This window comes from Sceloporus occidentalis, unplaced genomic scaffold (genome assembly GCF_023333645.1).
Source record: "Sceloporus occidentalis isolate IW3139 unplaced genomic scaffold, rSceOcc1.0.p SCAF_45, whole genome shotgun sequence".
NCBI lineage: Eukaryota > Metazoa > Chordata > Lepidosauria > Squamata > Phrynosomatidae > Sceloporus > Sceloporus occidentalis.
Genome location: NW_028317025.1, coordinates 5,120,571 through 5,191,729, shown reverse-complemented (window position 1 = coordinate 5,191,729; position 71,159 = coordinate 5,120,571). Strand labels below are relative to the sequence as shown.

Here is a 71,159-nt window from a genome sequence, read left to right as displayed (position 1 = left end):
TACATCCTAAAGCTAAGGTGCTAAGTATGTTAGGGTACTCTCTCCCACGGACACCGGATCCTCCCGTGTCCTACATGCCCACGCAACACTCATTAGGCACTCAACCCCCTGAGCCGTCTTTATCTTTAGTAAGCAAGACTGCAGGTGATATGGGCATACGCTGCAAAGGCTAGCTAGAATTTTAAGCAGCCATGTCCATAGACTGAGAAATATTGTGAGGTCGCAGTTTTTGATGCCAGAAAATATAAGTGTGTTGTATATTAATATATATATATATAATAATAATGTTTATTTTGCTCTTTGGTATCCGTTTGAAAAGTCTAATTTGAGAACTGGGCAGCTCCCACCTGGCCCATAAGTGGCTTTTTATATTTTACTTTACATTGCACCTACGTTTTTAAAAAGGCTATAATAAAAAGTAAAGACAGACAGACCTTCCATGGCCACCCATCTGTACAAGGTGTTGTACACAATGTCAGGAGATGAATTTGAACAAAAAAAAACCAACTTACAGCTCTGTATTCTCCAGTACAAATACAGTGAAAAGACCAGAGGGGCACTTATTTTAGGCATGTAGGGTTACAGACCTCGCTAGCAATGGGGTTTTCCTGGGTTCTTTGTATGTCACGTTGTTAGATATTTATAGCTAATTCTGTTACTCGCATTAAGAGATTTAGAACGATACCGTGTTCATTTTAGAAAAACAGTCTATGGTTTTTATATAGGTCGTTATGGCTTTCAGTCCTGTAGAACATTATGATACGTTCATGCCCATCCATCTAAAAACACCAGTAAAAGGAGGACACAGGGATCTGGGCCTCTTGGGAGGCACGCATAGAGACGCCGTACATGTCTTGCAGAAGAAACCATGAGGACTGAATGTAATACACAGAGTAACCTGGCTCTTACAGTAATATGTCTGTTACTCATACTTAATCAAAACTTAAATGTACACTCCAACCACCATACACGCTTTAATACATATGACAACCAAACAGACATGCTTGCCACCAGCAAGCACCAGAGCGGACATGCTCAGAAAACATGATTTCAATTGAAGCATTCTTTCTTGCCAATGATTGGCTGCTTTGCAGTGCAAAAAACCAACACAATGAAGCGAGAGGTACGCTGCATTTTCCCTTAAGTAAATCCTATTTATTAAGAGCCAACAAATCACGTAGCGCTGTACAATTTAAATAGGGCAGTTAACACACATAATATACGCTAATAGTTGAGAACCCTGTCATCTAGCTTTAGGGTATTATCACACAAAGTTCCTTGGAGCAACGGTAGGTTTTTGAGGGCCTCGTTCGGTAATTTACAAGCAAAAGGAGTAGTATGGGTAAATGAAACAAGGGGCAGTGAAAAGGAAGCAGTAGTAGCTCTAAGTGGTTTCAGAATGCCAAAGAGGATGTAGAATTAAAATGAACAGTGGGGTGGGCGGGTTAGTGCCTGGTTTCAGAAGGTGGCTAGCACACAGCTTAGGATGTAACAGAAAGGGTACAAGCGACGATAGAAAGGTGAAATAAGAGACAGTTATTTTAGGTAAAAAGAGGTGGAGTTATGGCTTGTAGAAGGCCACAGAGGGAGGGGGATCAGGTCGAAGGAGTGTACATTTCAAAAAGGTAAATACCAACATTTAGCCAAAATAGAAATAATCTCCCCAAAATACATATTTGGTACACATACATCATTATACAAAATATGAATTAATAAACCTGCTTGTAGATCTGGCAAACTAGTCCAAATGGGGTCGAATGCTGCAGGGGCCTGGCTTCAGAAGGTGGCTAGCACATAGCTTTATTTTTTTCTCCTACAGGTTTAAAGGACACATAGAACTACTTACAAAGTACTTTAATAAGTAGTCCCTTGGTGGGGCCGTGTGGACCACTGGAGTGTCCCTAATATTACTGCACAGTTTTGTCCTTCAAAGCACTGACTTATATAACTGCTTTACATGTTTAGAACCATTATTTTAACACAATATTAACAAAAGTGGTCTGTTTTTATTTGACTGCCTCGTTAAACATTTTTTAATCTAAATATTAAGGAGAAAGGGCATCACAAAACTGAAGCCACATCTGCTCACAAAAGATACATGGTGCCAAAAAAACCCCATTCCTTTATTTCACACAGTATGCTCAAAGAAAATAAATTATTTTCATTCACTTTCATGAGTTTTTTTTTTGTTTAATTCCAAAACTTTAGCTGTATCATATTGCTGTGCAACAAACAAACCTGAACTACTTATGTTTTGAGCTTGCATGCCTCATATTGTCCGACATGAGGTATGCAAAATTCTGTGATAATAGATTTGCTATTAGAGTTGCTCCCAACCCAAAGCAAAGGCATACTAAGAAAAAAAACAGCTATTGTCAATAAGCTGTAGACAAAGATGTCAAAGGTAAAGTGTCAAAACCAGGAACACTATCATTTAAAAACAAACAGAAATCCCAACTATATTTGATTAAAGAGAAAAGGGCATTGTTGGAATCCTGTAGACTTTGGGCATATCATTGATAAAGGAAACACCTATCAAACATCCATTTATAAAAACGCAGCACTTTTGTCATGTTCAAAGGAGGCCAAATTTGCGGCGTGTCATGTACACTTGTAAAACACTACACCAATGATGTACATAAAGCAGTATGAAACCATAAGCAAAATGTTTCATGTATATCACAAACTCCTCGAAACACCATTCACTGCTCATGAGCTTTGACATCTGTAATCAAGCATATTCTTAAAACATTTTTTCTGTGTCTCAAACATATCCGGTCCTCTGTGAAGTTGAAGGGTCTAGGAGTAACAGCATCTAGTGTGTGTGTGTAAAAAAGTGTGGCACAATACACTGGAATGGATTGCAAGTTTATTGATAACATGGTTTATTGATCCCCAGTGGAAAAATTCTCAGTACCTGTGCAACAGCTCTTCCAGGGTCTTAGTAAGGGCTTAAGGGTCTCTTAATAATTGGTATAACATTTTGTAAGTACAAAGCAATCAACCATAGCGTTCTACTACACTCAACTCTAACCATGACAACATAATATAAAATGCACTATAGTTGATGTAAAGATTATTATGCAAAGACGTAATAGGAGTTGTCCAATTACAGCCAACACCACATTTAGCTTACTATGCTCAAGCTGTGCATTTTGATGGTAAGCTTTGTTTTAAAATAAAATAGGGTAGTTCATGGCAGAGGTATTCAGTTCATAGCGGTATCCCTTATATACAAGCACATATAAAGCTGATATCCACAGACATGTTGGAGATTCAGAAACTGGGAAAGGAGAATCTGAAGAGGAGGCAGAGGGGTGCTTGATCGCCGTGGCCCAGTTTCAAAACATCCCGAAAATGAAGAATGAACAAATTCAAGATCCAAATAACCTGCAGACGAGCAAGATATGAGACAGTGAATTTACTTCAGAATATAAAAAGGAGTAAAAAAAATTCTGGACTATGAAACAACACTGCCCAACTGTTCATAGGATAGGCAAAATCCTCTACAGAGGGCTGTGAAAACGTATTTGTCCCTTCCTGATGTCTTCTATTTTTGCTTGTCACATTTAAATATTTCAGATCATGCAACTAATTTTAGTATAAGACAGCGACAACGTGAGTAAACACAAAGTGTTGCTTTTAAATAATTCTCATTTATTGAAGGTAACGAGTTAATCAAAACCTATAATCACCCATGTGAAAAAAATCACTTCCCTAAACCTAATAACTGGTGGCAATAACGGCAGTCAAACCTTTGCTAAAGCTGGCAGGGAGTTCTTTACATAGCTGTGGAGGGATTTTGGCCCACTCTTCGTGGCAGAACTGTTTTAATTCAGCACATTGGAGGGTTTTAGAGCATGAACTGTCCTTTAAAGGTCATGCCGTAGCATCTCAATCGGATTCAAGTCGGGACTTTGACTAGGCCACCCCAAAACGTTCAAAAACCATTGCTCTGCCACCACCATGTTTGACTGTTGGTATAATGTTCTTATTGTGAAACGCTGTGTTAGCTTCATGCAAGATGAAATGGTACCCATGCCTTTCAAAAAGTTCCAGTTTTGACTAATTAGTTCACAGAATATTATCCCAAGTCATCGGGGTCAGACAATTCTTTGTTTTTGGTCAGCAGTGGTTTTCACCTATTTAATTGATGTTTAGATTCAACGGGACTGGCAGTAATCATGCCTGGGTGAGTATAGTGAAACTGAACCTGATTATCAATTCAATTTGGTTAACTGGTTGATATAGTAACTAAGGGGCAATTACTTTTTCACATATGGCCAGCTAGGGTTGGATAGGTTTTTCCTTGTCTCTATACATAAATACTTTAAAAAAACCAAACAAACTGCATTTTGTGTTTACTCAGATTGTCTTTGTCTAATATTAAAAATAGTTTGATGATCTTAAACTTTTAAGTGTGAAAAATATGCAAAAATAGAAGAAATTAGAATCCAGGACACACTCTCCCACCTATTCCAGAAGAAGTATGGAAGATCTTTTTTCAAGCGCATTACCGTATAAGAAGTACATATAAAAAAAAAATATATATTTTTTTTTCAGACTATACAGAATACTGTATATTGACTGATTAAATTATCTCTCATACATACAATTGATGGAAATATACTTTTAAGTACATCAAAGTAAGCAAATGACCATGGAAGTGTTTTTGACAATTAGTAAAAAAGTGTTGAAAATGACAAGTATTGGTCCTCACATAGTTTGCTGCTTCAGATGTTACTATGGTATACTGAAGTATAATTACAAGCATTTCATAAGTGTCAAAGGCTTTTATTGACAATTACATTAGGTTTACGCAGAATCAATAGTTTCACTGTTGACCCTTCTTGTTCAAGACCTCTGCAATCTGCCCTGACATGCTGTCAAACTTCTGGGCCACATCCTGACTGATGGCAGCCCATTCTTGCATAACAGAGTTTGTCAGAATTTGTGGGCTTTTGTTTGTCCACCCGCCTCTTGAGGATTGACCACAAGTTCTCAATGGAATTAAGGTCTGGGGAGTTTCCTGGCCATGGACCCAAAATTTCGATGTTTTGTTCCCTGAGCCACCTAGTTATCAGATTTGCCTTATTGCAAGGTGCTCAATCATGGTGGAAAAGGCATTGTTCGTCACCAAACTATTGGTACCATTCTTTATTCATGGCTTGTGAGTGAGTGAGTCCACTCCCTTGGCTGAGAAGCAACCCCACACATGAATGGTCTCAGGATGCTTTACTGTTGGCATGACACAGGACTGTTGGTAGCACTCACCATGTCTTCTCCAGATAATCTTTTTTTCCAGATGCCACAAACAATCAGAAAGGGGATTCATCAGAGAAAATGACTTTACCTCGGTCATCAGCAGTCCAATCCGTGGAATATAAATCTGTCCATGATGTTTTTACTGGAGAGAAGTGGCTTCTTTGCTGCCCTTCTTGACACCAGGCCATCCTTCAAAAGTCTTCGACTCACTACGCGTGCAGATGCACTCACACCTGCCGGCTGCCATTCCTAAGCAAAGCTCTGCACTGGTGGCGCCTTAATCCCGCAACTGAATCAACTTTAAGAGACGGTCCTGGCGCTTGCTGGACTTTCTTCGGCGTCCTGACACATTCTTCACAACAATTGAACCTCTCTTGTTGAAGTTCTTGATGATCTGATAAATGGTTGATTTAGGTGCAATCTTACTAGTAGCAATACCCTTGCCTGTGAAGCCATGGTTAACAGACGAAGAACAAGGATTTCGAGCACCACCCTCCTTTTAACCCCTTCAAGATCGGGACGTACCTTGTACTTCCTGGTCATCATTGATGATGCACAATCCAGCGTCACTCTGAACGCTTGGATCGCAAGGGGATGGCTGCTACTGACCTCTGGTGGCAGCCAATCCCCCTTAGTTCCATGCACGTGATCGCTTCTGAAGTGAATCAATCAGCATAACAGAGTGATCTCCAGTCTTGTCCAGGTCAACACTCTCACCTGTGTTAACGATAGAATCACTGACATGATGTCAGCTGGTGCTTTTGGGGCAGGGCTGAAATGCAGTGGAAATGTTTTTTGGGGATTACCGTATTTCCCCATGTATAACACGCACCTTTTTTTTTAGAAAAAATTGGGTGCGTCTTATACAGTGGTGGTAGATTTTTTTTTTTTGTTTTAAACTAACTGCTGCTTAACTTCATCCACCATGGCTGCACAGGAACCCGGTGGAGTCACGCGACTGCACATTGCATCACATGACTCCGCTCAGTTCCTATTCCTGCGCAGCCGCGTCAAGCAAGGCAGAGGGGAAATAGCGGCCCCCACGGAAGTCGGCGAGCGGCAGCAGAAGATCTGCAGTTCAGGTAAGGTTGGGGAGTAAATTGTATGTATGTATGTTAGCATGGATCCGTGTGTAGGGGGCACAGGGAGGCTGAAAGTGATGTGCATGTACAGGCTGCCTGAGCATGATAGGAGTGCGATTGCTAACAGTTGCTAGCAGCCAAGATCAATTACACTCATATCATGCCCAGGCAGCCAGTACAATAACTTTATGTTTTTTTAATCTTATACAAGGGAGCATCCTATACTTGGGGAAATACGGTAAGTTCATTTTCATGGCAAAGAGGGACTTTGCAATTCATCTGATCTCTCTTCATGCCATTCTGGAGTATATGCAAATTGCCATCTTCTAAACCGAGGCAGCAGACTTTGTGAAAATTAATATTTGTGTCATTCTCAAAACTTTTGGCCTTGACTGTAAAGGGACACAGATCATGATAATGCTTCATTTTAAATTAACATTTGTTATAGAGGTGGTTTTCTAAAACAAAACAAAAAAAACCATCTGTGCCGCTTACATATTTGGTTCCCTGACATGCACACCAAGGGTTGATCCATCCTAAGAAATGCATGTACAACTCTAATTGATTAGCAGAAAAAAAACTAATATCTTAACTCTAACAACATCTAAATAGCTCTTGGCATTCCATAATTTGCTTTTACTCACACGATCATACAAAACATCATGAAAATATTCCAGAGAGCGATGAAGATTCGGAAGTACCGAAGACTGAGGAGAAACTCACGGATATTGTCACCTGAGGAACAACAAGCAAAACTGAATTAAAACGTGACTCTGGTTCTTGTAGATTGAATTCTATGCAAGGTGAAGCCACTAATAATGACGGAAACAAAAAGGCTGGATACAAACCGTGAATAAACTGTCAGATTACAAAATTACTGAGAAGCGTTCTCAGCAAAAAAAAAATGTCAATAAGGCAAAATTGATTAAAGATCTACTTCTGGGTAGGGTCTGGCCATTTAACGGTACTATGAATTATGCTCCTAAGGCGTTATTTAGTCAATATCTCTATTGTAGCATTGTGGAATATTTAAATGAAAACAACAAATATGATACAATAAATAGATGGAAAATTAAAATAGTTGTCCTCTACAGAAGTATGGCACACAAGACAAGAAGGGATGATTCACCAATAGGATTATGCTAAGCGTACTTACATCCTATCCATGGAACATCTTCTTAATGCAACACCAAAGCCTTACTTGCACAGAACTGTCACTAATGCACCACTCTCATCCTACTCTGTTTAATAGCAAAATAGCGACATCCCCTATGATCCCTGCACCAGGCATTGCTCATAGTGTAATCCCCTACAGCGTTTTTTATTTATTTTTTTAATGCCGACATATGATTAAACTTAAACTATCTCCAAAATATCTTTTTAACATAGCGCATTTAATCAATCAGGTGCAAGGAATTAAAAAAAAATCCTTATCTTAGCGGATTTACTGGGCTGGGAAGCAGTGAGGGAGCTTAGTGGGAGAAGGTATGACATGGTCCATCAAACCAAGATGAATAACTTTCAGGTCTGGCAATTTTTGATGCACATAGTTAATAGTTCCCTATCTGCATAAAGGGCTTTCAAATGTGAAGCCTACCCTAGACACGTGCTTAGCATTTGGTCATCTAGTTATAGGCAAACCAAGTACGCAGGTAAATTATGCAATAAAACAAAACCACACAACCACAGGTTGAAAGTATAATTACATAATTAACTTTTTAGGTTTCCAATACACACCCAATCTCATTAATAAGACAAGACATGCCTAATTCACAAACCCAGCACGTGTGGCATAACATTGTATGCGCACAGTGATATACCAGTATATAAAAGTTGTACCCTGTTTTTCTCTGTAAAATACCACAATACTCATTAGACTTGTAATAATGTAAGCTTAAAGAAACAGCAGATACAGGGTAATATAATAATTAGAATATGGAAGCCTATTTGATATAGTTACCCGATATGCCATTGGCAGAAATTGGTCCCAGGTCCCCGCAATCATGTCTTACATCCATTACTTTTTTTAATTAAAAAAAAAATGAAAAAAGCCCTACTTATATAAGTACAAATATATACTTGCATTACTTGCTTGTCAAGGACTCTGATAGATACTGGATTTTATCCTGTTGCATCACATTAACAAAATGCTTGTAGTCCTAAGGAACACTGAGTGTTTATGCAAGAATGGGATGCTTTAATTCTCCATCAACACCATAAATAAAAATTGGGGCACCCTCAATTAAAATATAACCTATTTTTGTTTAGGAAGAACATTATAATGCATGTAAAATCAGATACTAGTTTAGCAACACATAGCTGGGATACATTATTTCCACCCTACGCTCCGTATTTTTAGTGGGGGTTACCTGTAGTGGCTTCTGCAGGATCATCGCCAAACCCCTGGGACTCCTTTTTCTTGCTGTGAAAAGAGAGTCAGATATTACCGAATACACATGATCAGGCAGGGAGTATTATTTGTTTACGTAGCACTAACACTGTACACAAGACTTTATACTGCAGGGGGAAATTACCTAACAGAGCATTCATGGGACTGCTACTTCAAAGGCAGTAAATTGCAGTACCCCTTAAATAGACCAGCATATTATGGCAACCTGCAGAGGAACCAGGTGGCCAAGATCTGGTAGACTTTCCCCTAAAGCAACAGTTGGAATGAAATGAGACATCTTCCAAAGTTACTTCTGGGTTGTTTATTTTATTAGCTAACCTTTAGCTTGTGTTGTAGTAACTGCTAAACTCAAACATGGCAAGCTACCTCCTACCGGCTGAACGACTCCAACAAGGAAAAATACACGACTGTCTAAATAGTGTTTTCTTGATTGATAGCTTGGGGACTTCAGATTTAATCCAGGGGTTAATATTGAAAACTTACAGTTTGAAGTTCAGAACAGCTCCCGCATTCACTAGTAACGTCCTGACACACAAAAAAAAAAAAATAGCAACTTGTTAAAAGAGAATTTTTCCTAATACAATTGACATTCCTATGTAGAAAATAAAAAAAAGTGTAAAGGTGTTGCTGGCGCAAAACCAGGGAGTAAATGTGCAGAACTAAAGCTATGCCAATTGTTTTCTGGCAAAGTCACTCCACCATGGGAAGGGTTAATATACTTGGTGCGTGCCGCTAAGGTCGCGCGAGCAAAGTAGGACCGCACTCACATCATGTTTTCAACGCAAATTGAGTATAAATGTGTGCTGTGGTGCTCGAGGTGAACGATAAGCTACCCACCAAAGAGTTTGATAAAAAGTTTGTATTTAAAGTGGCTACACTGTTCATAACGTTGTGATGTTTAAATCTAAATAAAAGACTATTTCATCCAATATAGGTGCCATTGTGTTTATTTTCAAATTATTCACTGTTATAGGCAACAGTCTCCCATTGTATTACATGGAAGGTTCTACCTTCCCAGCTATGTGTTCCAGATATTAAAACTACCTTTAAAAACAAAACAAACAAAAAAAAAACTGCTGAACCACAAAACACAGCTGGATTTTCTGTCTGATTCGGGTAAGGGATGGTTCAAGTCACAGATCCAATATGAACAACCTCTATACGCAAACAGTATTTGTAATGTCTTCTGTAAAAATGCTGCTCTTCCTGGTTTTAACCCCTTCGTGACAAAGGCTGATTTTACTTTTTGTACCCTTCGTGACAATGGCCGTTTTAACATTTCTGCGCTGCTCGTTTAGCTGTAATTTTCTTCTTTCCCGTTTACTGAACCCACACACATTAGATATTGTTTTTTTCAGGACAAGAAGGGCTTTCTTTAGATGACATTGTTTTGATTGTATCATATTATTTACTATTAAAAAAAGTATAAAAAAAAAATGACTGTTTCTAACTTTTAGTTGAAAAATCTTTTACTCATCTATAAAAGGTAATAAAAAAACCTGCTAAATAGATTCTACTATTTGTCCTGAGTTTAGAAATACCCAATGTTTTTATGTTTTTTTGCTTTTTTCTGCACGTTATGGAGCAATAAGTACAGGTACCATTTTGCTAGTTCAAAGCCATTTTTTCCAAATCTGGTAATTCTTCCCCCCATGTGCCATTTCGGGTATCTTTGAACCCGGCCAATGCAATTTACCCCATCAAGTCATATATTTTTGAAAACTAGACAGCCCAGGGTATTCCAAATGCTGGTATTTCAACCCTTTCCAAGCACTTATTCTACCATCAGCCTTTGTCAAACTTTATGGTAGTAATTTTTTTGCATTTGTTTTTTCACACACATTTTACTTTAGGTATAAATAAACAGGTTCTGATATATGTCACTATCAAAAAACACCCCAATATGTGTTTAGCAACATCTCCTGAGTACAGCGATACCTCACATGAATGATTTTGCCTGGCTGTTTGGGGGCAAAAGGGCCACATTTGGGGCATGCACATTTTTCAATGTTGCACTTTGGCATTTGGGGATCCACTGCCCATGCCCTATTTGGTACATCTTTGAGCCGGGCCATTTCAGTGTGCCCAATAAAGCTATATATTTTTGAAAACTAGACACCCCAGGGTATTTCAAATGCTAGTATTTTAACTCTTTCCATGCACCATATCTACCACCAGTCTTTGTCAAACTTTGTGATTGTCATTTTTTTCCATTTGTTTTGTCACACACATTTTACTTCAGGTATGAATTAAAAATTTCTCGTATATGTCACTATCACAAAACACCCCAATATGTGTTCAGCAACATCTCATGAGCACAGTGATACCCCACATGAATGATTTTGCCTGGCTGTTCGGGGGCAAAAGAGCCACATTTGGGGCATGCACATTTTTCAATGTTGAACTTTGGCATTTGGGGATCCACTGCCCGTGCCCTATTTGGTACATCTTTGAGCCGGGCCATTTCAGTGTGCCCAACAAAACCATATATTTTTGAAAACTAGACACCCCAGGGTATTTTAAATGCTGGTATTTTAACTCTTTGCATGCACACATTTTACCCCACACACCTACTTTATGTATGAATTTACAGCTCCTGGTATATGCCGCTGTCACACGACACCCCAATATGTGTTCAGCAACATCTCCTGAGTACAGTGATACCCCACATGCATGGGTTTGTCATTTTTGGGGGGAACTAAAAGGCCACATTTGGTACGTGTGCATTTTTCTAATTGGAAATTAGATGTGTGGCCATCCTTCCCCCCGTGTTAATTGGGACCTTGTTGAACCCGGCCAATTCAATTTACCCCATCAAATCATAAATTTTTTAAAAGTAGACACCCCATGGGCATTTAATATGCCAGTATTTTAACTCTTTCCATGCGAGAATTGTTTTAAGCTAATATGCTAATTTTAGGACTTGCTCACAAAAATATATTTTTTATATATATATTTTTTTTTTTTGCCTTTTTTATTTTTGTAACATTTTTTTTCAACTTGAAGGTTCCCCTGATAGTGACATCAGTGGGAAATTATTTTTACATTTTACTGGTTTTTTACTATTTTTTTTCTAATTATTATTAATTTTATTTTATTTTTAATTTATTTTTTCTAATCACACTGTGATTAGAAAGCTGAGCTCCATTGACTTGCATGGTTGAATGCAGTACCTATATTCAACCTCCAAGTGGAGCCAGAGTTCTCTAGAGGGTCTGGAGACCGTCTAGCGAACTTTTTAGACTTTATTGTTTCTTTATTGAATTTTCCCGGACCGCCGCCATCTTGCAGATGGCGAAGATCACCGGCAGCTGCAGCTGTGACCGCTCTCCGGCGCGGTCACAGCCCATCCAAAGGTAAGTGTTTGGTGTCGCTGGATGCCTCCTGATCGAGGCATTCCAGCGACACCATTTAAGTTTAGGAGGCGATTGTTGATCGCCTCCTAAACGCTTTTAAAACGGGCGTCCGCCGCCATACAAAGTATGGCGGATGTTGACGCCCCGGGGAGGGGCCAGAGATGGCCCCTTTGTGCCGATAATGGCGTTGCTGAATGCCTCGAGGTCGAGGCATTACAGCAACGCCGTTGCGGTGCAGAAAGCGAAAATAGATCGCTTTCTGCACCCGTTTAATGACGTGCCGGTCCTGGCACGTCATTTGTCGTTATCGACATGAATTTCCGTGACGTGCCCGGACCGGCAATTGTCATCAAGGGGTTAAAGAACTTCTTCAAAAGTTAATAGTGTTTGTATTTTTAAACCTGGCGTGATGACTATAATGTAAATACAACATAGATAGGTACTGTTTAGCATACACTGTACCGACAGACACTCACACGACACAGTAATCCTACTAATGCGCGCGAAGTCCTGCGTTTAACACATCACCAGTCGGCACAGAGCGTAGGGAGGCAAATTGCGGCATTTGTGTAGCCGATTCGACATTTTAGGTTTGCTTTCTAACAAGAGACTTACGAAAAACAAGATATAATGAAGCCTACATCTTAAACTATCATAAACTAAGTCCAGATAATTAGTCAATTGGATTGCGCAGTCAGAAACTGTAAAACATTTGGTTTCTAGCTGCAAATATTGCACCAGTTTTTGCATCAACACGGGCACGCTTTACAATACTAATATATATATTCACACACACTATATATTATTATTTTAAATATATTTTAAGCATGGATGCATCAACACAATGCAGTAAGCAAAACAGTTGGTCGATGCCATGATCAAGATATCAGTTGGTTAAGACCATTAGCTAACTCATATGGAAAATTCGTTAACTTTTTTTGGTGTGTAGTGGTTGTTTTAAGTAAACAATGCGTATAGGGTAGTATGACGTTAGTAGGCAAGACAAATAATACATAGGCTGCAACGTTGCAGTCCCTCATCAGTTAAAAATCCTATAGGTTATCGACATCACTTTACACAGATCGAACACTTGCAAACAATAACGTCAACAGTAAAAAATATAAAGAGTCACGCCCTCTGATGACGTGGGGATATCCCCACAGCCCCCACTGATCCCATCGCCCACACTGCTAGATCTCACCCGAAAAGTAACAGATCCCCGATCATGTTGCAAATCCAGCTGCCACCTCACCGGCTGCGCTGACAATTCCGGCTTCCGGTTCAAAGTGCATTTCTTCAGCCAATCCAGAGTGACGGTGGTTTCACGTGACAAAACAATGGAGAGAACATGGCAGTATGAGTACGAGCCCCTCTTGTGACGCCAGACCTGTGGGTCGTTGTAATGACTCGTCAGTGGCGGCAGTTTTCGATTACCAGGATTTCGTGTAAAATTTAAGTGTATTTGCAACACATTGCCTGAAGAGGGCATGCGACTGATGCGCAACCTATTTTTCCATGCTTTATTCATCGTCTTACTGTTGTATGGTGTATGTGTGCATATATATACGGTATATATATAAATATATAGAGATATATATATTCCGCAAAACGTCTCATAAGGAATCCATTTTTTTAATTTATTTTTAAGTTTCATGCACAAACTCTCACAGCTCGGAAGTCTCTGGGAGATCGGGACAGATTCACTAATAGTGTCACGTGTAAATACGTGTAAATATTTTTATGGTTTACATATTTACCCCCAAAAGAATTCAGGTATATAATAAAGCGCATGACTGGGAGTCATCAGTTAAAATATAACATTTTATAAATACATGTTCTAGTAATGTATGTGTAAAATGTCATGCTTACATGTTTATAATGAACTGGCTAATACCGGTATGTTCTTTGAGGCAATAGGAAAAAGTCCCAGGCCACCTAGTGGTGGTTATACATTATTACACTATGCAGCTTGGTTTGAATTCATAAGTGTAGCATCACAGACTATTTGTTATATAAAAAATATCTTTGAAATTAGCACTATGAAATAGTGGTTGAATGATTTATGATGTAGGTAATTTATACCTACACTCATATTGATTTAAATATTTTGTACCTCCTCTTAATAACTGCATTTACTGTATGAAAAAAGAGCCTCCCTCAAACTGTTCCCACAAAGGTAGAAGCATAGCATTATTCAAAATGTCCCCTTCAGCATACAAATAAATTTTGGACAATACTATGCTTCCAACTTTGTGTGAACAGTTTGGGGGAATGCCCCTTTCTATTTCAGCATGACTGTGCCCAAGTGCACAAAGCAAGGTCCATAAAGACATGGTTGGATACGTTTGGAGAGGAACAACTTGACCGGGCCACACAGAGTCCTGACGTCAACTCAATCGAGTACCTTTGGGGTGAACTGGAATGGATATTGCAAGCCAGGCCTTCTCCTTCAACATCAGTGACTGACTGCACATATCCTCTACTTGATGACAGTGGTGTTTGCTGGTATATGTGGGAGTAGGGAGCCCCTTCTGGGCATGGAGTCCAGGGCATTGTCCCATTTGGCCTATGGGGGGGCATTCTTCCCATGATTGCTCAGCTGGAATTCTCCTGCTTCATGTTAGGCAGGGCTGGAGTGTGTCAAGCAGCCTTTGGTGCCCTTACTCCCCAAATTAATCTCTATATTTTTAGGAATACAAAAATTATGCTGGATTACTAAACATTATTTATGATTTAATCACCAGAATTTTTGCTGTGACCACAATGGAATAATTACTAGCCAAATCTCTCTTTGCTAAGGAGAAAATAACACATTTTGTCACAAGTGTAATTTATTTGTGGGTAAACGTTACCATTATCTTGGAGTCACTCCCAGGGTTAAAATCATTCCATATAGAGATAGATATAACATCGATTACTCATTTGGTTTAGATTACTGAGAAATATTGATTTAAACTTATGCTTTCATTAAAACTACTGATCAAACTCTAAACTTTTTGGATCTACTTATAAGTAGAGGGAAGCTTAATGGCACATCTTGCTAATTTCTCTGGCTCAAATTTACTCCTTCCATGAGTGACTGGTTCTGAGTGCCAGATTTCATGAGAAATTAATCTCAGTGCTCCCCTCAGAAAGTCCTGACTGCCAAAGAGGGGAGTGTGGTGAAGAGAGTGAGTACACATGCCATAATGATCCACTAGTAAAAAAAAATCTTGGTGATCTGCCCCCCCCTCCCAGTACCTACACCTATAGGAACGGTCCTCCAAAGTCGGAAGATGGCACATGGGGAGGCTTGTACTAACACTGGCCATGTGCAGATTGGCCCTGTAAACAGCTGCGCAAGAGGCCTGGGATATGATTCTCCACAGAAAACCCGGAAAGTTTCCAAGTGGGGTTTATTTACTAACACAGTTTCACAAACTTGGCTTTGCATTGTGATGGGCAAGATGACAGCATTAAATAAATTATTTAAATATCAATGAGACTGCCGTTGTGAGCAGCTTTATGAACTATCTAGTGGTTGTGATAAGAGACAGGATTTGTGGAACTTGGAAGAGCAGTATATGTGCTTCAATATGGAATGCATCTGCAAGAATGAAAATTAGTCAGTTTTAAACCAGGTTTAAAGTTGACATGGGGTCAGAGAGTAAGAAGACACATCACAGCTGCAAGTGTAGAAGATGATGGTTCGAGATCTATAAGGCCATATGATATGGCAGTCAAGAGTCAGCAACTGTTGCAGGAAGCAGAGAAGACAACAGGCAAATAGAATGCCCTCCTGTATATAAGAGGAAGGCCTCTTTTGGGAATATAATCTTCAAAGGCCTGTGCTCATAGAGCTTGACATGGCTTCTCCAAGGGTATACACGAAAAGAGGGCTACTAATATGTATATAGTGGGGAGGGGTTGAATTTCTAAATAGCTTTGACATTATTTGATTTATTATCAGACACAGTCCAAAATATTGTAGTAAGCCTTCCCAGAAAAGTGGAGCCAACTCCATATTAATGCCTATGCTTTTAGAATGTTCAAGAAGCTTGTATAGGTGTGATGGTCAGGTGTCCACATACTTTAGTCATATTGTGTATTATAACTCTACAACGTTCTCCTCCTAAAAAGATAGTTTGCACTGCACTCGCAAGTGAGAGGCTTTGCACATTGCAGCAACGTTTGAATTTGCATACTCAACTTTATCTAATGGACAGATTGGCTTTTGGCCAAAGCTATATGAATGTTAGTATTCTAATTCGTGATAAACTGCTCAGGCCCCATCAGTGACTAAATGTGGTTTGAGAATAAATTACAGCTGTATCACAAAATCACAGTGATGGAACGCCCACCATTTTTCGTACTAGTTTTACATAAGCATGTTTAAAAGTATTGCACAAAATCATCAAGTCCCAAGTATTCAGGAGCTTGGTGCCATCAGTTGATGTGGTCATGTTAGTGGTAATTCCATTTCATATCATGACACATTCCTTTCTTTTTTGGGAAAGGGACAATAGATTTGCATTTATTTCCAGAGACAATAAACCTTCACGGAGTGTGATAGTTTTCCCAGAGGTCTGAAATGTCTTCAAGGTGGGCTGGTTAAGATGAGTGAAAAACAGTAGTGAAAAATATTCCTGGATAAAGGCTTGGCAAATCTTGTATATCCTCTTAAGATGTGTAAATTGCTGTGGCAGCTTCAGTCTTGCAGATCTTGATCTTATTTTGATGGTGTGTGTTCCTTTGTGAAAGTGCTCCACAAACACGTACATCTTGGTTTCCATCATGTGCATTCTCCCAGGTATCTTTTTTTTATGTTTGTCATGAGTTTCAGTTGTTAGTTTATGTTGTTATACAGTATATATCTGCAAGCATGCTATAAATCTTGTTCAGACATGCTAGCGATTCAGAGAAGTTGTCTGATGTTGGTTCCACATCCTCACCTGTTGCTTCTGGGACCAGTGAGTCCCCTTTATGTTATTGTGAAAAAAGAAGTGGATTCAATTCCCCTAATTCTTCTAGTTATTGTTTGTTGCCATATCAGTGCTATAGTTAGTGCTTGGGTAGGTTGGATTTCTGCCTATATCTATATGTATTGTCAGATATTTTAGGCTGGGAAGCAAGTCTATTACATGTTAGCACATTACACCCACACAAACATAAAATGGAGTCAGATCCATCTTGTTTTCTTTAAATCATATAACAGATATTTTCTCTTTCTATATTGAGAACAAAAAAGATTTGATGAAAATAGCTACTTCAGCAAGTATTTTCTAATTAAATAAATGTTTAGTTTCAATAGAATGAGACATTTTGAAGAGTAGACATGAGAAGGGAGGGAGAGAGGGTAGATTATGAGAAGGGAGGGGGGTAGATTATGATAAAGGAGGGATGGGTAGATTATGAGAAGGGAGGGAGAGAGGAGAGTAGATTATGAGAAGGGAGGGAGAGGGGGTAGATTATGAGAAGGGAGGGAGAGGGGGTAGATAGTCAGAAAGGAAGGGAGAAGTAGATAGTGAGAAAGAGGGTAGTAAGAATTTTGAAATAAATAAAGAGAAAGAGAATAAATGAATTAGTGTGGATGAATTGTGTGAATGAGGGAGAGAATTAATTAATTAATGTGTGGATGAATTGTCTGAATGAGGGAGTATGAACTAATGTGTGGATGAATTGCCTGAATGAGGGAGAGTATGAATTAATGTGTGGATGAATTGTCTGAATGAGGGAGAGAATCAATGAATTTGTGAGAATGCATTAATGAATATGTGTAAATGATTTGTGTGAGAGAGAATAAACAATTATGTGAATGAATTATGTGAATGAAAGTGTGAATTAGTGAGTGACTGTAAATGTGTTTGTGTGTATCATAGATGTATAATTGATTTGTGGAAAGCCAAAGATGGCACAAGCAGGATGCTTGTTTTTGGGGACCAAGATAACGCAGGCAGAGTGTTTATGGGACAAAGATGAGAAAGGACGGACTGTTTGGGGACAAAGATAGCAAGTCTTATATGTGTTATCTGGGTGCTGGTCAGGTTCTATGTAGGCAGTGTGGACACCAGGGCTGACCTTTGGGGGTGTACAACCTGTGATCTATGCCTGTAATTTAGGTGGTTTTATCTATTCCTTTATTGCTGAGTTTTTGAGAATGTATGGCGTTTCCATACATTATTTATATATACCTGGAAATACAGGGTTTGTATGTCTTGTTCAGTTGATCAATACCTGCAGTGTTCTTTCTATGTGTTGTTTATTTGATCTATACCCTCAATGCGGAGTTTACATGTGATTTCTAGTTGATCTATACAATGCAATGCATTGCTGGGTTTGTGTATTCTGTTGATCTATACCTACAATGCTATGTTTCCATACATTATTATTGTATACCTGCAAATACAGGATTTATTTGTCTGATTCTATGCCATCAGTGCTTAGTTCACATGGGAATTTCAATTGATCTATACCTGTAAAGCTGGGTTTGTGTGTTAATGTGTTGATCTATCCCTGATATGCTGTTTCCACAAGAAACACATATAGCATGAATCCACAAGCTGCTTGCTTTATTCCAACTCAATACAAGTAAAGTGTTATATTACGTGAGTTTAACCATGAGTTGGCAATAGTGAATTTGCTATGCACTTTAGTCCAACTCTTGTGAGATTGCTCCACTTGTTTAGTGGACAAACCTCACTGGGTGAATTAAGACCACTAAAATCTGTGCATATGGTATATATATAAATATTGTTATGCAATTATACGTTTGGGTGGTTATAACATGAATTACCGTAATAAAATTTAAGACAACATTTGTTATACCTTTTCAGATGTGAAGACTTAATGATTATTGATAGGCACTACATGCTAAATGCCGTATTTTCAATAGAATGATGAGAACAAAGCAGCACCTCATGTTGTACATAAGGAAGGTATAAGATTAAGTGTGACAGGTTATTGTTATTGGCTGTCACAGTCTGTGTATCTTAGCCGATTCTGTGTTTGCATCTTGCCCAGATCACTATTTGCAAAAGCTAACAGCCTTCCTTTCCAGCACTGGAGGAGTGGCCTGTGCAAGAGTCAGACAGCTAAATTTAGCATCCACAATAGAAGGTTTATTTTTACAGTAGGGGAGTTGGGTGTTGGGACAGGGAATCCCATACAAGTCACTTCCCAAAACCATACAGCACAGATCTGTTCTGCAGTGTGCTGTCAATTTATCAGCAGCCAACAAAGAGGGACTTCCAACCAGCATGGACCTATTATCTGCCCTCAGTCTAGAGGACTTGACTGCCTCCTTTGCCAAACTGCCAGTCTTCCCCGCGTTTGATGTGGCTTATTATATCATCTCTATCCTATACTTGAAGTACGAGCCAGGTGAGTGCATCTCATGTTAAAATATAAGCCACCCGATCTGCCCCTTTTAGAACGACACAAGAAATATATGACCCATAATAATATAATTTAGTCATCTAAATTACACCTACACTCGCAGCTCACATATAAAAGGTTAACTTCTTGTACTGGTTTGACATATTTTCTCCTGATTCGCCTTGATTGCTTATGTCCTTTTATGGATATCAGAATCGTCTGCAGTAACTAATGAATGAATTAATTGTTTTGAGAAAAATGCTAACAATGAACCAACCGTTTCTCAAGTCCGGCGGTATTCAAAAGCACTCCCTGTGACGGGACACCCTGTACCCCGACTGGGTACTCCCGCCAAACGTTGCTTCCTGCTGCGGGGACACCAACAATTAACCCCTTCAGAGCCATGCAGAGAAAAGGAGGGATGTCGCTGCACCAGAGTTGCGCTGGCATAAGCATCAGACAACACTCATCTTGAGGTGAAAACAGGACTCAGTTTATTTGTTAACACAGGGGTATTTAAACAGTACAAGGGGCAATTTACATACAACAGACACAGCAAGCCACACAAAGTTCTCCATCAGGTCCTCCTTTGCACACGGCTCAGTATTTCCACTCAGCCTACCTTAGCCCAGTAGGGGGTCACTATTGCAGTCTGTGGGGAGGATAGTAAACACAGGTGTTTTCCTGACTTCTGGCTGAAACCTGCTGGATATCAGATCCAGGTGCAAATACTGGCCATAGAGGTCTCTGTCCTGTAAGTCCTGACCAGATGGAGAGTAAAACACCCATAAACCCCCTCCCAAAATGCAGGAACCCCAAATCTGTCCAAGCTCCGCAGTCTTTGGAGTCTCTTGTACTTTGGGAAACTTGGCCTTCTGTACCAGGGCCCATTGTCTGTAGGAAGGAGGCTGGCCCTCGGTCCCCTCCAGGAGACCATGGCACGAAGGCTTCCGTGACACTCCCTTTCTTGAAAATGTCTTAGTAGCACTGCCATAAGTAGCCCACATGTTCTATAGTGCTGCTTTTTGGATGGAATCATCTAGAGTAAATGATTGCTTGCACGCTTCAATCAAAAAAAAGTTAACAAAAGGAAGCTAGCAAAGTGTTTTGCTGCATAGTAAACAAAACATATTTGTGTTATAATTTCATATTATGGTGTGCTTTATCCATTAGCACATTGTTCGATAGCAAATTGAAAGCATAAATCTGACACATGAATATGCTTTATTAGGAGAACAAAATCTTGTTTATATTACCCTTATATAAACTAGTAAAATGCGCCCACTACAAGAAGAAAAGTATACAACATAGAAAACTGAAGATGTGCAATAAGCCACTCTAAACTCATCTAAGCTTGTGTAACAAAATCAGTTCTCCTTCATAAAGGATCAGAAAGTCATAAGCAATTAAGGCCAATCAGGAGAAAAAACGGAATAAAGTGCATAGTGCAGTATCATCAGTATCCGAAATAGGCATATGTTAATAAAAAACATTGTATCAACATATACAGGGATACAATAAATATTAAAAAATAGTGACAGAAAGAATAAGAGTATATTACGTGCAATGAAATAATAAATAAAACACACAGCAATGTGAGAACTATTGAAGATAGATATGTGAATTGGTGGTAGAGAGGAGTGACATATTAGACGAGAAGGAATCAACTGTTCTCATCTCCTGAAGGTCGTTATACTTAGCAAGTCATGCAAAACAGAAATATTTGCTTGTGCATGGAAAGAAAGGCTCTCCAAAAAATAGTAGTCACCAAGCCTTCCAGCCCTGTCAGCTCCCTTAATAATGAGTGGGACCCCATATTACCGTATTTGCTCCAGTCAACTTGGATAAGGGATTGGATAGACATAATTGTATTTTACAAACAGTGCCGTTCCACCTTTTATAACAATGTGCGGCATTATAAATATCATTTGTAGTACTATTTAGTGCCCATGTGCTTCCCAGAAATAATTCAGGTCAGCAGATCAAATAAGTTTATTGGAACAAAATGATGACTAATTTTACTGTATACTGCACTAGGTTTTATGCTCAATGAGAATTGTTTTCCCTGTGAACCTTCCCATTTAATCCTGTCAGTGTCAACATTTTTAGTAAGTGGTTGGCAAAATGGACCCTAGGAGCCAACCACACTTTGAAATCAAACCACAGAATTTGGGTCCGCAACTCCAAAGAAAATTAATACTTCATTACTTGAGGCAAAGTAATTTTTGTATAGCTAAGTTTATTCACCGCATTTAGCTTTACTCAGTGAGGGATCAGTCACCCCATAGGTGAATGTCTTATGAATTTCACGCCCAAAGATGGTGCTTAGTCATGTCTGGCAACACTGTAGGATACCCTCTCTAGAAAACATTTCTGTAGCTGACCCATGCTCCTAGCGGCGGTTTTGTGTGAGACCAGGGCAGGCCTTAGGGGTGTGCGACCTGTGCGGCCGCAGGGGCGCCTGCCCGGCACTTGAATTGAAACATCGTCTTTTTTTTACTTTATTTAACGCGGAGGAGACACGGGGGCGTCGAGCGGTTGCTCATGAAGTTTTCAGCAACCGCTCGGTGCCCCTCACTCTCATACGCGAGACATCTATCTCAGTCATGGTGCCGACGTTTCATGCTGAGCGCCGGAATATGACGTCATATTCTGGAGCTCAGCTGTGAAGCGTACACTCCGGCGCCTCACGCTCCTACTGCAGGACTCCGACAACAAGGTAAGTAAGGATAATGAGACGTAGGGAGAGGGGGTAGATAGTGAGAAGGGCAGATGGGGGGTAGATAGTGAGAGGGGGCAGTGAGAAGGGGCAGAGGTGGTAGATAATGAGAAGTGGGAAGAGGGGGGAAGGCAGTGAGAAGGGGCAGAGGGGGGAAGACAGTGGGAAGGGGCAGAGGGGGGAAGACAGTGAGAAGGGGCAGAGGGGGGAAGGCAGTGAGAAGGGGGGGAGAGGAGATAGATAGTGAGAAAGGGGGAGAGGGGATAGATAGTGAGAAGGGGAGAGGGGCATAGTGAAATGGGAGTACATAGTGAGAGGGATAATAAGAAGTAGGGGAGGGGTAGATAGTGAGGAGCGGGTACATATTGAGACGTGGGGAAGGGGGTACATAGTGAGAAAGGGGGAAAGGCAGTGAGAAGGGGAGAGGGGATACATAGTGAGAAGTGGTACATAGTGAGAAGGGGCAGATAATAGCGGTGGTTTTGTGTGAGATGAGACTTAAATTAAAGAGGAAACCCTTGCATTTACAGTAAAATATTAGGCTTCTTTTGAAGCAGAAGAGAATGCTGCATATATGTAAGGAAGTATAATTAAAGTCTGATCACTGTTTTATGGCTGTTCTAGACACCCCCAATAAAAACAATATTTATTTTAATTATAAAGAAATGGACCAATGCCCATCCTCCTAAACTAGACAGATGATAAATGAGGACATACAAATTGTCTATCTATATTTTGTTTCTTTAGCATGATTATGGGGCCACATCTAATGGATACATTTACTAAGAGGGTTGCTAGTTTTTAAGATAATTTCTGTTTACTTTTTGTGTTTGATTTGGAGTTTATGGGGAAGTAATGAAGGGGTGGGGTTGATATACCATTATATTATGTGATAAAGTATATGCTTTACCTAAAACTGGTTATCTATGGATAGCTTAACTTTAACTGAAATATAGATATGACTAGTATGAAGTATGTGGACACCCCTCCTAGTTATTTAAACAAATTCAAGCACATAGGCTTGCCATCACAATAGACAAACACTGGCGCTAGAATGGGTCGTATTAAAAAGCTCAGTGACTTTAAAAATGGCACCTTTGCCACAAGTGAGTTCATGAAATTTCTGTTGTTATTATTACCACACACTCGCACAGTGTGGCCACACTTGCTAAAGCGCACACTGTGTAGCCTCACTGACTACGGAGTTCTCTGAATTGTCTCTGAAAGCAACATCAGCAAAAGCACTGTGCGGCGGGAGCTTCATGAAATGGGTTTCTATGGCTGGGCAGCTGCACACAAGCCAAAGATCCCCAATGTACAATGTTAATCTTTGGTATCACACCACCACTGGACTCTGGAGCAGTAGAAATGTGTTCTATGGAGTGATGAATCATACTTCACTATCTAGAAGTCTGATGCACAAATCTGTGTTTGGTGGATTTGTTTTAGTGTCTGTCATGAAAGCCCCTTAAACACAATAGTAGCAGCAACCACTAACCGCTGTCTTATCGGCTCTCACCATGACATTTAAGGGGGACGTGGGCATAAAAGGGTTAATGGTAAAGGCCAGCCCATTGCTTCCCCCATGTTACATGCGTACAGGTACCAAATACCCCCAATTTACTTTGATAGCTAGCCATTGTTATTTCTTAGGCGCTGTTTAAACCCCTCCTGTTATGTTTCATGTCCTTTTGGAGGTCACACTGTCAGCGTGCTGTGTCCCCTGTATGACCCCAGTGCCTGATCCCCTGTAGGATTATATGGCACCCAGGACAGGGCATCTGGCATCCTTTGAAGATGCCCTGCTTGGATCCTCTTCCTGCCCCACTTACTTTATGGTGGGGTCTGGCCAGGATTCCAGGTAACACTTATGGCAAGATGTGGCCTAAAAAAAACAACTATATTTTCTCTTGTTCATGCAAGATGTCTTGTTAACCTTTAAACCAGCATTTTGCATGAGAGCTGCAATGGAGGGGGCAACTCCATATTAACCATGGTTTTGGAATGGTATGTCCAACAAGCTCATATAGGTGTGATAGTCAGGTAACCACACACTTTTGGTCATGTGTGTATACATTATATGTTTTCCTAGGAAAAGTGTAAATTGTGTCACCTAAATCTAATTATAGTGTGAAAATTGCCCTCGTCATCCACTAAAAAAAATGTGCCCCAACCCCTGGCACTCAAAGGGGTTAACTTTAAAATTCTAATAAATCTAAAGGAAAAAAAAAAATTCCACACAAAATAAATGGTTTTTCTAAGAAGAATTGTCCCCCATGCTTCAGACTCCCTGGTATCTAGTGGGGGCAGCCAGTGGAGGTCTGTGCGATGCGTGCAGACAACCTCCGCTGCTGCTGGCCGGTACTTCCGCCGGGGCTTCTATCACTGAGCACCCGAAGGCCATGTCACGCCGGTGCTCTGTCATAGAAGCCCCAGTGGAGTTGCCGGCAGCAGCGGAGGTTGTCTATGCACATCCTGCAAACGTTCACAGGCTGCGGGATGCGCACAGACAACCTCTGCTGCTGCAGGCACTTCCGCCGGGGCTTCTGTGGTGGAGCACTGGAAGGTCATGTGATGCCAGAGCCCATCATAGAATCCCCAGAGGAAGTGCCAGCAGCAGCGGAGGTTACCAGAGAGGAGGATCCAGGTTCCCTGTAGAGCTGTGGGGGATCTGGATCTTAGTCTTGTAGTCAAACCTCTATTTGAGGTCTGATTATAAGATGACCTCGAGTATAAGACAAAGGGTATTTTTTTAGAGCATTTTCTCTGAAAAAACCTTGTCTTATAATCGAGCAAATACAGTATGTTCTTATGAATTTGTTTAGTATGCAGGAGCAACTCAGCCCTCATTTTCATTTTAACCCTTTAAAGACCAAGGTTGTTTTATACCCTTTTACACTTGCTGACTCTGGTGTTTCTTCTCTCTCTTTTCTCCAGCCTCTAATCTTTTTTTCCTTTAAATGTGTGTTTGAGTATAAGTATGTTTGTAGCATGAGTGTGTGTTAATGTGAGCATGTGTACAATGTGTGCCAGTGTGTATGTTACCAACTGGGAGGCATCATGGGGCCATTTGGCTTTTTCTGCTCACCTCAGACCAAAAGGTGGCAACCCTCCCTTGCACACAGCATCACCAGCCTCCTGCCCCCAACCTGACTCCACTACACACTATATATCTAGCTTCCCAATCTGGCTCCACCTCAAATAACAATGTCAGCCTCCAAATCCCACTGTACACACCATTACCAAACCTCTGGCCCTACTGCACGTTGCCAGCCTCCTGTCTCCCAACTCACCCCCACCGCACACATCAATGTCAGCCTCTTGCGTCCCAACCTGCCCCCCACAACACACAACATCAGATGGGTATGGACACATTTATTCACTGACTAGAGGTAAGCTGAATATTAATATTAATAGTCTTGACAATAAAAAGTAGACCAGAGGGTCACTAGCTGTTGTCATCATAATGAAAGATGGCTTAAAGATGTGTGCTGAAAGAAAGGCTCCCAAAGAACTGTACTACCAGTCACGACACACCAGTCAGAATGCAAAGTAACACACTCTTTATTGGGACTGGACATGGTTTATATAGCCACATTGCTAGAAGAGGGGTTGACATACAACAGGAAACAAATTAAGACATTAATTCCTTCCCACAACTACATTGAATATTCAAATGTGATAAATGGATTAAAGGAAGTAACGCATAATTAAACATAGACTAGACAGTCACACACTAATACACATACAAATGAAAAGAAGAGGGTGAAAACAAAAATGCTACAATTTAACCTTTGCAAATCAATATATAATTGCTATCCCAATAACTTCCTAAAGCTGGCCCAGCATCTGTTACATTTTTTTATCAGGGCTATGGTACAAAATAACTAACACAGTAATACATAGTAACAGAACCAAGCCCTATTAAAAAAAGATTTGACTGCCTATTTAAATGAGAACCCATTAACATGTGTGATCCCTGTTCCCAGTACCTTCACGTCACAGGCTATGATAGTTGGTAGCAGCTGTCAAAGCCTTTGCTCCTTTACTGGCCCGTCATCTATAAATAAAACCGTGCTGAAGGGTCAGCTATCCTCCCCAGAGTCCCTTCACTTATATTTACAATGATATATATATACCGTATTGGCTCGGATATAGGCCGCACTCGCATATAGGCCCCACCCTAAAATGATGAAAAAAGTCCCCCCCCCGGAGATATGCTGCCACTCTGTCCCGAAGATGTACCCCCCCGAGATATGCTGCCACTCTGTCCCCAAGATGTCCCCCCCACCAGACTTACCGGTGCAGACTCCACGGGGTCTTGGGGGGGACACAACACGTATTCAACTTCCGGTGCCGGCACTTCCGCCGTGGGAAGTACCGGCAAGGAAGATTGTTCACGCAGACGTTCACCGGCAGCAGCGATGCGAGCAGAAACAACGTCCGCTGCCGGCACGTCTGCAAGATGTGCATTAAAAATCTCCTTTGCCGGGACTCCCCCCGTGGGAATTCCCGGCAAGGGAGATTGTTAAAGCACATCGTGCAGACGTGCCGGCAGCGGAGGCTGTTTACGCGCATCGCCGCTGCCGGTGAACGTCTGCGCGATGCGCTTGGACAATCTCCCGTGCCGGCACTCCCCCCGTGGGAAGTGCTGGCAGGGGAGGCTGTCTGAGCGTATCAGAGAGTAGGATACAGGTCCCCTGCACCGCTGCGGGGGATTTTTATCCTAACCCTGCTGCCTGCCCGACGCCCGGAACTGCATGTCCCGGGCGTCGGGCACTAGACCCCGAATATAGGCCGCACCCCCACTTTAAAGACTTAAAGTGGGGGAAAAAAGTGCGGCCTATATTCGAGCCAATGCAGTAATACTAAGCAAGTACACAACATATTATAGATGGAATTCTTGATGGGGGAACACTAATATTTGTATAACTAGTATCAGTTTAAAATCAAAAAAGTGTTTTCAAAAATATTGTGTTTTCTTTTTTTAAACAGTACTAGTTTTTGTATAGCAATGTTTTCTGGTAGCTGCGTATTAATCATTTGAATGTTCTATGCCTCTTGTATCTTGGTCCAATCTACTAGACAAACACTCTGACTCCTTATCAAACTGCCTGTGATAAACAATACAGTGGCTCATTGCTAATCACACAGTCAGACTTTCTGACTAATGAAGGTCTAAGTAGGAAGACTTCATATCAGTGCCACAAAGAATCAGCTCAAGTGTGGCGATTGTGCAGGAAAAGTCATCAAAATATCACATGGCTGATTATGGTAAAACCAGGCTTTGTCAGTGCTAACCTGCATTAATGTATACAGCAATGTATTTCATGCTGAAGCAATTTCTTAATAGTGAATTACTTATGAATCAGTGGACACTATTATGAACTGTGTATCTTACATAATTTACCATGAACATAATTCTGCTGTATTTTGCTAATTCAGTTGGGCATGCTTCATATTCTTTACAACAGGTAAGTCAAATATTTCAGAGCAGCTATGATTCTTGGGGATGTAAATATACCCTTTATTGTTTCTCAACGTTCTCAACGTTACATTTCAATGCTGTAAATGTCGGCGGAAGCAATATCACTCAGTAATATATTATTATTTATTATTTATTGTTTTATATAGCGCCAAATTCCGTAGCGCTGTACATATATATATATATATATATATATATATATATATACACACATATATATATATATATGTCTCACAGCCTAGTGTAATTTTGGACCTGTACAATTGTGTTTATTTTTCTAGCTCTGTTAACATGTGGTTTATGACACAAGAATTACATTGAATAAAACATATTTCTCATTAGTTGGTTTAGGGTAGTGAAAAGAACAAAAAATCACCTAGCCTGCGCTGTTTATATTTATATGGATTTAGTATCTCTAATGTAGTCCTACTTACTGAAAATGACGCACTTAGTGCAAAATAAGCCAAAGGGAGAGCCTTCCACAGCAATTAGGTCTCATATACAATACTCCATATGTGATATGTATATGTGAAAAGCCTTTAATAAATATATCAATAAAAAAGAACCAGTTACTCACAGGTACTTATTCAATATTAAATCAGCTATACATAGTCCTTTGCATCAAAGTTGATGCTTGGGGTTCTGGGTTGAAGAAGAAGGAATTCTTATATATTTAATACTTACTCGTTAGTAACTGGAACTTAGAGACTGTAGAGACCTTCTACTTTCTTTTTTCTGATGCCATCCATTCTTTCAGGATTTTAAGCTGAGATTTCTCTCTATATCCACTACAGGTGCTGTAGAGCTTTCCCGTCGCAACCCAGTGGCCTCATGGCTCTGTGCAATGCTCTACTGCTTTGGAAGCTACATTCTTGCAGATGTCCTCCTGGGCGAGTCCCCTATTCACTACTTCAGCAATAATGCCAATATAGTCTTGGCATCTTCCATTTGGTAAAGAACACATATTTCAATTATTTGCTACTACAAATGTGGTTTAGGCTCTTACATTACTATATTAGGAGTGTGTGTGGTTTTCCATAGAACATTTAAAGATAGTATGTGGTTTGTTTTTATTTTAAACATTTAAACATAATTCTGTTTGTGTCCCTAATATAGGTATCTGGTGTTTTTCTGCCCCCTGAATCTTTTTTACAAGTGTGTCAGTTTCTTGCCTGTGAAACTTATCTTTGTTGGTATGAAAGAAGTTGTCCGGGTTCGCAAGATTGCTGTAGGAATCCATCATGCTCATCACCATTACCACCACGGATATGTTATCATGGTACTGGTTGGATGGGTAAAAGGTAAGCTATAAGGCTATCAAGAGTCCATAGGATTCTATACATCTATTTTTATTCCACCCCTCTCTGGAAGAGATGTTCAAGACAACAATAGGATGTAAAATCAGTCTGAATTTTCAATCATATGGAGTAGGGGTAAGGGGTAAGTAGAAACCTTTCCCTCTCAGAGTGCCCAATGCAACACTCCCAGCATGTGCTCCACAGTAGGGTGGGAACCTTCCAGTGTTGAATCTGTTGCTGGCGTCTATGCCTCAATGGGACCCTCCAATATTCATAGTAGGTCATAGCCTGGTAAAATTTGTTTAAATCTAGTACTCATAAACCATCTAAATTTGTTGGTAGTATAAGAAAACTGCATCTTAGACATGAATGTTTGCCACCCCTCCAGGCCCACCATCGGGAGGGTACAATCTTTAATTTTGTGCCAGTCGTTGCACTGTATGGCCTGTGAAGTCTTCAAACCCCAGACATCTTGGCTTCTAAAAAGTTTATAGAATATGTATTTTTCTAGCTGGTATAAATAAGCTGGTATAGCTTTGTCACATAAGTCTCAATTTGATGACAGTTACACGAGGCAGAGGTGAGAGTATCTAAAGAACTGTTGTGCCTGTTATGTATGTATACTTTATTTCAGGCATGATATTAATCTTAATAGGCCTTCTAGCTATAACCAAGGACATATAAATCCCACTTGCAGAATAAAAGTAAACAAAATTTAGTTTATTTACCAAGATGTTTCCGCATGTGTTTTCATCCAGGTTCTGGAGTTGCTCTGATGTCTAACCTGGAACAACTTCTGCGTGGTGTCTGGAAGCCAGAAACAAATGAGATCCTACATATGTCATTGTAAGTGTGCAAACTATTACACTCACTTTTTGTATCTCTGCCAGGTAACAGCATTAACAAATCCATGTGTGTCTAAATACTGTTTTTACGTGCCTGTCTTCCCTACAGTCCAACCAAGGCCAGTCTGTATGGAGCTATCCTGTTCACCCTGCAGCAGTCCCACTGGCTGCCGATCTCTAAAGCCAACCTCATCTTTTTCTTCACAATCTTCATGGCTGCTTGTAAGGTATGTTTTAATGCACTAAGCAAGGTGCACTTAATAAACCTGGCAATGTTCTGCTCAAGGATTGTCCTCTAAATGGGGGTTTACCTAATGATAGTCAGAAGAAAGGAGGCTGTTTGCAAGGTGCCTGGTCACAAAGGACCAGAGATGTGCATTCCTATGGAGCAAGTTAGAATGCCAGTAAATGACACCATAGTTTCACAAAAGGGCTCAACCTCTGCTTTTAATAAACCAAATTATCAAATGTAACTACAGTGAGTCCATCTGCCTATGGTCTTTGTGGTAGTGAAAAACATTTCTGCTTTTCTAGGGACAGTTGCCATTATATAGTTATGTACTACATTGTCCCTAGAAGTTAGGGATAACAGCAAATTCAGATTTTGTATGGCAAAAAAAACTCATATTATTCCTTCAGGATATGTCTTTAATTTGGTCCATCACTGCCTAACTGAATTTATCTGATCAATCCATTCACCTATTTAGTACCAGGAACATTAAGTCCTCTAACCTATCACATATACAGTACAATGTACAACTCTCACATAAGGCTAGCATCGTATTCATTAATATACATTGGTTCAATCAGAAAATGTTTTGTTCTGGATGGGGACCATTTAACGGTTGGTTAGGTAAGAAATAATTTAGTGAGGCTGACCTAAAATCTGTTATCTTCCTTGCTTTGTTCAGATCTTTATGACAGCCACTCACTCTCACAGCTCTCCCTTTGATCCTCTGGAGGCCTTCATTTGCCCTTTCCTGTTCGGAACTCCAAGCAGTAAACATGACGATCATGGTGATCACCATCATCACCATGATGACCATGACTCTTCCCACTCTGCTGTAAAGTCAAAGGAAGACCTGAGTGAGGGAACTCGCAAAAGAAAAGTGAAGAAAGCAGAGTAAGGAATGGCGGTCACCACAAATCCATCAAAAAATCAAATTCAATACATCAGTGTTAAAACAGACAATTCCCACGATTTCAATGTCTTTTTAATCCAACTCATATGGAAACAGATGTCATCAGAACAGAACTCATGATATAACCCCTGAACTAAGGGGATACCCTTGTTCTAGAGACCCATCGATGTTTGGTTTTCTATAATTGTCACTAATCTGCCTCAGTTTTTATCCGGAGAATATTTTAATATCTCTTGATGTCAAATTTAATGATTGTGTTAGTCATTGAAGCAAAACGTTATTCAATACTACAAATCTTTCTGAGATTTCTACCCAATGGACAACAGTATCTCAGGGTTTTATAATAAAAAAAAATCACTGATGAATCCCTTCCAGCAATAAGACTGATCAGCTGTAAAAAGGATTATCAGTTGGCTATTTAAAACAAAATTCTCCAATCATACATGAAATGCATACTTATTTGGTAACATATTAACATACTATATCTTTAACTTATAAAAATAATAGGCTATAATTTATTGATTTTTATTTAAAAAATGTATTTATTTAAAAATACCTTCTTTGCATGGTAGTGGAGATTTAGTGCTCACATGTGCATAAAGAGTTATTTTTTCCCAATATTTCAGAATTCTATCAAAAAATTACTACTTGAATAAGAAAACAAAGAATAAAATTAAGATGCTGATATATTACATTTTCACTTGTGTGTTATTTTTATGTTATCTTTGTTGGACCCATGGGTCAAAATTTCAAACAGCTTTACTTCATCTAGCTCTGAATAGGAATTTTCCTTGAGAAAACAATGTAGAGAAAAAAGTACACCCACTGGGGATTATTCACATTATGTTAGTCATGTTCACTGAGAGTATCACAGCAATATAAGCCTCAGGCAACAAAACAGGAATTCTTCAGTTGAATGGTTCACTGTAATTTATGTTCTGATGATTGATTGTGTATATTTTTTAGTCAGTTTGTCGTTTAACCTTGAAATCCTCTCCCTGTCTGATGTATCCACTTCCCCAAGAACAGAACCCCGTCCAATGTCAGGGCCCATTGTCAGCAGGCAGGAGGCTAGCCATCAGTCCCCTCCAAAAGCCCCAGTGACGGAAAATTCCGTCACACCTTTCCCTGTCTGAATAGGTGCAGATATTAATGGATAGCATCACTGCTGCATTTTAGGCTTTCCAGTCTTACCAACTGTTGATTAACGACAGTAATTACTTAACCACATTATATATCTCCATTTTCATTGTTTGAGAGTTTTTTAATTTAAGTTATGAAAAAAAACATGGAACATAATGAACTAAATTGCTGTCTCAGCATTTATTTCAGAGTAAATGAGTAATAATTAAAATTAATAAATAATACTTTGTGCTAGATTTACATTTGAAGCAAACATGGGCACTATGACAAATACTATACACACACACATAGCCTCTTTGCCATTAAATGCACTGGCCAAGACCTGATTGTGAACCACTGGAGGTGCACAAGCTTTGGAAAACATTTAGCAGTTGGAGCGGGGAGGTGGGGCTGGCACCCTTCTATCCAGTCCATCCAAGTTTCAAAGTGATATAGTGCACCAAACATTAGACAGGCAGAATGCTTAGTGTGCTCTGCCAACTCTGTTCAACACAGGTTCACCAAAGGGAGAGCCCATACAGGAACATACAAGGATCCAGTCAAGGTATACATTCTCTGTAAAGTTGTTGTTACACCCTATTGGTCATATGTGGAATTACAGTTAACACATAAAAAGCATTAGTGTGTAGCCCCAACCTGAAAATCAAAAAAGCCCCATGGGTTGGAGCAAATAAGACAAACTGAAAGCTACTAAACTAAAGGAATTAAGTTGATTGGACTGGATCGCATACTTTATTGGTGTATACATATACTCCATCCATAAAATGCAGGCAACCCTCACAAGAGTTCTGTATTATCTACCCTATTCTGTAATTCCAGAGGAGGGCATGTCATGTGGAAATGAAAGGAAAGTACATTTGACATGATCTTACATGTTTGTTATTTGACTCACTCCTCCCTTCTCCTCACATACATCTCATCTTCCTACTACCTCATTGCAGGGCTAGGAAAGACTTCTGGGCTCCAAAGAAAGCCCCTTTGTAAACAAATATAAAATGAGGACCAACCAGATTGTGAAGTATTCTCTTTTTGTTTCGTGTTATCTGTTTTGGGTGAGTTTCCATTATTTTTTTATATCACTACTGCAGGACACATTGTGCAGCTGTATTATTAAAAGTGGTGATTATGGCATAGTTAACACTGAATAGATTATTGCGAAGAGGGAGAGAATACCTCTTGTAAATAGTAAATGTGAAACTGCTAGAAACTAGAAAGATATATTGTGAGTGTGATGGTGCCAAATTCTATTACAATGAAAGAGTGATTAAGGAAATAGTTACTTGTATTAAATAGAGTATGGTTAACTTAACAGGTAAATACTTTTTATCATGTGAATTAGCTTTGTTGCCATATCAGCATAATACGATCCTAACTGTTCCTCTTTTATTTTTATTTGCTTAAACTTTTTACTTAAAATGTTACAATAATCACTGTCTGGAATCACGCAACTGGACCAAGGTGTGCCGGACATTTAACTAGGTGCCCCATTTTCAACAACGACTACCACAAACACTGGTGTGGACACAATCCCTGAACTAAACATGCAGTATTTGAAGGGCAAGGGGAAATTTTAGGACTGATCAGATTCACTGAATTTTCCCCTTGATCAAGAACACAACAGCAATTATGAAGTCTATACTCAGGGCAACTTGGAGGACATATGGAACAGCTCTGTAAAACAACACTACTACTAAGGGTACATGCAGTGGCGTCGCTACAGGGGGGCAATTGCCCCCCCTAGGTTAATCCTTGCCCCCCCCTGTTGCCCCCCTAATGCGGAGGAGAGAGAGGGTGCGGCCCGCGTAAGATCGGCAGCCAGGGCAACCGATCTTACACGGGCCGCACCTCGAGCCCTGCTACTTACCTGTGGGAGCGTCTTCTGTACTGCATAGAGGAAGCGGAACCTAGCAGAGTTCACGTGACATCATATGACTCTGCTCCAGTCCTGCTTCCTCTGTGCAGTACCAGAGAACGGAGAGGGAGGCCGCGCCCTCTGCTGAAGTCTGTGAGCGGCATCGAGGAGCTGCAGTGCAGGTAAGGGGGTGGGGAGGGTGTTTGAATGAGTATGCGTGATTGAGGAAATTAATCTGTGAATGAATGAGTATATGAATGAATGAGTGTGTGTGATAGCATGGATGTGTAAGTGATGGAACCTAGGCATGATGGGACTGTGATTGCTGTTAGCAATCACACTCCTATCATGCCAAGTCAGCCAGTACATGCTGAAACCTAGCTAGCTGCCCCCTTGTGTATTGATGCTGCCAGCAGTATGGGGTCTGCACATCACTTACAGCCACCCTGTACCAGCATGTACTGGCTGACTTGGAATGATAGGAGTGTGATTGCTAACAGCAATCACAGTCCCATCATGCCTAGGTTCCAGCATTTACTGGTTGGATGTGTAAGTGCTGGAACCTAGGCATGATGGGACTTTGATTAATACCTGCAATGCTGTTTCCATGTATTTATTTGATCTATACCTGCAATGCTACGTTTCATATACTATTGTATACCTACAAATTTGTAGGATTTGTACAGGATTTGTATGTCTGATTCTGTTTATTTGATATATACCTTCAGTGCTGAGATCACAAGTGAATTTCAGTTGATCTATACATGCAAAGCTTGGTTTGTGTGTTAATGTGTTGATCTATACCTGCTATCGGCAACTGGGGCTAATATTAATATATATGGGCAGCAGGGGCATCCATACACAAGGGGCAAAAACACTAAGGGAGGTATAAACGACAATGCAGTGTGAAAAATCCATCCTGATATAGACGTCTGTGACGTAGATTGTGTCCTGCTGTTTGTGTTTTTTTTGGTTATCAGTGTAGCAGAGCCTGTTCTTGGGTGTGTGTATATAGGTGTTGGTGTGGCAGAGCCTGTCCTGGTGTGTGTTTGGGTGCTGGTGTGGTAGAGCCTGTCTTGGTGTGTGTGTGTTCAGTTGCCAGTGTGGCAGAGCCTGTACTAGGGTGTGTGTTTGGGTGTCAGTGGGTCAGAGCCTATCCTGGTGTGTGTGTGTGTGTGTTTGGATGTGGGTGTGGCAGAGCCTGTCCTGATGTGTGTGGGTGTCTGTGTGGCAGAGCCTGTCCTGGTGTGTGTGTGTTTGGTTGTCGGTGTGGCAGAGCCTGTCCTGGTGTGTGTGTTTGGTTGTCGGTGTGGCAGATCCTGTCCTGGTGTGTGTGTCTGGGTGTTGGTGTGACAGAGCCTGTGTTGGTGTGTGTGTTTGGTCATCTGTTTCCTGGCACTTAATTTACAGTAGTAATTATTTAATTTATATTTATCCAGAGATAAAATGCCCTCCTGAAGTTGTAGTGACTTCAGGGGACAAAACGTTCAAGGCCCTGAAATCATTTAGTGGAAAAGTTATTTATTGTGTTATAATATTTATTTCAAGGATTAGTCGCACTCAATTGTGGCTTCAGGCTTCCCATGTTGAATGATCAAGTATTATTTTAGCCCAATAACAAAAGTATAATTCCATAGCACATTACTTTTAGAAATTATGACTGCCCCCCCAGTTTGACTGTGGTATCTTGTGTGCCCCCCTATTTATTGTTTCTAGAGTCGCCACTGGGTACAGAAATGTCTCAAATAACCACAATAACACTGAACAGACCTCTGAATGTAGTTAAGAATATATAGATTTACTCTGAATATGTACACAGATCACGAGTCAAACATTACTTGGAGTATAATAGGCACTATCAAAAAAAGTCTTACATCCTTAAAACATTAATCAAATGTTACCCCATTCTTTCTATACAGGTGGCTAGTGGATTGATGATTTCAGTGGGAATGTATGCTAAACTTTGCAATGAGACAAGTAAGTATACACTCTGAGATGTTAAAACAGGCTCACACAAGGTCAGTGCATGCTCATTCATTAACCACACCACACACCAAGCCTAAGCAACACTTGTACACACTCTAAACTCCATATTCACATTTATTACATATATCATAAACCCACAGAAAAATTGAAAGGAGTGTCCTCCCTAATGTTACATATTTGTCTTACATTAAGACAACAACAGGTACAAGGATTTTTGTCACTCTAAGCAAAACCTAATTTTCCCGCTCTTTTGGCTCCGTCTCTTGTATACCACCCATTATACACTTGACCTGCCCCCCCCCCGTGTTGATGGCCCCTACATTGCAGGCATAGATCACAGGTCACAAACCCCAAAGGCCAGCCCTTGAACTCATATTGCACACATAGGACTTGCCCAGATTATACACTATCTTTCTTACTATCTCTCCTCTTTCGCCTCATTACTTACCTTGCTGAGGTCCTGTGGTGGGAGCGCAAGGCCTCAGTCTAACTGCTCTGTCGTGGTGCGCACAGCTTCCCTGCTGAGCCAGGGGTGGATCTAGAGCCTGACCTTGGGAGGGGCACTCACACGAACACACACCCAGTGAGTGTATGTGTGCACTAGAGGACTGCATTGGGAGGTGGGTCCTGCGGGCGCGGGCGGTCTTGCTGGTGCTGCGGGTGGGAGCGGGCGGTCAGGCACTGTACCTGCGGGTCCCGGTAATCCCGCGCAGTCCAGCAAGGCTGCCTTCTCGCTGCTCCCTTACAGTGTCTCTTCTTTTCTTCCGCCCAGGAACAAAACTGAGTCACGTGATGTGACGTCAATTCCCATGACTCCGCCTTGTTCCTGGGCGGAGCAAGAGAAGTGTCGCGATCCGGGAGGTTTTCGTCCCGAACAGCTGGGGGCGGGGCTTGGAGAGGCGGCAAGTTTAAAACCTGAGCACTGACACTCATTCAGTGCTCGGTTGTTGTTCCCAGCTGAGCTGTTCCCTGCTGCATATTGCGTTTACTCCTGATTTGGTTTGTTCCTGGCTACTCTGATATCTCCACTCCTGACCCGGCTTGTCTGATTACCCTCTCGTTGCTGACTCGGCTTGTTCCTGTTTACTCTGATTTCTCCACTCCTGACCCGGCTTGTCTGAGGATCCTCCTGTTGCTGAACCATTGCCTTACTCCTGACTACGTTACCTTCTCCATTCCTGACCCGGCTTGCTCAACTATTCTTTGGACTCTGTCCGAACCGTTCCTGTTGCTACCTTTCCTGCATACTGGATTCCTTACCTGCATTTACCAACAGAAACATTACATAACAACCGAGCCATTATGGAATCCGCAGGTTTGGCTGAGACTGTGGCCGCACTTACCCAGCAAATGGCCGTGTTTAATCAGTCACTGCAAGATGTTCAAGCAGGACAGCTTCAGATATACGCCAGGAGATGCACCAGAGGCAAGGCAGCTCTAACGCTCAAGGCGATCCTTTCTCGGCTCCTTCTATGGCACCTGAATCCATGATTCTGCAAGGAGCATTTGCACCTGAACCTCAAATTCCTATGCCTGAACGTTTCTCCGGTGACCGTAAGAAATACACTACTTTTATGATGTCTTGCCAAATTATGTTTAATCTAAGACCACGTACTTACTCATCGGACTATATAAAGATCCATACGGTTATTGCACTATTGTCAGATGAACCTCAACTTTGGGCTCACCACCTACTATAGCCAAGCTATGGACGCTCTCTACGAGGATCCCTTCCGGTCTACTTCCGCTACCAGCACCCTACGGGCACTTAAACAAGGTAAAAGACCTGTGGAGGAGTATATCTATGGAGACATCCTGGAACGAACCTGCACTGCATGATCAATTTCGGTTAGGATTGGCAGAGACTATTAGGGATGAACTGGCCCGCACCAATATACCCAATTCTCTGGATGAGTTTGCTAACTTAGCCATTCAAATTGACCGTAGGCTACGGGAAAGAAAGGCCGAAAGACAAACCACCTCCTTCTCAAATTGGTCGTCCATACGGCAGACAGTCAAGGTAACCCCTAAGGACAATGGGGAGGAACCAATGCAATTGGGCCTCATCAGGGGACCTCTATCAATGGCTGAGAAGGAGTGTCGCCGAAGCCTGGACTTATGCCTGTACTGCGGAGGTAAAGGTCACTACGCCAATGAATGCGGAACCAAGACACGTTCCCCTAAGGGTAAGCAGAACCCTCAGTTTATGCAAACTAACAAGGGAGCATTCTTACACTTCTCCAATCACTTATCCCTTTCAATATCTTTACAGTGGAAAGACGACCCCATCAACCTTTTGGCCATGATTGATTCTGGTGCCAGCAGTAATGTTTTGGATGCTGACCTCATACAACGCCTGGGAATGACCACCAGGGAGAAGACGTCACCTATTTTTCTTCAATTGGTAGACGGAAGCCCTTTAAAGACTGGTCATATTACTAAAGAGACTGTACCTTTATGTATGCGTATTAGTCCTAATCATATGGAGGAGATTATATTTGATGTGGTGCCTTCTCCTGTTTTTCCAGTCATATTGGGTCTACCCTGGTTAAGGACTCATAATCCTGTTATCAACTGGGAGACCGGTGCTGTACGGTTCACGTCTAATAAATGCTCACAACACAATCAACCCTCTTTGTCTCTTAATGTGGCTCATGACTTTAGTTCACTGCCTATACCTAAGATACCACCTCAATACTCAAGATTTTCTGATGTGTTTGAGAAAAAAGGAGCTAATGAACTACCTCCCCATAGGGAGTATGATTGTCCGATAGAATTGTTCTCCGGTGCTCCTATTCCTTTTGGTCGCATCTATCCAATGTCTGAACCGGAACTAGTTACGCTCAAGAACTATATCGACGAGAATCTGGCCAAGGGATTTATAAGACCCTCTACATCACCTGCCGGAGCGGGTATTTTCTTTGTTGTTAAAAAAGATGGTGGCCTTCGCCCCTGCGTGGACTATCGCGAGATCAACAATATAACCATCAAGAACCGTTACCCTTTACCTCTAATATAGGAACTTATGGAACGCGTTCGCTCTGCCTCTGTGTTTACCAAAATCGATTTACGAGGAGCCTACAACCTGGTCAGGATTAAGGAGGGACACGAGTGGAAGACTGCGTTTAGATCACGATATGGTCACTTTGAGTATTTGGTGATGCCTTTTGGATTATGTAATGCTCCTGCTACCTTCCAACATTTTATGAACGATGTATTCAGAGACATGTTGGATCAATTTGTCGTTATCTACCTGGATGATATTTTAATTTACTCAGAATCTTTACCGGCCCATCGAGAACATGTATCCAAGGTATTGATGCGTCTCAGAGAGAACCGATTATATGCCAAACTTGAGAAATGCGTTTTCGAGACTCAATCAGTGGAATTTTTAGGTTTTATTTTGTCTCCTACAAGGGTCGAGATGGATCCAAAAAAGATAACCACGCTCCTTCAATGGCCCCCTCCTACAGACAGGAGAGGAGTTCAAAGATTTGTGGGTTTCGCTAATTTCTACAGAAAGTTCATCAGAAACTTCTCTAAAGTAATTCAACCAATCACATCACTCACGTCCATCAAAAGGAGGTTCGTCTGGACTGAATCTGCACAAAGAGCATTTGAGTTTCTAAAGGAGAGATTCACTTCGGCACCCATATTGATTCTTCCGGTACCACAACGACCATATGTACTCGAGGTAGATGCGTCTGATTCTGCGATAGGAGCAATCCTCTCCCAAAGAGATGAGTCAGACAACCAACTTCACCCAGTCGGATTCTTCTCTCGTACACTTAACCCTGCGGAAAGAAACTACGGGGTAGGGGAGAGAGAGATGCTGGCTTTGAAACTGGCACTGGAGGAGTGGCGACATTTATTGGAGGGTACTCTTCATCCCATCACTGTTTACACGGATCATAAGAACATGGAGTTTTTTAAGACTGCCAGACGCCTGCAACCCAGACTTGCCAGATGGTCTTTGTTCTTCTCCCGCTTCCAGTTACACATTACATATAGACCAGGTTCCCGTAATACGAAGGCTGATTCGTTATCCCGTATGTTCGAGAGACCCACATTACCCTCCCATGATGAGAACACTGTATTACAATCAGGACATTTTCTAACGCTTACACGTTCTCTATGGGATGAACTTCGTTCTCTCTCCTCCCACCTAAATCCATCTGATTTCCCTCAACTACAGTGCCGAGGAGGGTTGTACTATCACAAAGATGCAATTTACACTCCTCCTGAAATACGTCTTATGATATTGCAACATTTTCACGATACCCCTGCTGGACACGGGGGCATCACACAGACTATTGACCTAATTCAAAGAACCTTCTGGTGGCCTGATCTCAAGGAAGACGTTTTTAAGTTTATACGATCCTGCAATATATGTGCTCGTTCCAAGGGTTCTCACCATAAGCCTGCAGTTTTTTTGTGTCCTCTGCCAGTACCGGTGCGGCCATGGTCCGACATTTCCATGGATTTTATCACGGACTTACCTGAATCTAACCAACACACCACTCTTATGGTGGTCGTCGACAGATTTTCGAAGATGGGTCATTTTATTCCTGCAAGACAATTACCCACATCTGAAGAAACAGCTACCTTTTTTGTGAAAGAAATTTTTCGTCTTCATGGTCTACCTGAAAATATTGTTTCTGATCGAGGAACACAGTTCACGTCACGAGTCTGGAAGGCTTTTTGCGAGGAAATACACATACAGCGTTTTTTATCTACTTCATTTCACCCTCAGAGCAACGGACAGACAGAACGAACGAACCAAACTTTAGAACAATATCTCCGTTGCTTCACGTCTCACCTACAAGACGACTGGTATCAACTCTTACCACTGGCAGAATTTGCCTCTAATAACCATATTCATTCCTCGATACAGATGTCCCCCTTCTTTTCTAACTATGGCTTCCACCCTTCCATGCTTCCTGGCTCCCCCATCTCCAGTGCTGTTCCTGCTGTAACCGATCAGATCTCGAGGATGACTAATATTTATCGGGACTTACGTACCACCCTTATCAAATCTCAACAACGTTACAAATTCCAGTCGGATAGACACTGTAGTGTCACACCTGCATACAAACCTGGGGACAAGGTATGGTTATCCACTAATCACCTCAAATTAAGTTGTCCCTCCAGAAAACTAGGACCCAGGTTCGTGGGTCCCTACACAATCCTACGAATCATCTCTCCCGTGGCAGTTGAACTAACGCTCCCTCCTTCTATGCGGATTCATCCACGTATCCCTTGTGAAACCATGGATTGAGAATCCTTTTCCAGGTAGACACCCGGAACCTCCTGCTCCCATCGTCGTCGACGAATCTGATGAATATGAGGTTGAGCAGATTATGGACTCCAGAAGATACAGGGGTCGTCTCCAGTACCTCATAAAATGGAATGGATACGAAGTGAATGAAAATTCTTGGCAGGATGCCAGGGAAGTACATGCCGATGAATTGGTACAGGACTTTCATTCCCTTCATCCTCACAAACCAGGTCCCTTGAGAGCACGGAGGTCTCTCTTTAGGGGGGGAGACTGTCACGATCCGGGACGTTCCCGTCCCGAACCGCAGCGGAGCCATTCTCCCGAGTACCCGCGGATAGCGGGTACTCGCCATTTACATTCCCCGGTGCCCAATCTTCGGTGCCTGCGTCCGGCGGGCACTCGGGGTCTGCTGCTCCCCATGCCGCCCCTCCAGAATAGGGAGGAGGAGCACGCACACATGCCACGCCCCCTCCCTCTCTCTATGCCTCAGTGGAGATCACGCTGCACTCACAGCTCCGCGTCATCAGCTGGGGGCGGGGCTTGGAGAGTTTAAAACCTGAGCACTGACACTCAGTTCCCTGCTGCATATTGCGTTTACTCCTGATTTGGTTTGTTCCTGGCTACTCTGATATCTCCACTCCTGACCCGGCTTGTCTGATTACCCTCTCGTTGCTGACTCGGCTTGTTCCTGTTTACTCTGATTTCTCCACTCCTGACCCGGCTTGTCTGAGGATCCTCCTGTTGCTGAACCATTGCCTTACTCCTGACTACGTTACCTTCTCCATTCCTGACCCGGCTTGCTCAACTATTCTTTGGACTCTGTCCGAACCGTTCCTGTTGCTACCTTTCCTGCATACTGGATTCCTTACATGCATTCACCAACAGAAACATTACAAGAAGAGACACTGTGAGGGAGCAGCGAGAAGGCAGCCTTGCGGGACTGCGCGGGAACTCTGCAGTTCAGGTAAGGAGGTGGGCGTGATTGGCCACAAATGTGGTGGGAGCGGGCGGGATTGGCCACAAATGTGGCGGGAGTGGGCAAAAAATCAGCGGGAGCGGGATTAAAAAAGCCGTCCCGCGCAGGGCTCTAGTGTGCACCCAATGAACACATACACTCACAACTAGACACTCACTACACACATCTGGACACTCTATACTAACATACAGTATCTCACCCCTCACATTTTTGTAAATATTTTATTATATATTTTCACGTGACAACACTGAAGAAATTAAACTCTGCTTCAATGTAAAGTAGTGAGTGTACAGCATGTATAACAGTGTAACTTTGCTGTCCCCTAAAAATAACTCAACACACAGCCATTAATGTCTAAACATTGGCAACAAAAGGCGGACTAGGTGGCTGCATGTTTCTTGTTAGATTCTATGTTTCTATGCATGTTAAGTGCATAGTAGCAGTAGGGCAGCAGCACACAGGATGTGAGCTCCTTGCAATGTTAGATCGGAGGGTGCTGGAAGGAAAGGGAGAAACAAATATAGAGGGAAAGTAGTTTACAGAGAGTGAGTGTATGTGCATGAGTGTATGCATGTATGTATGTATGTATGTATGTGAAAGTGCCTCTACTCACATCTATATCTCCCCCTGTCCTGATGTTGCCACAGCTCAGTATAACCATACTCTAGTCTCAGTCCTCACACCTCACACGTCTTCCACCTCAGCCATGGCCTTTCACATGGTCCTGTCTCCTCCAAAGATTTTCAGATACTGCTGATCATCTGTGGAGAAGTCTTGTTTACCCAAAGACATTACATATTACTACCTTATGCTCTGTTTCTATACACTAGCCCTCTAGGTCTTCAAACAAATCTATTTTATTTAATTAACCCCTTGACGACAATTGACATGAGGTGCCAGGCACGTCTGTTGTCATTAACTGACATGACGTGCCTGGCACCTCATGACTTTAGGGAAAAGTAAAAATGTCGGTGCGCTAAGCTAGTCACAGGCTCAAATAATACAAATGTATAATACGAGGCCTACCAAACAGGTGTAAGCATGCTGCAAAAACAGTGTATTGGCTGTACAATGTATACAAAAAACAAAAACTGTCTGCGCTTCTTACCCTAATAAAGTTGGCAACAAATATATAAACATAATATAAATGAGAGGTTTTGGTTATATGAATTGGCCAAAGCATAATTAAGCTCACCCGCCACGTCAAGGCACACTCTCAATAGATCAACACATTAACACACAAAACAAGCTTTGCATGTATAGATCAATTGAAAGGTATATATCAAATAAAGTGAATCAGACATACAAATCCTGTATACAATAATAATATATGAAATGTAGCATTGCAGGTATAGATCAAATAAATACATGGAAACAGCATTGCAGGTATTAATCAACTGAACAAGACATACAAACCCTGTATTTGCAGGTATACATAAATAATGTATGGAAACATAGCATAGCAGATATGGATCTACAGAAGAACACACAAACCCAGCTTTGCAGGTACAGATCAATTGGAATTCTCATAAAAACACGGCATTAAAGGTATATTTAAAACCCCTAAATTACAGGGATAGATCACAGGTTGCACACCCCAACCACACTGTCCACATAGAACCTGGTCAGCACCCAGATAACACACATAAGATTTGCCATCTTTGTCCCATATACACCCTGCCTGTGCCATCTTGGTCCCCAAGGCTCAAACATCCTGCTAGTGCCATCTTTGCCCTTACACAATTATACATCTATGATACACACAAACACATTAACTCATGCTCTCCCTCATTCAGACAAATCCTCCACATATTAACTCATGCTCTCCCTCATTCAGACAATTCATCCATTTTAAGAAACTACACCCCTTGGAGCTTCAAATGAGGGGCTACATGTATTTCTAGGACAAAAGTTGAGTGCACAAATAATGATGGAATATGTCGCTTTGGCTACATGTTCATTTTTGTCTTGAGCACTCCAGGTTTGTACTAGAAACAAGGGATGTCGTTTTTGCAAATGTGTACTTTTTGTGCCATAATTTAACTTCCTACGTGAGCAGTAATGCCACGTCAAGGCTTTAATCCTAATTACTGACCATTCACACGCCTTTCATATCTCCATTCACTCGCAGAAGAACACACCATTCTTTCCCGTTACAATCCCAAAGAAATGATGGTAAAGGGAGAAAAAAAATAATCACTTTTACAGCAAAAATGCAAGGCGCTCCAGGGATGAGATGGTTACTCACGTACCGCACGGGCTAAATGGCTGATTTTAATAATATTTGCAGTTCATCAGGATTTCAAAAATTGCCTCCCTCTACCGTTGGCTAAATTTAACCCCATGATCAAAGGCATCATAGGATTTAAAATTAGTATCGGCCATTTTTAAAAAGGGAATGTAACTTTTTATAGCTATATGATCACTGTGGTAACATTTAGCTAGAATACTTAAACTTTTTTTTTTTAAAGTTAAACTACTTTTTGTTTAAATAATTTAATTTGGTGGTCTCTAGGCAATTTTGATCTTTTTTTATCTGCCTTTAGAGACCCCCAAATCATTTTTTTTACATTTTTATTTTTTTAACTTAATATTTGTTATTCTATATACCGTTGGAATGGTTAGGCGATTACCTTTCCAACGGTATATACAGGCATCTAAGCAGCATGCCCCCATACCTCTTTAACTGACAATTGTCAGTTGTTAATAAAGTTGCGCGGTGACGTTATCGCGTCATTGCGCGAGACGGCACCGGGCGGATCGGGTGGCCCCGGTGATGCCCTTCAGTTTGAGGGGACAGACCTCCATCAAGGTAAGGTAGTGCTAGTGACGGCAAGGTGCCGTCATTAGCACCTGACTGGGACTGTCCTGGGTGGTTACAAATTCGGCGGGGGGGGCAACAGGGGGGCAAATTGCCCCCCCTTGGGGGGGCAATTGCCCCCCCTTGCCCCCCTGTAGCGACGCCACTGGTTTCTAGGAATGAAATTAAGCTGCAATTATTTCATGGGCTATTTCTTTAGCAGATGTCTGTTATTTTCCCGGCAATCCACTTGCACAATTTTGTCGCAAAGTGGTAAAAATGTACATTGTTACATTGTTAATGAAGACTTTAACATGTTTTCTTTAAAAATCAATTACTTACAGTTGCAGCTCCCAGCTTCCTCCTTGCCACAAGGATTGTCAGTAATTGGAAAATAATACATTTTCTCAGTGTTTTTGCATTCTTGCACTTATATGTTGTGACAATGGACAACAAGCCTTAACAGGGCATGTGGCTTAACTAAATTTATCTGTAGCAGATAAAAAGTAAAAACTGGCTTGCCTTCACAGGGGGAAAATGTGTCGGTCCCCGTCACTCAAGGGAGTAAGAATAAACATAATGTTGCACTAAATTTTTGAAAAAGACATGTATTGTCAATTGTGTTTCTTTTGTTTCTCTCTTTGTTTATCTCTTTAGTTGGATAAGTATATCCTACTATATCTGGAAAGACCTCCAACAATTTGATCATTATGCATCTTTACAGATAGGCTCAAGACCCCAAAATTAAAAGTAAGGAGGCAAAGGCAGGTCTAAATTTGGGGGGCTGAAGTTTGAGCAGGGCCCTCCTCACCTGTTTCCATTTGATGGTGCTATGTAAAACAATAAATAATAATAATAATTTAGCTGGACAGCATGTTTAACACGAGTAATAGAAAGAAAACCGGTATAATATTTATGATAAGAAGTATATTTTAAATATTTACAGTAATATAACCTGCTGAGCTTAAGACATTATATATAATATGTTCTATATTGCCTGCCAGGTATTGTGGATTCTCTTGTCGCAGACCCTGCTTTCATCTTAATTGCTGTGGGAATCCTAATGTTTGCTATAACCTTCATTGGATGCATGGGAGCCCTAAGGGATTTACATGTACTGCTGAAAATTGTAAGTAGATCCCCACTTATTAACAATCCATTTCTTCTTGTGCACAGTCTGTGATTTCATTATCCTTTAATCGGGGATGCACAACTCCCAGTTTGCAAACCGACCAGCAATTTTGTATCCTTGACTGAAAACAAGCATTTAAAAAGTTTTCAATTGAAATGCTAGTGCTGAAGCCAGGGCCGGACTGGCCGACCGGGATACGGGGAAATTTTCCGGCTTTGAGCAGTATTGAAAGCAGCACCCGGCCCGTCTCCTCCCACCGTCAGCGCCTAATGAAGTTAAGGGGGCTGGTGCACACACCGCGCCGCCCAATGGCAGTGCTGAGGCACGACCATTGGGGAGTGCGGTGCGTGCACACCACCCCTTTTAACTTCATGAATGCCGGCCTTCACCAGACGCCAGAAGCAGTGGTAAATTGGGGGGGGGGGATTATATGGGGGCTTAAGGCTTTTTGTGCCACTCTGCCCCATGATATGCCTTTTAACCCCCTTTATGCCACTCTGCCTCCAGAAATGCCTTTTGACCCCCTATATGCCACTCTGTCCCCTGATATGCCTTTTAACCCATAAAGCATTTCTGGAGGCAGAGTGGCATAAAGGGGGTTAAATGGCATATCACGGGGCAAAGTGGCATAGGAGGGTATAAGGCATTTCTGGGGCAGGGTGGCATATAGGGGGTTAAAAGGCATATCACGGGGCAGAGTGGCATATAGGAGGGTATAAGGCATATCAGGGAGGCAGAGTGGCATATATGGGGTATAAGGCAGGGCCTGACTGGGAATGAAAAGCAGCCCTGGAAACATTTGGAGACCAGCCCCATATAGTTTATCTTGCAGTAGAGCTCAGGTACCCACACGCACCCCTTATACATACCCGAGACACTATTTACCATACAAATAACTATCAAACATTCTTTTTAGCACATTATTTGTATTAAAATGCCAGAAAGCATAAGTGTTGAAAGACCCCAATAAATTAAATACTTTAGACATAATGGAATCAAAACATTTGCTACTGCAAAAATGTTTAGATGAAAAAGTTCCATTCAGTGGAACAAAACAGTGATCACATTATTCTTCTTGATATTCTTATAAGAAACTTTTGGCTATTAATACCACCGCAGATGTTCTAGCACTGCATCATCCAATACCTCATTCCAGATACATTATTAATTTTTTTTTAAAAATTGCACACAGTTCATGGTGCAAAGTGGTCTGCCAGTATGTTTATGTAAAAGGTCCTCTCTTAAGGGGAAAGGACTGTGAAACCAACTGGAATAATGAAAACAGTTCTAAATTGGGTTTCACTCAAGATCCCAACCACCATTCGAGTTTCTGCAATTAATCCTTTGTGATAAAATATGCAGATTGAAATAAGAGTAGATAACACAATACCTTTACTTTTCCTGTCACTGATTTCTGGGCCTAGAAAGTTTTGTCCTCTGAAGTGACTACAAATTCAGGAGGGCGTTTTATCTCTGCATAAGTAAACATTAAATAAATCAATTTGTTATGACAGTAAGTACAGTGCACACACCAACACCCAGACACACACACCAGGACAGGCTCTGCCACACCGACACCCAGACATTCACACCAGGACAGACTCTGCCACACAGACACACATATATTGATGTTTTATATATGTTGAATTGTGAATGAAATGCTGTTTTGGGGTCAGATTGTCCACAAAGTAGCATACTAGTGGGTTATTCGTCAATTATCCTTATGACAGTTCTCCAGTCATTGTGAAATGCAGTATTCAAGTCATATGGATATTTTACATCGCAAATGTACTGCTTGTCTGTCTTACAGTTTGCCGGCGTCATGGCTCTAGTCCTGATTCTTCAGTTTGTGGCAGCCATACTCGGCTTTATGTTCTCGGGAATGGTAAGCACCTTTTTCTTGAACTTCACAATGGGATAGTTGCTTTTTGACTTCACTGTAACTGGATATGTTGGGTGGAATGTCACTGTTAAGTCTTCAACTTGATAAAAAGTAAAATGTAATCAATAAAACTGATTTCTTTGAGAACTTCAGGAACTTGAAAATTAGGTTCTACTTATCGAGAACTATCCTTTCCCTGCCATTAACCTGGTGGCACCTCACATGAGAGAGAAACTCCTCCTTCCTAGTTAGGCAGGACTCAAAAAGCAAAAGGTATACATAATCCCCTCCCCTAACAGTAACTCAGTGATTAAAAAAGAAACTCATGAAGCCAAAATACTGCAAAAGTGAAAAAGGGTTTATTATGTTAACAATAGGGTGGGAGAAAAAAGTGTGCCACCAAGCTAATAGCAGGGAAAGGTAAGTAAAAAAAAGCATAAGGGGGGGCGGTATAAATACAATCAGCAGAAGGAAAGGCAGAAGCACTTTCCTGTCAAGCTCTACACCCCTAGATCCCAATTCCATTAAATGATAGCGTCTGGAAAAGTGTGAACAGTACTCTACGTAGCAGCCTTGCAAATCTTCTTAGGAGCCCAATAGGTCGCCACTGCCCTGGCTCTAAGTCTAAGCGGGGGAACCTTGTAAGCAGACAGTGGTACGGACAGCTTGAGTAGTCCACCTACCAATAGTTCTTTTAGAGGTGTGTTTGCCTCTGTTCTAGCCTGTGTAGCATACAAACAGGTTAGGAGATACACCCCAAGTTTGAGTTCAAGATAGAAAAATGTACAAACATCTATGCAAATCGAGACTATGTAGGCGTTCTTCTTTCTGACTGCTGGGATGGGGAAGGAAGCTGGGGAGTTTGATATCCTGCTCTCTAAGGAACTTAGAATAAACCTTGGGAAGGAATTCAGGGGGCAGGGAGAGTCAGTGGGGTCGCTACAGGGGGGCAATTAATCCCCCCGTTGCCCCCCTGACGAATTTGGAATAAAGTCGCAATGCGACTTTAAATCCCGTCTTTTTTTTTTTAATGCGGAGGAGAGAGAGGGTGCGGCCCGCGTAAGATCGGCAGCCAGGGCAACCGATCCTACGCGGGCCGCACCTCGAGCCCTGCTACTTACCTGTGGGAGGGTCTTCTGTACTGCATAGAGGAAGCGGAACCTAGCAGAGTTCACGTGATATCATATGACTCTGCTCCAGTCCTGCTTCAACTGTGCAGTACCAGAGAACGCAGAGGGAGGCCGCGCCCTCTGCGGAAGTCTGTGAGCGGCATCGAGGAGCTGCAGTGCAGGTAAGGGGGTGGGGAGGGTGTTTGAATGAGTATGCGTGATTGAGGAAATTAATCTGTGAATGAATGAGTATATGAATGAATGAGTGTGTGTGATAGCATGGATGTGTAAGTGCTGGAACCTAGGCATGATGGGACTGTGATTGCTGTTAGCAATCACACTCCTATCATGCCAAGTCAGCCAGTACATGCTGAAACCTAGCTAGCTGCCCCCTTGTGTATTGATGCTGCCAGCAGTATGGGGTCTGCACATCACTTACAGCCACCCTGTACCAGCATGTACTGGCTGACTTGGCATGATAGGAGTGTGATTGCTAACAGCAATCACAGTCCCATCATGCCTAGGTTCCAGCATTTACTGGTTGGATGTGTAAGTGCTGGAACCTGGGCATGATGGGACTTTTATTGCTGTTAGCAATCACACTCCTATCATGCCAAGTCAACCAGTACATGCTGAAACCTAGCTAGCTACCCCCCTTGTGTATTGATGCTGCCAGCAGTATGGGGTCTACACATCACTTACTGACCTGGCATGATAGGAGTGTGATTGCTAACAGCAATCACAGCAAGCACAGTCCCATCATACCTAGGTACCAGCATTTACTGGTTGCCTGGGTATGATAGGAGTGTGATTGCTGTGTGGGCAGTGTGGACGCCAGGGCTGGCTTTGGGGTGTGCAACCTGTGATCTATGCCTGTAATTTAGGGGGGTTTTAAATATACCTTTTAATGACGTGTTTTTATGTGAATTCCATTTGATCTATACCTGCAAAGCTGGGTTTTTGCGTTATTCTGTAGATCCATATCTATATATTTCCATACATTATTTATGTATACCTGCAAATACAGTGTTTGTATGTCTTATTCAGTTGATTAATACCTGCAATGCTGTTTCCATGTATTTATTTGATCTATACCTGCAATGCTACGTTTAATATACTATTGTATACCTGCAAATACAGGATTTGTATGTCTGATTCTGTTTATTTGATATATACCTTCAGTGCTGAGATCACAAGTGAATTTCAGTTGATCTATACATGCAAAGCTTGGTTTGTGTGTTAATGTGTTGATCTATACCTGCTATCGGCAACTGGGGCTAATATTAATATATATGGGCAGCAGGGGCATCCATACACAAGGGGCAAAAACACTAAGGGGGGTATAAACGACAATGCAGTGTGAAAAATCCATCCTGATGTAGACGTCTGTGACGTAGATTGTGTCCTGCTGTTTGTGTGTTTTTGGTTATCAGTGTAGCAGAGCCTGTCCTCGGGTGTGTGTATATAGGTGTTGGTGTGGTAGAGCCTATCCTGGTGTGTGTGTGTTCAGTTGCCAGTGTGGCAGAGCCTGTCCTAGGGTGTGTGTTTGGGTGTCAGTGTGTCAGAGCCTATCCTGGTGTGTGTGTCTGGGTGTCGGTGTGACAGAGCCTGTATTGGTGTGTGTGTTTGGTCATCTGTTTCCTGGCACTTAACTTACAGTAGGAATTATTTAATTTATATTTATCCAGAGATAAAATGCCCTCCTGAAGTTGTAGTGACTTCAGGGGACAAAACGTTCAAGGCCCTGAAATCAGGGCTTCAGGCTTCCCATGTTGAATGATCAAGTATTATTTTAGCCCAATAACAAAAGTATAATTCCATAGCACATTACTTTTAGAAATTATGACTGCCCCCCCAGTTTGACTGTGGTATCTTGTGTGCCCCCCTATATATTGTTTCTAGAGTCGCCACTGGGGAGAGTACAACCCTATTTGGAAAAAATGTAAAAAGGGTACTGAAGTAGAAAATGCCTGGAGTTCCCCTATATGCCTAGCAGAAGTTATGGCCACCAAAAATGCCACCTTTTGGAACAAAAAGGGCAAAGGAACAGAATCCAGAGGCTCAAAGGGGGCTAGAGTAAACTGATTCAAGACAAGATTGAGATCCCAGGGCATGGACTTAACGGACCTGGGAGGTCATATTTTATATAAAGTTCTAGAAAACGTGCAGAAGGACCTAATGGTGGGGCTAGATCATAGTCTAGCATGGCACTAAGGGCAGAAATGTGGACCTGAATGGTGGCAGGAGCCAGTCCGCTATCAAAACCTTCTTGTAAAAAACCTTAAATACATCTGTGAGGGCAGGACATAGGGGAGAGGCCCTTGGATGAGCACCAGGATGAGCATTTCCATACCTTTATGTACCGCAGAGAGGTCACCATCTTTCTGCTACGTAGTAAAGTTTCTGTCACAGAGGCGGAGAACTCTCAGCATCCAGACAGCCAGCTGGAAATTCCACTCCTGGGAAAACAGGTTCAGTACAACTGGCTGGTCGTCAGGGTTCAGTGAAAAAAAAGCGGTGCAGTTTGGTGTTCCTTCTGGAAGCCATTAGATCTATTTATGGCAGATCTCATTTGTCGACCAGCAGCTGGAAGGTGTCTTTGTGCAATTCCCATTCCTGAGGAAGAATAGGACGACGGCTCAGATAATCTGCCTGGCAGTTCAGCTCTCCCTTGATATATAGAGAAGACAGCAAGACCTGGTAGGCCTTCTGCCCAATTGCAGATTCGTAGGGTTACATGTAAAAGTGTTGAGCTTATCGTGTCTCCCTGCCTGTTCGTACTTGCGATTCAGACATTCTTGCCAGGATCTTAAGGCTTTCTCTACAGCTAGTAGCTCTAAAAGGTTTGAGGGTAGCTGGTCATCACCTTGTCTGACTTGGGTTAGAAAGTTTGCTCCCCAACCTTGCTTGCTGGTGTCTGTAGTGATCACTTCTTCTCTTACTTGTATGAAGTGCCTCTAGAGCCTTGTTCCCAAGGAAACCTTTGAGGCCGCCAATTCGAAGACCTGTCATATCTTCTCTGGTCTCCTTGCCTTTGATGAAACCTGGTCTGCTGGCGAAAAGGATGGAAACGTTTTCTGGAAAACACCTCCTTCTGAGGCATCCAATGCTTATCTCCCGTAGTCTTTTCTAGGAGAGAATCAAATTCTGAGCCAAATAGAGTTTGACCAGAAAAGGGTAAATTCATCAGATGTGACTTGGATGGTGTATCGGGGTTCCAGCTTTTTAACCATAAGGCCCTTCTTGCAGAAACAGCTAAAACAGAAGCTCGGGCGGACATGCAAATGTTTTCAACTGAGGCATCACAGAAAAAAGCCACTGCTTGTTTAACTGCAGAGATGTTATTTAGAGTTCAATCTGTACCAGCCAAGCCTTGACGGCCGTGGCTACTGATGCTGCAGCAATGCTGGGCCGAAAACCAGCCGTAGAGGCCTCAAAGGCCTTCTTCATGGCCGTCCCCTCCTCAGGCACTTCAGAAGTTGACATGGCAGTAAGTGGCAGCAGCAAATCAAGTTAAAAAGCTCACCTGCATTCAATATCCTGTTCAGCTCTTATAAAATCCTCCGCCTCTTGTGGCTACTTCTTTCTTATTTTACCCTGCAAAAATGCCTTGTCCATTTCTCTGTGTGATGTAGCCTTGCCTGGGGAATTCAAATTTCTCCCTCATGTCGCAACGGAAGTAACGCACACTATGGGGTGAACACTGTTACATAGTGTAATAGTTCCACGGTGCTGGAAAAGGATCACCAACGGAGAGGGGCATCTCCTAGAGGTTGCAGGAGCGCAAAAGAGGCAGAGGAGATGGGCACAAAAAGGGAGCACAAAAACTCTAACAAGAGCCAGAGGGCACAAGAAGGTAAGACCAGCCCTCCCTAGCCCAGTTTAGAATACCACCTAGGGCAATGTAAAATAAAAAAGGAATGACAGAGACAGAGCCCTCCTACCTGAGGTAGGGAGAAAAGCACTGATGTACTGTTAGGGGAGGGGATTATTTATACCTTTTGCTTGCAAAAATTCCAACAGGTCACTCCAGATGTAGTGGGAAAACTATGATTTTCAGTTTAGCATCTTAGTATCCAGGTAATGTTAGTTAAATTTAGCTGAATTAAGGCATGTTAGTTCAATTTAGCTGAATTACGGCATGTATGGATGTTTGGGCATCAGCCAGGCATGCTCTGATAACGAACTGAAAGAAACACAAGGCAATTTGTCAGTTTGCTCATAGGTAGCTCACGGATGTACATAGAGATTATTATTTTAATAGAATTGTTTCTTGCCCTTTTTAGGTTCTAGAGAAAGTGACTTCTGTGATGTCAAAAGCAATCACTCGATATCGAGATGATCTTGATCTGCAAAATTTTATTGATTACCTTCAGAAAAAGGTGAGATGTCATTAACAGCTGCAATATATTTCTCTACTTATAATAGCCCTGTCATTCTTGCAGTTGTCGGTCACTCTGGACAGGCAAGGATTGAACCACAGTGCAAGTGCTGCAAGAGTCTGACTGACCCTTTACGTTAGGCCATTTACATGGCGCAGTTAATGCACTCAGTAGAATTGCAGGCTGAGCAATTGGAGGGAAGAGGGGACAGGTGCATTTTGCTGGAAACCAGATGGAAGTGGGGAGGAGAGCCATTGCAGGAGAGCAGAGAGGAGAGCAGAGAGATGGCTCTTGTAGAAAGAGGGAGGATTGAGCATAAAAAAATTGAAATGCACAAAAGACACACAAAACTTGCTCTGTATAATTATTTGTTTGGCTGTATTTAATGATGATTACAATTATGCAAATACTTTGCTGCAAACATCTAAAGAGTGATAAAGCCTGCAACCATAGGGCGGGCTGACATGAAGTTGTGGGGACAGGCTTAGTTATATTGGCTCTAATAGCTTTGTGTAGGGTTCAAGTAAAGGTCAGGAGTTTAAAAAAAAAAAAATTGGTTATATAACTAAACGGTGTTTTGCGCCTGCGCTACCACTTTACCGCCTTTTTCAGGTGCCTCGCGGGTGCCTCGCGTCGCGTTTAGGTGTATCCCGCCCTTGGCTCGCGCTCGCTATGGGAGGGAAATTCAACTATAAATAGAGGGCTTATCAGGGGCAAGTTTTGCTTACCAGGTAAACCGCTGAGCCAATACTGCACTGTCCTTGAGACTGGTGAGCAGTGGCAAAGCGGTAAACCGAAGATGAAAGACTTGATGAAAATGCTGCAAATCCAGATGGCTGAGAAGGGAGGAGAAGAGTGGCTGCGCGGCTGTCTTCAGACGGCTTCATTTTCAGACGAGCGGCGAGTTGATTCCGGTTGTGCTGTAGAAGACGGCGAAGTGGCAGAGGAGGAGCCGGAGGCGGTTTTAAGTACCGACGAACTCCCGCAAGATGGTGTATTCTCGCGGCAAGACAGGTCAGCTGACCGGGTTTCTGTCACGTCTGATTTACGTGTCAGACCTGGAAGAAGACTGCAAGATGCCTATAAAGGGAAGAAAAGACCCGCTTCTCGGGTGAAGGTCTCATCAAAACCAGCAAAAACGCACCAGGACCCGGGAGAAGGCTGCAGCAGGCAGTTGAGCTCTGGGAGCAGGAGTCAGTCTCAGGCTGTTGCCGGTGCAGCTCAGCTGCAGGATGATCAGAGTAGTGAGAATCGACCCGGGGGCAGAGCTGGTGAAGTTGGTGGTGGTGAGTCTGCTGGTGTATCTGTCAATACTGCTGCTGATTTATCTTTAACTTCTTTGAATGAAGCTGTGTCATCTTTGGTTAAAGAGAAGCATAGAGAAAGTTGCGCTGGTCTTTTTCAGCATTTAGATACGGTTCTGGAAGCTTATAAAAATTTCGGTGGCCTTGCTTGGTTTCATTATGATGAGACATAAAGGGCAAAAGTTGTCAGTTTGAAAAAATTTGCAATGGGGCATGAAAGATGTGGGATCGTGGGTCAGCATTATGTTGCCTCAGAATCATACTAATAGTCTCAGACCATTCAGTAATGTATCTCAACATCCTAGACAAAAGGGTATTTGTTGGGCATTTAATGATACACAATGTAAATGGCCTAACACGTGTAAATTTAGACATGAGTGTTCGGTGTGTGCTGGGAATCACCCAGCGTTCCGTTGTTTTCGGAAGAATTTACAGAATGTCGGTAAAGAGATTTCCAAAGGCAGTGACACCAGTGAAACCAGCAAGGCTGCTCCCCTTTTTAGATCGTTATCTAAACCGACAGATGGCTGATTTAATTAGGGACGGTTTTTTGAATGGCTTTAGGATACCGATATATGACAAGCAAGGTTTTGTCTGGGTGGATAATTTAAAATCTGTTCAGGAACATATGGAAGTGGTTCAAGCTAAAATTGATAAAGAATTGCAGTTAGGAAGAATAGAAGGTCCTTTTACTGAACCCCCTTTTGATTCTTTTCATTTATCTCCTCTTGGTTTGGTTCCTAAGAAGGAACCTGGATCCTATAGGTTAATACATCATTTGTCTTTCCCATATGGTGGTTCATTGAATGATGATATAGTGAAGGAGGATTTTTCAGTACATTATGCATCTTTTGATGATGCTCTTAAGTGGGTTAGGGCTATGGGTAAAGATGCATTATTAGCAAAAGTTGATATAGAGGCAGCTTTTCGACTTCTTCCTATTCATCCTGATTGCTTTCCTTCACTGGCTTTCCAATTTAAACAATTATTCTATTTTGATAAGTGTCTGCCTATGGGATGCTCGGTATCGTGCTTTTATTTTGAAGCCTTTGCTACCTTTTTGGAATGGGTGCTGAAGGATATATCTGGTTTTGAGGCTATTGTGCATTATTTAGATGATTTTCTTTTTATTGGTAAAGCAGGTTCTGAAGATTGTTTACGAATGTTGGAAAAGTTTTTAAGTTTAGCAGAGCAATTTGGTGTGCCATTAGCTAATGACAAGACTATTTTCCCTACTACGCAATTGCAGTTTTTAGGTATAGTTATAGATTCTAGGAATATGTGTTTTAAGTTACCGGAAGATAAGATATGTAAGTTAAGGTTAGTTATAAGAAGAGCTTTAGGTAGTACTAAGTTGAAAGTTAAAGAATTCCAGTCGTTGTTAGGTATGTTTAACTTTGCCTCCAGGGTTATGCCAACGGGCAGAGTGTTTTCAAGGCATATAGCTAGGGCTATTTCAGGGATGAAAATACCGCATCATAGGGTCCGTTTAACAAAACAGGTTAAAGAAGATTTAAGGGTATGGGATTTATTTTTGAGTGATTTTAATGGGTCCACTATTTGGCAGGAGGAATTTGTTGATAGTAATGCAATGGAATTTTTTACAGATGTGGCTGGTGCCATAGGTTTTGGTAAATTTTGGAAGGGTAAATGGGCTGTAGCAGAATGGCCCCAGTCTTGGATAAAAGAAGGATGGGTTAAAAATATGGTTCTTTTGGAGAAATTCCCGGTGGTAGAGGCATTTGAGTTATGGCACAAAGAATGGGTTAATAAAAGAATTCTGCTCAATTGTGATAATATGGGGGTAGTATGGGTGATTAATACTTTGAATGCGAAATCTATTCCTGTGATTAATTTGTTAAGAAGATTAGTGTTTTTATGTCTTAAAGGAAATATCTGGCTTAAAGCTAGACATATTCCGGGAAACAAAAATGTTTTGGCTGATGCTTTGTCCCGTTTTAATTTCAAGCTTTTCAGATCTTTGGCTCCACAAGCGGACAAGGAGGGGATGTTAGTTCCAGACGGCGTTTGGGATTTGACTTCACCCAGCTGAGCTATCTGTTATCACATTCTGTGTCAAGGAATACATGGGAACGTATTCTTTTGTTAAAGAAAAGGAGTTGGATGTTTTTGAGGGAGGGGTTGATGGTGCATTAGCTTTTGTTGTTAGTTTAATTGATAAGGGACTTGCTAGATCAAGCATTGATAGGTATTTAGTTGGTGTGTCTTTTTTCTTTAAGCTGGCTAGGAGGCAGCATGCATTTAAAGATTTTTTGATTAGGCAAATTTTGAAAGGGTATCATAATCGGTTAAAGATGCCGGATGATAGGAAGCCCTTATCTTCGGAGGTTTTGAGGTGTTTAGTAAGGGTTTTGCATAAAGTTTGTTGGGACAGTTTCGAATGTTTATTGTTTAGAACAGCTTTTGTGATAGCATTTTTTGGAGCTTTTAGGGTGAGCGAGTTGGTAGCGAATAATAAAAAGGGAGGTTCGGGTTTGCAGTTTAAGGATGTTATTTGTCGAAAGGATTTGAGATTGTTTTAGAGGGAATCAAAGACAGATCAGCATGGAAAAGGTTGTTGGGTTGTTTTGAATTAGATTGAGTGGTTCAGAGATTTTTCCGGTTTTTGCTGCTGAACGGTTTAATGCTGCCCGTCCTGGGGTCAGTGGGAATTGGCTGGTGCATCAATCAGGTTTACCTTTGACTAGGTTTCAGTTTAGGAGGGTTTTGAGTTTAGGTATGCGGGAATTAGGTTTGGGTGAAGAAAGATATTCAACGCATTCATTTAGGACTGGAGCTGCAACGGAAGCAGCGTTATTAGGTTTAGACGAATCAGTTATTAAAAGGTTGGGTAGATGGCATTCAGAACGGTTTAAAATGTATATTAGGCCACATTTGTTATAAGATTGTATGTATCTGTTTTCTGTTTAACCATAATTTCTTTCAGGTCTTCGGCAGTTTATAATATGGATTGTTGGTCATTCGTTCGTTTTTTGGTCACAAAGAAGAGCGGCAATAAGAAGTTATGGCGAAAATTTAGGTTTTAACAAAGATGAGATAGTTATTTACTGGGTGGGCATTAGGGGTTTAAGAATAGTGCGGTTGAAACATTCGTTAGATCAATGTGTTAATTGTCTTCCGTGGCCTAATGGCATAATTATTCATTGCGGGGGTAATGACTTGGGTAAGATGAAATCATTAGAGTTCATTATTTATTGTAAGGAATTAATTGTATGTCTAAAAGAGTGTTTTCCTGATGTAATATTTATTTGGTCCGAAATTATTCCACGTCTTCTGTGGCTTCAGAGGCCAGAATTTCGGGCGTTGGAAAGAGTTCGGCGTAAGTTTAATAAATCTATGGAAAAATTTATGCTCTTGGAGGGTGGTTTTACATTTCGGCATAAGGAATTGGAAGGTGGGAGTTTGGGTTTATATAGGCATCCTGCCTATATAAGGTGTTCACCTGTCTGACATTGGATGTGATATTTTTAATGTGAATTTACAATGTATGGTTGAACAGGCCGTGGTTTTGTGGGGTAGGGCCTCAAATGGTTTATAAGGACTTTATTAAAATAACCATTTGAGGCGGTTGGGGTGAACTGATGTTAAAGTTATGCCAGCTGGCTTATAGGGCGGTTGGCAATTGGTGCTTTCTGATTTAGTAAGTGCTCTGGGGCTTGTGCCAAGGGCTAAAGTGATTTGGTTTTTATGTATCGGTTTTAAAAGTTACAATTGATATTGAAAGTTATTTGTATGTAGTTTTTAAACCAAATAAAAGTCCACGGCCTGGTTCATCCAAAATCTGTTGTTGTGTGTTTATTTTCGGGTTATTTGTATATGTTGCTGTATTTACATTTATTTAGGTCCCCTACAACTTCATGCAGTATAGTAAGTGCATTAAATCCTTCTCCTGAAGTTTCAGTGCTGCGGAGTAAACACCTATAGAGACTGGTCCCTGAATATTTACTTCTATTGTGTGGAAAACAACCCAAGCCTGGAAAGCTGTGGGGTTCCATATTCCTGCTGCATCAAGGAAAAAGGGCAGGTAAGTTGTTTTTTTCTCTGACATTCATGACAATGATCTTATATTAAATATGTCACACACACACCCCATCACCATCACTGTAAATAACGTTTTCCAAAAAAAGTTTTACCCCTAAATGAGATTCAACTTATGCGTATATAACATAAATTTAACATAACTAAATACATTTATTTAACCTAAATAAAATAAGATAATTGGTGTTGTGACCTATATTTATCTATAGCAAAACTACCAAAATTGAGCCAGTCTCCCAAGAAGATAATAATCATATGTTCCCGTCTGGCCCTCTAAAGTCTTAAATTGTCTATTTAGCTATGAAGTTGCTCCAATCCTGGAAGTAGACTTGGGCACCGGCCAACTCTTCGTGTCCCTCTTCGTGTTTGTCTTCCTGGGGGAAAAAATCTTCGTATAACATGAATATTCGCCCTTTCCTGTGTTCGATTGGGGAATATTCGTGTGCATTCTTCGTGTTCGTTGTTTTCTTAGTTTTTTGTCGTTTTTGGTAGAAGGGGTTAATATGGGGTTAATGCGTTACGCAGTAAGCAGAAACTTCGGCACCAGGATTTTAAAGGTCCATACCAGCAACTCTATTGGTCGCCGACAGGGGCCTTCTCTGCCATTAACCAATGAAGTGCACCTTTAAAATCCTGGTGCCGCAACTTGGCAACCACTGGTCTCCCCACTCCAAGAGTTAAAGGTCCGTACGAATGACCAATAGAGTCCCGCCAAAAAACTTGCGGGCACGGGCGGTCTTGCTGGGGCTGCTGGCGGTCAGGCACTGTACCTGCGGGTCCCGGTAATCCCGCGCAGTCCCGCAAGGCTGCCTTCTCGCTGCTCCCTTACAGTGTCTCCTATCTTTCTTCGCCCAGGAACAAAACGGAGTCACGTAATGTGACGTCACTTCCTGTGACCCCGCCTTGTTCCTGGGCGGAGCAAGAGAAGAGACGCTGTGAGGGAACAGCTCGAGGGCAGCCTTGCGGGACTGCGCGGGAAGTCAGGTAAGGAGGCGGGCGTGATTGGCCACAAATGTGGCGGGAGCGGGATTAAAAACAGCGGGAGCGGGCATGAGTGGGATTAAAAGTGCAGGGCTCTAAATCAGTGTATAAATATATATATCATATCTTCATAGTCTGTCCCTGAATGACAGAAAAAAAATGTGGTCACCCTACCTAGAAGCAGGGCTTTTTGCCACCCTAGGCAAAACATAATTTTGCCGCCCCCTGGCTCCACCCCATAAGCCCCTCCCATTTTGCCACTTACTGAATGGCCGCGGCCGGCGGTTGCGGCTGCAGGCTGCCCGGCTGCTGGCGCTCCCTCCAAGTATTTCAGTTTGTTTTGGAATTGAATTCTGTTGAACACAGTCAAAAAAAAATTTATATGCCTTTTCTAGTTTCCACTCCTGTGTAATTAAAAAGTCTAAATCACCTCTCAGTCCATCTGGGAGGTCTCCCTCCCTGAAATCCCGGATGTCCTCAATCTGCCACTCCGCTGTACTGCCGAAGTCCAAGTCCTCCTGAAGACTATCCCATAATAATCCCGGGCCGCCAAAGTCATAGCCCTCTGGAGAACATTCTTTCGCAGTTCCCCAATATGCTTGCTCTGCATACCAATGCAGAGCCCTATAGCGATTTTCCAGCTCTACATTCTGTTGGACCAGCTTGTCCAATTCAGATATCCATTGCTCCTGGGGTTGCTGTCCCAGGAATGAAATCTGTAGTTCCCGTTTTAGACACACATGGCTGGATATATCCAGCAAAACACACATTAACATAAAACAAGATATTGGGATAGAAAGCACCCCCTTAATCTGCCTCCCAGAGATAACAGGGGCAGTAAAGGGATTAACAATACAATAGGGTCCCAACCTTTCCCTTACGAAAAATTACTGCAGTTTTTCTGAAGTAATACTGCAGTTTTTTGGACATGAAAACACTGCAATACTGCACTTTTACTGCAGTATTACTGCACATTTACTGCAGTTTTACTGCATTTGTACTTCACTGTACTGCAGTTTTACTGCACATTTACTGCACTTTTTTTTTTATATTGCAAACCTGCAGTTGTGCTTCAATGTACCGCAGCTTTAGTGCATTTGTACTTCCGTACAAAAATAACTGCAGTAAAACTGCAGTACAGTGAAGTACAAATGCAGTAAAACTGCAGTAAATGTGCAGTAATACTGCAGTAAAAGTTACTTCAGAAAAACTGCAGTAATTTTTTCGTAAGGGTTACTATCTGTTACTGGCCGAAATCAGTTCCATGGTTTGGCCAGGGTAAATGTCTGTAGTGGTGAAACTGGGGGAGGGGGGAGGACTGACTTATACAACATTAAAATAAAACAATGGTGGTCACTCCCTGGTTGCAGATCCTGGCTGTCTGCCGGAGATAATCCCCTCAGCAAGTGATGATATACTGCTGGGGATAGCCACAGAAGTCTTTACAAAGTCAGGACCCATAGTCAATAGGGCCTCTCCAGGGGCCCCGGTAAAGGAGGGTTCCATCACACTAACAACACTCAATTATAGTGCCATTACATTCAATTTCACAGATCGAAGCCACAAATTTTGGCCCCAGCAGTCAGAAGGAAGACCATGCCGTCATTCACCGGCAGGGGTTTAGCCCTATCGTTCCATATAGGCTACAACATCCATTTTTTGTGATGTATTCCCTACATCAACAGTCGTGAAGTGGCTCAAATGCTACACTGCTGCATCAAAGTGTTCCAGACTATTGCAGTAGATATTGGTGATATTGATGTCAAAACATTAAAATGTAGACTAAAACTGGTCTGCCTTAGATGTAATAACTATATGAAATCCAGTCTGGAATAGGAAGTTCTTGTGGCTACTTTTTTTGCCTGCTGATTTTCAGTTAGGGAGTCATATTTATAAAGACAATGGTATATTGGTTAAATAAATAATGCAATGTATTACTTTGGAATCAGTATTGACAAATTACAATAAAAACATAGAAAATTCTTTAAAATACTTGTAGAACTCATAACAATCTTAAGCTACTGTCATCATTCACAACTGTAATGCACACACTTCATTGAAAGACAAAATACACCCACACATAAGCAATAGAAAATGGCAGTGGAGGTCACCCATTGAGCAATAGTCCGGCTCTCTTCTATGGAATATATTCTGTGTAATCCAATTACCAGAAGCCTTATTGTCCCACACAATCCTTCACTAAACTCAAGAGGGGAATAAAGTCACTCAACCTGTTTGTTTTAAAAGCCCTGAATACTTTGTTCTTACAGAATGTCATTAATACCATGTGTGGGTATGAGACTCAAAACCTCATGCAGCGGGATGCAGGGGATCGCATCTACGTGGAAGGCTGCTTGAATAACATTGTCAGCTGGGGCCGAGGAAATCTTCTGCTTCTGGGTGGAGTTGCCATGGGACTTATTGTCCTAGAGGTAGGTAGCTAATAATCTAAATATATTGTCCAAACTTTTTATATGGACAGATGTATTTAGGTAGTGCAGACCATACTGACCTCTAAACAAACTATTACCCCCCCAAAGCCCAAAACCCACCAATAAAAAACACACCACAACATATTGGATTAAAATAGGCCAAAGCTTTCTTAAACATAAAAATAAATATGCACTGTATTAGCCTATACCTTTAATATGTACAGTCTTTAAATAATAAATAACAAATATAAAGAAACATACATACAATATAAACCAAACACATTCCAAGTAATACAAACTCGCCTAACACAGTACAAAACTAGCATCGTCCTTGCCAGCTCCTTCTAATACCGGTTACCACCACACAAGAAGAGGGAACTCACCTCCCCCCTTGTGCAACAATACTGACAGCTCCCTCCGCTGCCCACAATCATGCTAACCACCAGCTGACCTTAAGCTCGGTAGGCACGTCCAAGGTCATTGACCACACCATACCAGAGGTTAGGGGAGGATTGAGCCCAACTTGCCTTCCTTCACACCAGCACAATAACCTTAACTTACAACCACTCTTTTACCGGCAAGGACACACCAACCGCCACCAACCACGCTGTTTGACTCCACAAATCAGCGGGGGCCTCCACACACCAAAACCATGGCCTGTTCCACCGCTTCCTACAATGCCAAGTTCAAAAGGTCCAGGCCAACCTCATTCAAATGTACCCCATCACTAGGGAAAAGGTTGACCGCGTCCCTTTCAAAAACTCTATGTCACACTGCCACTCCACCAATCTCCGAAACAATCCTAGAAATCCATCTATTCAACTTCACCCTCAACCACTCCAAAGCCCTCTGACTATGAGCCTGCCGCCAATACTTCTGTGCAGTCACCTCCGACCAAACAATCCGCACACCAGAAAACATGCACCTACCAAGTATCCCTTGTGGTTGTGGCAGCACCGTGAGATTTCTGAGGCTTGTCTGGTGTTTGTAGATTAGTTTTAAGTGGAAGGGTTTTCCCCCTTAGTTTTAAGTGGAAGGATTTTCCATCACCTTTACCCACCATAACTTTTGCCCCAACACCTAAAGGACCTTTATACACCATAACGAACTGAAAATGGGACAAAAAATGTCCATCCAGACATACCAATAACGGGCCCGCCAACCAGGGGTAAATGACATAAAAATCCCTCAACGCCCGCACCTGGCAAATCAACGAGCTCAAAACTGCATCCATACCCCCTTACCCAACATGTCGGTAATGGAACTACGAATTTTAAAATGCTCACCCAAAATAACATCCTCTCGTTCAAACAACGCCCATTAGTGGTGTACTCACTTTTTTTGCCAAGGTTTAGACATTAATGGCTGTGTGTTGAGTTATTTTGAGGAGACAGCAAATTTACACAGTTATACAGGCTGTACACTGACTACTTTACATTGTAGCAGAGTGTCATTTCTTCAGTGTTGTCAGATGAAAAGATATAATAAAATATTTACAAAAATGTGAGTGGTGTACACACTTTTTGCTGTTCCTGGAATCGCCCCCCTCCCGGCAGGGGCTGCCTTCCGTGTGACCCCCTCTGGGCCTACTCACCCCTCATGCTGCTTCCCCTGGCTTTCGAGACCTCCGGGCCCACTGACACGATGTCCTCTTCGGGCAGGCAGCGCCCCCCTACCCGCCCCTTCACGCACTCCCATGCAACTTCCAGAAGCGGACCACAAGGCCTCCGTGGCCTGCGGAGTAAGTAGGTCTCACAGGTGACATCACGGCCTAGAAGCCCTGGCGGATGTGCCGGCAGCAGCGGAAGTTGTCTGCGCGCGTCGCGCAGACCTTCCCCAGTTGCCAGAGACGAGGATACAGGTCCCCTGTGGGGGGATCCTCATCTCTGGCAGCCAGGAGAAGTCTGCACGATGCGCTCCTCCACTGCTGCCGGGGGTTCTATGGTGGAGCACTAGAAGGTCATGTAACACCCCAACGGAAGTGCCGGCAGCAGCGTAGCTGTCTGCATCACACAGACATCCACAGCTGAGGGAGAGGAGGATTCCGGTCCCCTGCAGCGCTGTGGGCGATCTGGATCCTCACCCTGCTGTTTGCCCGCAGCAGGGCTAAATGGAACTGCCGTGCGGCCCAGTTGCTTATAGGCCATGGACTAGTACTGGTCGGCAGCCCGGTGGTTGGGGACCCCTGTCCTAGGCCATCAAGCAGGCACAGAACAATCAAGTAAGTGATTGATGGCCATCTCAAAAAGTGGTACTGACCTGGGTCACCAAAGGGACACCCTTTATCCTGTCTGTGATCCCCAGAGGGGTCATGTACATACACCAATCACACAGCACTCACCCACACTCATACATGCTACCTGTCCATTCAGCTACGCTAAGTCCCAGGGGCCTAAGTATTCTGCAGCTTTGGTTGAAGGGCTAGAAACTAGACTTGTGCAAACACATAACATACATATCAAGTTATAGGTGCCAAATAAGTGTATACAAATATATGAAAAGAAAACCCATATAAACATTTTTTTAAAAATACAGTATGGTGTCTGCATCTGATATTAGAATATTAGCTAGAATAATATGTTCAGAACAATGATATTTGAAATATAAAAAAAACATTGCAGTCCATACAACAGAGCTATGTTTCTCTTTCTGGTTGCTAGTAGAAAAAGACTACATAATAAATTATGTATCCATGAGTTAACATTAATAAGACTTTTGGTGTACACTGATTTGAAGTATGCTAATAGTCTGTCTTTTTCCTAGATTCTTGTAATCTGCCTGGCTGTTGTTATGATTTATGATATTAATTTCATAATGGAAAGACGAAAGAGCACAGTTCCAGTGACAAGCGTGCGGAGAAAGCAAAATGAAGAACCCTGCAGAGATAGAGAATTTGTGAGGGAGCTTGAGTGCAGGGAGGTAGAGAATATAGAAGAATATATGCCGGAATTTGTGTGTGTAGAGGAAGAGTTTCCAAAAGAACTGGAGTGCATGGAGATACAGAGAAGAGAGGAGGAATATGTGAGAGAACTGCATTTTATGAGAACAGTTGACTGAATTTCTTCAACAAGCTGGGCCTTCTTTAACCTGAAGAACAGACAGTCCTTAGAAGATCCGTTCTACAGAGATTAGCCTGGATTTCTGTTTCTTAATACCAGTACTGTGAATAGTTCAACACTTGAAGATAATGTGAATTAGTCTTAGGCGCCCAAAAAGTGCTATTTCCCGCTGGAACACCTGTATTCTCAGTGAATACTCAAACTCTATACTTCGGCACAAACTTATAGAAAGCATCTAATATCATTGCAGTTGCTCTCTCTCTCTCTCTCTCTCTCTCTCTCTCTCTCTCTCTCTCTCTCTCACACACACACACACATATATTATAGGAGCTTAATTGTTAGATCAATGTTTATCCAACATTCAAATATTGGTGTGTCTCTTTTTGAGAATTTTCTTAATAAATTTTTGACTAAGGCTACCAAAAATGCTTCTTGTTTATGCTCACAGTAATATTTTACATTTCCAGAAAACACATTGTCATAATTCCAGTTTTAGTGATTTGAAGTGGGTTTGATATCTCCTATATATGTTATGATAAAAAAAATAAGTCTTGTATTGTGGGAGGAGTGTAAGAATCCCTGCTACTATCAGATTTAAGTACCCAGAGAATTCTAAACATTCTATGGTTTATTTAAAGGAAAAAATGCTTTTATACAGCAAACATATTGAATATGTTTCATGAAATACAAGTTTTAACTATATACTGAAAATAATTACAATAACATGTTTACCGTAACATAACATGAAGTTTTTATTTTGCAATATTATATAAACATACAAAATACAGCTACCCCTGGAGTTATAACATGGCTTTCTTTTATGGCTCATCCATTAGTTTATTGTATAAGCAATTTAAATATTTTTCATTCATACTGCTATATGAAAATGAAACCGAATTGTAATCTGATTCTCGGACCTATAACGGATTGTAATTGATGTACTTATTTTTCATACTTTTTTATGCTGTATGTGTTTGCTATATATGTTTATATATGAATAAAATATTTACAATAAATAAATAAATAACATGGCTTTTGGGTAAAGGTATGTCAGATTTTGTTAATAATTATTTGTATATTATTAATGCTTTAATATTTTCCCTGGATGTTTTTAATGAATTTTAAGTTTTAATATCAGAGGTCTCTGCTGTCAATGAAATTGATTTACTATTCAGTGGAATTGAATGAACACTTCACACGTCAACTATTCTTCAATGAAAATCATAAGACCATAAAATCATGTTAAATCAACAGTGAAATCATGCTTCTTTTGTTATAGCCCAATTCGCCCAATCTAGATAGATAGATAAATAGAATATAGAATTATTGTGCCCTTAAAGGTAATTTGTATGGATAAGAAATGTGAAACAAGTTGTTATATGCTAAGCACCCATGTATAAATTAGGGCCCACGGACTGCTTTCATCTGGTGAATTTGGGTTATCTTCTGGTTTCTTTCTCTATGTATGGATACCAAAACAAGCCAAAGCTATTGTGGATATTGTGACAAATGTTTGCAAGGGGAATAGCTAGAAAATCTTCCTTTCCTTTCCTACTTTCTCCATTACATCTTCATTCATGCCAGTTTCTCCATATCTCCTTGTCATTTCATTTGCTAGAAATCTTCACTTAAAATCTCCCTCATGGTTTTATCCAAGACAGTTCTTCTTTAGAACCATAGAAGTTGATGGCAGATAAGAACAATTCAGCCCACCCAGTCTGCCCATTTTTGTTGATGTAAAGACTCAAAGTTCAATCAGTCCTTGGTCTTGTCTTAGGTTGGCAGATGAGGGGGATGTTAGTTCAGAGTTAGCAGTACTGCAGCAAGTCACTGCCTCTGACCACCAGAGGGGTGTCTGCTCCAGTAAGGAGGGAAGGAGGAGCGCAGGGCAGGCCAGACAGGTGCTGGTAGTGGGGGACTCAATTATTAGGGGGACAGACTGGGCGATCTGTCACAAAGACCGGGATCGCCGAACAGTGTGTTGTCTGCCTGGCGCGCAAGTTCGGCACATCGCGGATCGGGTTGACAGATTACTGGGAGGGGCTGGAGAAGACCCAGCAGTCATGGTGCACATTGGCACCAATGACAAAGTGAGAGGTAGGCGGAGTGTCCTTAAAAATGATTTCAGGGACTTAGGTAGCAAGCTTAAGGCAAGGACCTCCAAGGTAGTATTTTCTGAAATATTACCTGTACCACGTGCCACACCAGAGAGGCAGCGGGAGATTAGGAAGCTAAACAAGTGGCTCAGAAGCTGGTGTAGGAAGGAGGGGTTTGGGTTCATGGAGAACTGGGCCGACTTCTCTGTCATATACAGGCTCTACGGTAGGGACGGGCTGCACCTCAATGGGGAGGGTGCAGCTGTGCTCGGGGAGAAGATGGCCAGAAAGGTGGAGGAGTGTTTAAACTAGGGAAAGGGGGGGAGGGAAACTACAATATAGAAGGGGAAGATAGTGTAGATAGAAAGCTGGGGCTTATAAATGTACCTGGGGGTGGAGCGGAGGGAGGGGTTAGAATAGTTAATAGGGATAGGCTTCATAGGAAAAAAAACCATACACCTCTAAATTGTATGCTTACTAATGCCAGAAGTCTGACCAATAAAACTGACGAACTAGAGTTAATAATGTCTGAAGAAAATTGACATAGTGGGTATAACAGAGAGATGGTTGGATGATAGCTATGACTGGGCGGTTAACATACAGGGTTATAGTCTATTCAGGAAGGATCGAAAAAAACGAAAAGGGGGAGGAGTTTGCCCTTATGTAAAGTGCAGCCTAAAGGCCACACTGCGGGAGAATATATGTGAGGGAAATGATGATGTGGAGTCATTATGGGTAGAAATATATGGAAAGAAAAATAATAAAATACTGATCGGGGTTTGCTATAAGCCACCAAATATAATGGAAGCAGTAGAAGATCAATTATTAAAGCAAATAAACAAGGCAGCAAATCACAATGAGGTGGTTATTATGGGGGACTTTAACTATCCCGACATAAACTGGGAAACCGAGACCTGTGAATCTCATAAAGGAAACCGGTTTCTGACTATAAGTAAGGATAATTATCTGTCCCAAATGGTACAGGACCCGACCAGAGGGGGCACCCTACTGGACTTAATATTAACCAACAGACCTGACAGAGTAACTAATGTGCAGGTCAGGGGGCATCTAGGAAATAGTGATCACAATATAATACATTATAACTTGTCCTTCAATAAGGAAACTCTTAGAGGAGCCACAAGAACCATGAACTTTAGGAAGTCGAAGTTTGATCAACTAAGAGAAGCCCTTAACACTGTAAATTGGGAAAATGTCCTCAAAAACAAGTACAGACACTCAATGGGAGATTTTTAAGAATATCTTAAATTCTCACTGTGAAAGGTACATACCGTATGGGAATAAAAGAGTCAGGAACAAGAGAAAACCAATGTGGATAAATAAAAATTTAAAGGGGGCAATAAATGGCAAAAAAAGGCATTTAAGCTACTAAAACAGGAAGGCAGTTGTCACGATCCCGGCCGGAGTACGGTCCGGGGGGACTCACCGCGTCGCGCTCCCGTGCGGAGTGCGTCGCCCAAGTACCCGCGGCGTCACAGCCCCGTCCGGGACGCGTCGCCCAGGTGCTCGTGGCGTCGCGCTCCGGTGCGGAGTGCATCTCCCGAGTACCCCCGAGTGGCGGGTACTCGGTACTTACCCCTCCCGGGACAATCCAGCCACACAGGGTCCTCTTCCGCGGCGGTTCGCAAGAATGAACCGCCGCACAGTGATGGACACCCACGGTGTCACAGGACACGCCCCCCTGTCGATCTCTTACCCCTATGGAGGAGAAACACGTCCATTGGACGTCATCATAGTTGGGGGCGGGATCTGGAAGGGCGGCAGGTTTAAAAGCAGAGCACTGATGCCAGTTCGGTGCTCAGTTGTTTTTACAACTAGCTGCCGTATCTACCTGGTGCTTACCTGTTTATGTTGATTCCTGTTACCGACCTTGGCTTGAATTCTGACCACTTTAACCTCTCAGCTCCTGACCCGGATTGTTTGACTATTCTCTGCCTGCTGCCTGTTACCGACCTTGGCTTGAATTCTGACCACGTTAACCTCTCGGCTCCTGACCCGGCTTGTTTTGACCATTCTCTGCCTGATACCTGGTACCGACCTCGGCTTGATTCCTGACCTCGTTTACTTCTCTGCTCCTAACCTGGACTATCTGACCAATAAGAGACAGGTCCATTTGTTTCCTGCATCCTGGTTTCCACACCTTTGCAAACGTAACATAACAACTGAGCCCACATGGAAACCGCAGGATTAGCCGATGCTGTTGCTGCTCTCGCCCAACAGATGGCGACAATTACACAATCCCTTCATGAGATCCAAACTGGACAAAATCAACAGCAACAACAGATTGTACAAATTCAAGGTGCTCTCCAGGTACCCGGCAACCCGCCTCCAGTACCAGTCGAGGTGTCTGAACCACCAGTACTGCAAGGAGCAACAGCGCTGGAACCACAAGTGCCCCTGCCAGACAAGTACACCGGAGACCGTACAAAATACCAGACCTTTATAACCTCATGCCAAATATTGTTCGGTCTCAAACCTAGAACTTATGCTAATGACTACATCAAGATTCACACGGTCATAGCCCTCCTGTCTGAAGAACCCCAACTCTGGGCCCATCATCTGATCCGTAACAATAGTCCGGTACTTGGCACATGGAACACCTTCCGGCAGGCCATGGATGCACTATACGCCGATCCGTTCCAGACCACGTCCGCCACCAGTGCCTTAAGAGCCCTTCGTCAAGGGAAACGTCCAGTAGAGAACTACATAGCCTAATTCCGACGAGTCTCCCTCGAGACAACATGGAATGAGTCGGCTTTGCATGACCAGTTCCGGCTGGGCCTGTCGGATCCGATACGAGATGAACTTGCTCGCTCCGCTATCCCGTCCTCTTTGGAAGACTTTGCCACATTGTGTATACAAATCGACCGGAGGTTAAGGGAAAGAAAGGCCGAACGCTTAGCCTCTCCTTCTCACACCTGGTCCACCGCCAGACCACCACCGAAAACCACACCCAAAGAGACCCCAGAGGAACCTATGCAGTTGGGACTCATCTGAGGTCCATTGTCGGGTGCCGAGAAGGACCGACGTCGGTCTCTTGATCTCTGCCTATATTGTGGTACCCAAGGCCACTACGCCAACGAGTGCCGAAATAAGAGACGACCATCCCGGGGTAAGCTACCCTCATTATCTATTCCGGCCACCCATGGTGTTTCTCCACATTTACCACATCATTTGTCCCTCTCCATTACATTACAGTGGAAGGGGAATACCGTCGCTCTCGCAGCTATGATTGACTCGGGTGCCAGCAGTAACATACTCGACACAGACGTGATCCGTCAACACGGCATACCTGTCCAGAAGAAGACAACACCTCTACTGCTCCAGTTAGTGGACGGACGACCTCTACAATCCGGTCCCATCACCACAGAGACATCACCCTTGCACATGCACGTCGATCCTGATCACACGGAGCACATATCGTTCGATGTTATACCCTCTCCTGTGTTTCCGGTCATCTTGGGACTCCCCTGGTTACGGACTCAAAACCCTCACATTGACTGGACATTCAACTCCGTGTCGTTTCGTATCAATAAAGACCCTTCTTCACACAAACCGCCTCCGTCCATCAATGTAGCACACGACTACAGCTCCCTTCCGATACCCACGATTCCGAGTCATTACAGCCGATTTGCTGATGTGTTCGAGAAAAAAGCAGCCAACAGGTTGCCACCCCACAGGGAGTACGATTGTCCGATCGACTTGTTCCCAGGAG

The 71,159-nt window shown here is 42.0% G+C and overlaps 2 protein-coding genes across 2 annotated transcripts; both read left to right on the top strand.

Moving 5' to 3' along the window:
• Nucleotides 1-19,348: 19,348 nt before the first annotated feature.
• TMEM38A (transmembrane protein 38A) lies at nucleotides 19,349-30,940 on the top strand. The gene is made up of 6 exons (XM_089490612.1): nucleotides 19,349-19,472; nucleotides 28,465-28,621; nucleotides 28,787-28,971; nucleotides 29,727-29,814; nucleotides 29,923-30,040; nucleotides 30,725-30,940. Exons 1-6 carry the CDS (start codon nucleotides 19,349-19,351, stop codon nucleotides 30,938-30,940), a joined length of 888 nt encoding a protein of 295 aa, XP_089346738.1.
• Nucleotides 30,941-33,093: 2,153 nt separating this feature from the next.
• Nucleotides 33,094-65,328, top strand: LOC149289510 (tetraspanin-33-like). The gene is made up of 8 exons (XM_089490557.1): nucleotides 33,094-33,150; nucleotides 35,870-35,927; nucleotides 45,995-46,119; nucleotides 47,933-48,007; nucleotides 53,400-53,495; nucleotides 58,716-58,844; nucleotides 62,110-62,271; nucleotides 65,035-65,328. The coding sequence occupies exons 1-8, from the start codon at nucleotides 33,094-33,096 to the stop codon at nucleotides 65,326-65,328; spliced, it is 996 nt and encodes a 331-aa protein (XP_089346683.1).
• Nucleotides 65,329-71,159: the final 5,831 nt, after the last annotated feature.

Coding starts and splice junctions, on each gene's coding strand:
- TMEM38A (XM_089490612.1), top strand. CDS start 19,349: ATGGACCTATTATCTGCCCTCAGTCTAGAGGACTTGACTGCCTCCTTT. Junction 19,473..28,464: donor ATACTTGAAGTACGAGCCAG/GTGAGTGCATCT, acceptor TATCCACTACAG/GTGCTGTAGAGCTTTCCCGT. Junction 30,041..30,724: donor TCTTCATGGCTGCTTGTAAG/GTATGTTTTAAT, acceptor TGCTTTGTTCAG/ATCTTTATGACAGCCACTCA.
- LOC149289510 (XM_089490557.1), top strand. CDS start 33,094: ATGAGGACCAACCAGATTGTGAAGTATTCTCTTTTTGTTTCGTGTTAT. Junction 35,928..45,994: donor TAAACTTTGCAATGAGACAA/GTAAGTATACAC, acceptor ATTGCCTGCCAG/GTATTGTGGATTCTCTTGTC. Junction 58,845..62,109: donor GCATCAAGGAAAAAGGGCAG/GTAAGTTGTTTT, acceptor TTGTTCTTACAG/AATGTCATTAATACCATGTG.